This window comes from Fringilla coelebs (genome assembly GCF_963513975.1).
Source record: "Fringilla coelebs genome assembly, chromosome: Z".
Classification (NCBI taxonomy): Eukaryota; Metazoa; Chordata; class Aves; order Passeriformes; family Fringillidae; genus Fringilla; species Fringilla coelebs.
This window is the reverse complement of record NC_140031.1, coordinates 23269272-23331060: the sequence shown is the minus strand read 5'-3', so window position 1 is coordinate 23331060 and position 61789 is coordinate 23269272. Positions and strand designations below refer to the sequence as shown.

Here is a 61789-nt window from a genome sequence, read left to right as displayed (position 1 = left end):
CTAAAATTCACCTAGTATTTAATTAGAACTACTCAGATCATTTATCCCCAATGCTCCTATGGCACAGTTGCATCATTCCTTTGTTTGTTAAAATACCTTACAAACTTGGCATCAGAAGTAGTTCTAGTGAGTGAGGCAACACCACAAATAACACAATGAGCTGGCTCTGAGAAAAAAATGGCATTTGTGGCAACGTCTGTTTAATTTCTGCTGATTTAGTTGGAAAAAGGTCTACTACTACACACACACAAAAAAAAAAAAAAGGAAAAAAAATTCTTCCCAGCCACATAGAATTTGTAAAGGCTTCTTGAAAAGTTTAAATTTCCTAAAGATTCATGTGTGTCTGGGTCATGAGACAGACTTATCTGTAGACTGGGAATGATTCACCGATGACAGAAAAGGTACAATGTTGAATTACAATGTGGAATCCACAGCTGTAGGAGAGGCTGCAGCCCACATAAGGCTGGTGCTGTGGGGCGCTGTTGTCTGCTTGGGATTTCAGAAGTTTTAATAAAGGCCATAGAAATATTTCGGTTTTATCTGAATCAAGTGAGAGCCAGTCTAACAACAGCTTCTCTGTCTAGTCAGTGGAAACAATATTTACCTGCTAAGTAATAAGTTGCACACACCTTGTGCTCTTAAGTTTCAAGAGAGAGAAACCTGGCAAGGACTTGACTTTCTAAATGCCTTAAGATTGATGTAAACATCAGCTTTGCTCTCTCCAACATAGAGTTAATATCCAAGAAGGCACTGTACTTCTAAGAAGTTCAGTACCAGAAAGCACCTCCATGAAAATGGTACCAAACCAGGTGATGGTGAAGAAATATACACCAGTGAGGGGAGCCCTTGAAAACATAGCCTTATTAAAATAGGCTTCTCTTTTGCTTAAGAAAAAAAAAATGTGCTGGCTTTTATTATTTTAAACCCAAATTCTTCAAAGTGACCAATGTGGGTTAGGCAATCCGATCAATCAGAATTTTTCAGTTTTAACAACATTCCTGCTATATACATGTGATTACTCACATCCCCAGTCAGATTAATATATTCCACTGTGTCCTGATCACAGAATGAAACTAAAAATATCCCCAAGTATTTACATTCTGCTTTCTTGGGATCCTTTCTCTGATCCTCATTGCCCAGCAAAGAAGAAAGACCCTTTTAGTAGTTCAGGGTCAGAATGCATGGGGCTCAATCACACAAATGGTAAAAACAGGTAAATGGATCTGCTTGCCCAGTCAATGGAAAGCAGATAAAGATCCAGGTGCTGGTATTTTTCCCCACTGGAGTTAAAGGAGGCAGATAAGGTTTTTTCCTTCTTCTATTTCTTCTTGCACTTTGTCACTGGATGTGGCTATTTCAGCTTGTGCCGAGAAGACTGCACAGATGAACGTCAGAACAGTGCCACCGATAGCTGTGTAGAAAGCCCAGCCCAAGGAGCAGTCTCCCAGTTTGTAAGCAGAAGCATAAAATCCACAATAGCTTATCGCCTTCTGGCATCCCCAACCTGCAGGGTAAAGTATCAAACCTAAGATAAGGAAGAGCCCTAGAAATAAAAACAGAAAGAAGTTTTACAAACAATCAGTCTAACACCAAATGCAGCACATCTAGTAATTGTTATTATGGTCACTAATACTCATAATTTATCAGGATTGGGAAAAAAATGCCATCTCATCCATCCAATCTTCCTTTACTGATTGTTCTCTAGTATATGTCATGCAGTCTTTCAACTAAATTTTAAGCTACCCTGTTATTTATGTTGTGAAAGACTTACTTTTTATGATAACAGCTTAATTCCTTATTTTAATCTCTGTACTCCTCCTACATCCTTTCCTCTCACACATTATTGCTACAAATACAGAGCATGCAAAATATTCAAGCATCTCCACCTACTGCTTATGCTTGCACTTCTGAAAAATGTAGGAATACTTGCATCCACTTTTGATTTTGTATTTAGCTAGCCCTTATTTAGCTTTGTTTAGCCATTCACCATAAATGTGTTTGCCTGTTTTCCTCTGGATTTTGCCTACATTGATTTTCCTGCCTGGAAAAAACCAACCAAACAAAAAACAACAAAAAAACCCCATCCCAAACAAAAAACAACAAAAAAACCCATCCCAAACCAAAACAAAAGAAACCCAAATAAAACCAAAACCACAAAAAACCAGTTACACTTCTACTTTTTTGGCCACATTAGGACATAGTAGAAAGATAATACTGCCAGTTCATTGAGCTGCTCTCATAACAGAGGGATTCTGGAGTCAGCCTCAAACAAACAGATCCAAGTACCCATAGCCAGTGCATACGTAACCCTGGGATCCTCCAAACGGTCGACTAACTCCTTCAGAAGAAAAGCAATTTCCCTGTGATGGCAGGGGCAAAAACCTCAACTCTACATCTGGCTAAACACCCCCAGCAGACTGGTGTGCCTCAGGCTGGAAGTGAAAAGCTCAGACTAGTTGTTCTGCCCATGTGATTGTCTCTTGTGTATTCATAGGTTTCTCTATGAAGACCATCTAATCAGTGAAGGGCTTCATTAAGGTAATTGAAAGTCACATTAGTGTCCCTGCACATCTGTCTTTGCACAAAGGAAGGAGATTTAATCAAAATGTCTTAATATGCTAGTGGCTACAGTGCTTTCTTATGGACACTAAAAAAAAAATCACAATTAATTAAACACATACCTCCCTCCTACAAGGAATGTGAGAAGGAGCTAAACATAAGAACAGCTCACAGCATCAAAATTTGCTTTCTGTTTACCTTAAAAGTTTACTTAAAAGGAAAATTATAAAAAACAGTTTTGTTTAAATACAGTCAGTTTATCCAGAAAATTAATATAGCTTTCCAGATTCCATAAATATCTCTGATTTTCTTTTTCTGCACTTCAGAGCCCTTTATTTAACCTGGTATGCTGATGAAAACAGCTGCTAAAAGTGGTTATCTTCTAGAAGTAGGTTAAAAGTTGTGCACTAAAACCAGTCTTTTTTTTTGTCTTTCCTGTAACCAAGAGATTACAAAGAACAGGTTTAAAGACTTGTTTTCATCTTCTTCTATTCACTTAGACTAGCAGTTAGAGTTCTCTGCAGTATGTTAGGGTTCCTTAATTGTTTCTTCAAAGAAATTTGGCCAGACACATGAAGTCTTCCTCACCAACAATGAAAATGTGGGTCCTAGCTAGTAAGCAGTTAATTTACACAAAATGCAAAAACCATCATCCAACTGTCTAAAATTAATGTCTGTGAATGCCAGACATTTCACAAAAGAAAGTCCTTCCTCCAGCGTTTTTCTAATGATGACACAACACCATGGGCATGAATGACCTAAATGTCATTACTCTTTGGGGCGGCAAAATCCATTCGTGAGTGATATCCGTTCTCTGTGGAGGGATTTCATCACTGCTTACATTTAAGAACCAGTGACAAATTTTATGCAGTCTTTCCTGGCTGGTTGGCCAAATACATTAAGTATAAAGTATTGCTTTATCTTGGACAGACCTGGATAAGCTGTGCATTCATCCTGCTGAGCCCTGCAGCCATTTCAGACTAAACACCAGCAGTTCCTTCTCCTCTATTCATCACTAGTTTCCTGTTCTGCGCAACCAGCATGACCACACTATGTATCTTTCCGACTGCACATTGGTATGGGCCAGTTGCTGCTCTCTCTAACAATCACAAGCCCTTTGGTAAGTAAAAATCACCATCACTGAATTAAGAAGCTGGATCTGAAATGCCAGCATAGCTGCTGCCAGCACGGAAGTTTTTTAAGTTTACCACTCCATCACTCACAAACCTAGACAGCCCGTGTTTAACAGCAAACCCGGCTTACAGGTGAGTGTCACAAACAGGACCAAGAAGACCCATCCATCACTTTTTATCAAAACTAGAGCACTGAGCAACTCCTGAAAGCTACTGGTTCATGGAATGTATGCCCCAAGCTGAGAAGCTATTACCCAAAACTCAGGCTCTCAAAAGGCACAGCCCTGCTGCCAAATGTAGTCATCAGGACTTTATTGACTTAGACCTTTTTTTCAAAAGTACAGAAAAGTTCTGGATATATAAATATAATAAATACTATAAAAAGGCCACAATTTGATAAACTTCATCTATTTTCTCACAGATGCTAACAAGATCTGGAGGAAAGCCTTAACTATGGTTTTGAATACAGCTGGAGTATGTACCTGATTTCAGACAGCTAACTTTGTAACTTATATACTGGACCAGCATAATGAAACAAAAAAAAAGTAGTATTTTCACTACCAAACTTCCTTTCTACTTCTCCATTTCAGTGCAGACAGAAAGTGTTTCATGAGCCTCTTAGCACTACCTCTAATATTTATCACAATTTCTTATTTCATTAATAACTGGTTCCTGCTTGACAGGAAAAGTAAATAAAGATGATTCCATTAAGTCAATTCAAAATAGCCACAGGAGAAAGGCACTCCTTTGGTTCATGCTAACATTCAGTTCAAAGTTCCCATATCCAGAGCAATGGCTGAGCTGTGCAGGGTCCCGGTTTTCCCAGAAAGGAGTGTTCAGTTAAAGAGGAGCTTTGCATCCTGCTACCCACTATCTCAGAAGAGTCAGTCGCAGAGCCCATCTCAATGACTCCCACAGCTTGAACAAAACAGGCAGATGATGCTCCACCACGCCCTTATAGTGCAAACCATTGCCTAAATTGCCTAAAACAGCAGACAGCAAACCAAAGCACTTAACTGTTCAACTACTTGCAGCCAGACACCCCTCAAAAAGAGCCACCCTCTACTCCTGGAAACATGGATGGAAAGGGACAAGGAGAAAAAAACTATCTTCTGTTAACAGTTTGCCTGAGACATGTCTAGCAGGAGGAGAGTAATTATTAATTATAGAGGTTTTTTAATAAATCAAGAAAAAGAACAGAGAATAAAAATTGAGTGCTCTGTCTGAACAAGTTTTCTACAATTAATCTTTTCAGTTTTTTGTGCTGCTGTACAATAAATAATTTTTAATTCACAGCCAGCCTACCTGTGGAATTACTGCTGTTTGTTCACCCTGCTGGGAGGAACAAATTCACTCTGAAAACATTACAAGCTGTTTTCCACTGTGCTCATCTACAAGCACATACACAGAGTTCATGCTTGCACTGTTCTAGATTTAACTCCCTCTCTGGGCACAGCTGCACTGCTGAAACTGCAGGTTCTGCTGTACACATACTGCTGTTCCTACTTTTTAAGCAGCACAATTCCACTTCCTGAAATCAGCATGATTATTTTTCAAAATTTCCTTTTTGTTAGTTGTTGCTGGTTCTCAATTACCTCTTCTCTGAGGAATCGTCAAAGCAGATGTATGAAAGAATGTCACACAATGTTGCCAGATGCCTAGGAATGACAACAGAAAACTATTCAAAATTTTTACCTATAACTCTCTGGTGTAAGTTCTGTCAGCAGAGAACATTTTTACACCTTTCACTGAAGGCAATTTCACAACATAACCTTTTATTGTCAGGCCCTAATTACTTGCTTTTGAAAAGATGCCTTTGTGAGATTTAAATTTTAATGTAACTATTAGATTACTACATATCTCCTGATTACAAGAGCCTATTAAACATCAGGCATTCTTTACTTCAGTGGTGTAGAAGCAACTCCTTTCTCCTAAAACACCAAAGCAAAACCTTACAGCACACTGAGAACATCAATATCAATATAGCAGACTGCATCACTAAGCAAAAATATTTCAGAAGACAGTTGGGTAATGCTTTTCCTATAGGAGAAGACTTTTTTGTGCACTAAGAGCTTCTCCCCTTTTAAAGGCCTGCAGCTGCAGCGAGGTATTGCTCCTCCTGGTTTTTATACACAGCAATGCTGCCAGGTCAACATTGTGGAAAACCAACAGACCAGCCTTTCATTGTGGGCATTTTTATGCCATATTATGAGCTGGGGTTCAGATCTGAGGAAAACCTTTCTTCTTCCTTGGAAGCAGCCCTTGAGACAGGAGGTAGGGCAAAGGCTTGTTTAGCCAAATGAAGGCGTGCTATTTAGTTTTGACAGTCTCCTGTGCAGCTGCTGTTGTGCCATATTAAACAAGAGCATATACTAACAAAGCCACTTTCCACTGCAAAGCCTGAAACTATCTACTCATTTCCTAGCAAAATTGTAAAAAAAAGCTTTTAAATACTGCTGAAGAAACAGGAAATTGAGCAGCTGTGATCAATGAGGTGGCGTTGCAACAGGCTCCTATGGAGCTGCATGACTGAGCAGCAACATTTTAAGAGAGGAAAAGAAAAAGGGTAAAAGGGTGAAAGCAGGGAGGGGCTAGCTTTGCAGTGCAGTGCAGGTGGGCTGCATCCCCAGTGGCACTGATCCTGATTGTTTTAACCTTCTGCAAAACCACAGGGGATTAAGAATCAGTCCAGGGACACTGCACCCTGCCTTTAACGCTCACATTTCCACATGTGTCCATATGCTATCTGAACATTTCATGTGTTAAATATCTGTACAAATATACTAGTGTGGCTTAAGCCAAGAAGGCTTTCCCATATGCAAATTTTTTTCCTGACAAACCCAGCAGGGATGCTACCAGGTTACCACTCATGCACTTTTGATCACTTTGCCCCCTGACAGACAGGTGAAGAGACAGCCTCCTACTCGGCAGCTGCACAACAGACACCTTCAGCCTGTGAAGTGATTCATTTTAACCAGATGAGAGCTCAAGAGATGGGCTCAGGCCTGCTGACATGGTGTTTCTAGCACTCCACACTGGCTATAGGAAAAACATGAGATGCTGAATGGAGCACTGCTTACAGCACCCCACCCCTGCCTCTGCAGTTGCTCTTCAGCCCCCTGAATGGCTGCCAAGCCCACCAAATGCAAGGAGCTGACCAGAGGCAGGTAGGTCTTGGTCCAGAAAGAAAGGGGAGACTTTGCATGTCCTAGTGTCTTGGAAATGGCTTCTGGCCCACTCATAAATGCTGCATGAGGAACAAAAGAAAAATTCACAGCATTATGAAGATCAATGCTTTAAAAATCCTGCCTGGACACCACAGTTGGTGCAGGCCAACCCAAGCAATGTGTTTTGGGGCACGTTGGGAGCATGGCTGTTGAGAGGGGGAGGGTTGCCAGCAGGCAAGTGCACACCTTCATATCTTCAATCACTGCAGATGACTGCTCACATATATAGATTTCAGTGTACACTAAGCTGAGGCAGATGAATTAGTAGTTTAATACTACAACCAGGTGGATTTTTTTCCCCTTTAGAATTGTCTCAGGGTACTGTAAGGGCATGCACATACCAGAAGAAAAAAATATTTCCCTAATCACTGTCTTCCCAGGCTGAGGAAGAGGGTAAGGCCCCTGCTCTCATGTTTCTTTTCCCATTATTACACAAATTGTAGATACTTATTCATAACCAAACCTATGCAATCCTCTGATGACATTAGTGCTGTTGCAATCTGCAAACAGACACAGAAATACTGCACAGGGAACTACTGGTGGGACACTCAACCATTATGTTTTACTACCCTCCAAAATAAGCTCCAAAATAACTCAGTCTATTCCTAATTCCTAATGTTAGGAATTTAGGAGTTGTTTATTATATTGGTATGATCTTACTGCTTAGACTCCTCTGAAGTGAAGTGTGAGCCTGCAGAGGGCTGTTTTTAAGAGAGGACAGGGTAAATTCACCATTAGTTTTTAATCATTTTTATGTATGTGGTGAGAGTGCCCATTAGTTGGGAGGGAAGAAAATGTGTAGACTGAAAGTAAAATCAATTCCAAGCCTTGAAGTGACACTGCTGCCTCTTTGCTGGCTGTCAGCCATGTGAAGTCACCACACTCTGGGGGTTCCCATGTGGTGACTGTCAACCCAAGCAAATAAGTCAAGATAAATCATGTTATAAGGGAAAAGCCAAATGTTTAAATTTTATCAGCAGTACAGAAATGAACAAAGACTCTCCACTCATCGGGCCATTGCTCAGGAACAGCTACCTCTCACATTTTACCTTAAAACCCAAAAAAGCACTGAGTGTTTTTAATTGAGGATGACCCAGTAAAAGGCTCAGTCAATGCTCCTAATTGGGAAATTCAGTTTTAGGTAGTAAATTGAAGGAGGCTTCTGAATCAGGAAAGAAAGGCCATATTAAATATTCTGTTCTTGAAAGAAGTAGGGGCCAAGATCCCATCTATTTCCTACCACTCACCATAACCTTTTCCACTGCTGTTCAACCAGTGAGTGCCATTGCCTCCAAACCACCAATCAATCATGCTGGATTAGCAGAAAGGGAATGAAATATGACTATAGCTCAGTAAGGGAGCCCAAAACAACCACCTCCCTTAGCTGAAACAGAGGTAAAAGGGCTGCAGGTCACCTTTTTCATGGCCTTACATTTCCTCAATACTGATCCCGTAGTACAAGCAAAACTTCAGTTTGGGGGTGGGGGAGAGGAGCTGCAGAGGAACTAGGACTCAGGCTGAAGGAAAAGGCAAATGGAGATGCAGGAAGGGGAGAATTTCCTGTGGCTTCATGAGCTATTCAGCAGCACAGTGCAGGCATTCTCTACTGGGTAAGAAAGCACAACTCAAATCCACTTACTTCCTCACCACCACATCAGAAACACCGAAGACAGAAGCTCAGCAAAAGATAGCCCCTTTTCTTAAAAGAGCTCATTTCAGCTTTTTTTCTTGTGTTTGAGTGAGAACACAGCATTTGCTAAGTTTGAATGTTTTCTTTGTGTTTCCATTCTATATACAAATAGCAGGATCTGTATTGGCTCTGAGGCCTAGAACCAAAAATCTGACAGAAACAGAGCCCTTGTGCTCTCCTGATATCCCCATGGCCTCTTGGGGTCACCAGCACTCTTTCCCACACCACCAGGGCAGGGGTGTAAAGAAGTGCTCAGCACTTCACCTCTGTCGGTATAAGAGACCTCAGGGTGCACATGTGCCACAGGTAAAATCTTTTTCAGTGGGAGTCTCTCTCACATTAAGCGCTGTTTGTTGGAAGAGATTTATGCTTGCCGAGATAATCAACTGCCAAACTTGATCACTGAAAGTCTGAAATTTTTGTTTATTTTTCTATTCATTTTAAGCTGCTGCGTGTCCGCTGGTTTTCAAGTGCCCACCTTGATAATGCAGGAGATGAGTCCGAATCTAACAAAACACTGAAATCTGCATTTTATTTCTTTGAAGTTACTAATGGTCTCCCTCAGGCATAATAGCAATTTAGCACTTGAACTCAGTTTTCCTTCCCTGGCATATTCCAAGACAGCAGTCCCCTTTGCATGAACTTTCAGCAGCCAGTGTGCATTAGATATCATGCTGGCATTGGGCCATGTAGGTTACAGGAAGCACTACACCGCAGACAGCAAAAAGAGTTCAGACTGTCAGGATTTCCATCAGAAATCCCTCTCCCCTCCCTTTTTATTTCTTCCCACCCCAAGAATTCAGAATTCTGGCATCAGAAAAGAAAAACTCTGAGCTGAATCCAAAGAGGAAATATGCTTTTTGAAAAATGCATGCTCTGCGTTTTAGAAAGACAAACAAGAAGCTTCCTTGCCTTCAAGGGCAAAATCACTCTTGCTTTGCTCTCCTACTGTTTGGGCTCCCTGGCTGTTCAACAGTTTCTGTTGCCTGAAGGCAACATCAGCTCACAAGGTGCCTTCTTCCTTATGCACCAGTTTGTCTCTTTCTCAGACAAAATAATGCCTTTGTACAGCATGATCCCACCTATAAACAAATATCCTAAACTATGCTGCAACTACCGTAACCTTTTCTGTTATGGTCTGAACATAAAAGAGCTCTAGAAGCCTCATGCCCTTCTACCACAGCTTGTGTCTCCTGCTTTTTCTCCCCTCTATGATGAAAGGTCTGGCTGACCTCCCACTTCCTCCCCAGCTTCCTCCTCTGCAACTCCCACTGGACTCCTTAACTTCCAGCAGCCAGGAGTCTGCAGTTGCATGGCTGCACACACCATGAGCCCACCCTGTGTGTCTGGATTCCCACTTCACCCATCCCCACAATCAGCTCCAGATCCTCATCCCCTTCAGATGGTTCCTATCACACTCTGCTCAGGCCATCTTCCTAATCACCCAGCCTCCCAAAATGAATATGGTGCCAAGTAAGTATAACAGGCTGAACAATTTCTCAGCTTAAGAGATGTAAAACAAACTCTTTCAGCAGTGAAGACAGACTGTTATACACACAGCTGGTTTGAAACTGAATTTCACCTCTTCATTTTAGAAAGCTGCAGAGAAGTTTCTTTGCATTTGAGGGTAAAGTCGTACTCCTGGAACTGAACTATTGCCAAGGTCCTGTAGCAGCTCCTGATGGAAGAACCCTCCAAGATACCAAGAAAGGAAAAGGAGAAGACATGGATAGTCATAAAGAGAAATCATGAAAAGGTCAGCAGAAAGAAGACAAAAGAGCTCTTGAGACACCTGAGAAGAGAAAGTACTGTGGAAGAGCTATCATTGCTTGGGACTGAGCAGGGCAACAGTCAGGGGGGAAAACAAACCTCTCAGACCTTGGAAAAGAAGAAACTTCTGGGATGACAGAGAGAGGCCCAAAGCTGCAGCATCTGGACCCAAACAGACAGACTCCACTAAGCATCCGAGGGAACTTAATGTTCTCTGGCCTGCCTGCAGCAGCCTTTGAAAACACAAACCTCTGCTTTGGCTGGCTGGACATCTACCTGTTAAAGATACCAGTGGCACAGCCAGCTAAGCCACACAACAGGAAAATGCAGCCATATATTCACCTGAATAAACCAGAGACACTCCTTGGTCTGCACCTGGGACACAGCAGGTCTTCTGACAGATGCAACCCAATTTTTACATGCTTCTGTCAAGCCCCATTACAGTTAGGAGACAGTGGACTGTGAACAGAAGAAGAGATGAGAAGGGGGTGACCCATGAGAGGCCTTCCAGATGAAGCCATTAGCATCCTGGAAAGATTTCAGAGAAGAGGAACTATTTTATCTTCTTTTGGTAAATATTCCTGGCAAGGCAGCCCTGTTCCAGCAGAGTAAAACAGAAGTAAAAGAAACTGAACTCCCAAACCCATTAGCCTTCCTGATGTGTCAGCTCCATTTCCCCACTGCTCTCCCCAAAGCTTTTGCAGGCACATGATGTCAAGCTCCCCACAAAAAACTACAGGGGCTTGCTCAAGTTCTGTGGTTGATATGATATTGGTGCAGCTGATTTAGCTTCCTCCCCCTGGTGTGCAGTCAGGGTGCTGCTGGTGCATTGTGGCTCAGCTGCAAGTCAGGCAGACACTGGCTGTGGGGAAGGGGCTGTGTCTGCCCAGCCATGGCAGACACCAAAAAAGGAAGCCAAGTTGCTGATTATGAACTTCATAAAGGAAGCTATCAGAGATGAAAGCCAAACTTGGTTTAGGCTCTGTCCTAAGCTCTCCCCACCCTCCTTTGAGGCTAGGTTATGTTTACATTATATTACTTAGCAACAAAGTGAAGTACACAAGCCCAAGTAAGACTAGTAAATACTCATGCAATTAGGCTATAGACATACCAAGATCAGTACCGGATCACCAATTAATTACTTCCTGTAGCTACATGATTACTGTGAAAATTTACTTTGAATTGATTCTTGTCAGTTAGCATGTAATAATATCCTTTCTCCTCCAGCCTCTGCATTTCAAGTGATTCACAGACTAAAAGTAGAATACTTTCCCTAAAAAGACATACAAATGAAAGTCTGCCTGGTCTTCCTGCTGCTGGATAGTAATTATCTATTCAATTACATGTCTCCATTCTCTGCACTCTCTAATGCAGAGAAAACATGCTTATCCAGATGAAACAATTTTCAAGCATCTCCAAAACCAGGGCTATTGATTACTGTTTCTACCGCTGCAGAATAAAAGGCACTGCAGTTTGAAAGTAAAGGGGTAGAAGAAGTTCTTTCTCTATAACAAAGGAATTACAGGAGTTTAAACAACAGCCATATTTTCTTCCCTTATGGCCTTCTATTTCTCATTTTCTGCCATAAAAATAACAAAAGAATCCCTGTGGTCCAGATATTTGTATGGCTTCCTCCTGTTGGTCTAAATGACAGTTTGCACATTTGTCTAAGGGCCATAACAGAAGAGATGTTGCTTTCTTTTCTGTAATTTCACCTTAGGCATCATCCACAAGTGATCTTGCTAGACTGGAAAGATATATCCGGTGTCTGTTATTGTTTTTCATGATGAATTCCAGGAATAAATTAGGTTGCTGTATGTTTTTAATTATATTAAATCTCTACTGCAAAGATACAGAGATTTTAAATGAGATTGTCTGCAAGATCCTGGGTTCCTGTAGACTACTCTACCATGTGTGCATCTCATGTTTAAAAAGGAGATGTTTGACATACTTGCAAATTTTGTACTGACATAGACTGATTAACAAAATTATTTTGTGAATTCTTCTTGTACACTTACTAAAAACATAATTGTTCATATTAGAAAGAATGATGCTATGTTAAAATTATTAAGGTGGGGTTATAACTTGTTCTCTGGTCAGGGCATTAATTTATCTATCAAAATCCCTGTCTGAATTAGCCATGCTGACAACTGTCCCTCTTGAGCAACTTGCTTTAAAAAAAAGCATTTTTCAAAACTCAGGAACTGACGAAGTTTAAATTAGCATCCTTCATTAGCCAAAAGGAAAGTAATTGCAACTAGGTAAGCAGATGCTATAATTCTACTGGAACAAAAGTAGCAATGGACCCAATAAAATTAATCTTGAGAAAACGAGCTGTGAGCCACAAGATACCTGGCTGTAAATACTGGCAGCAATGTTTCAGTAAGGTGACCTTTCTCTTACCCAGTTTCATGCTGTGTCATTTATCTGAATTGTAAGAAGAGAAGTGCTCTTATGCTTAGTACAGCTTGAGAAGGACTGATCTATGCCCTAACACATATGAAATGCTTTGTCAACTGTACTGTTCAATGTTTCACGTGGCAAATCCCATTACGGGTACAGCTGGATTGATAATAAAACATAAGACTGTCTTAGCATGCATTTTCTCACAAAAGCATGGTCTCCAGAACACTATTCTAAAATACAAGTATCTTCTACCTGCTAATCCTAGGTGACAGACTAGGTATTTTGAGATGGTATCAGAGCTATAAGTTATCTTTTCAAAAGACCCAAATCTGACATGCCAAAGATCTATTTATACTGCGAAGCAATCCCTCCTGTGAAAGTGCCCTTCCAAAAGAAAACAAGTAATAATTGCATCTCCTGGAAAAATAGTCATGGATAATTTCTGAAGCATAGAGTAAGAAAGCAAGGAACGAACAACTTCCTCTGGTTTAATCTGCACTGCCAAGCTGCTTCCTTGTCACACTGCTTCTGGCAAATTCTGTGCACCAAGACTACAGCAAAACAGGTCATATTCATCTAAAGGACCTGATATGCTAATTGTATGCCATCATATGCACAGATGCATCTTTATCCAACCTAGGGATATAATTCTGCTCCAGAAGTACAAACCTTACATTGTGGGTGACATGAAATAAGTCTTATGCTTCTATACTGAAGATGAATGAAGTGGCCAATGGTGACAGCCACTCTGGTAGTGCTTCAGGAGGCAGCATCAGCCAGTCCCTGGCATGTAACGCTGGCTTTGGAGGGTTGCAGCAGGCAGTAAACTCAGTCTTCATCTACTTCCCCATGTGTATTTAAAATAAGATTATGTTAGGTCTCAACTAAGCAAATGAAACCATCCAGCTTTAGGTAAAGGTGTGAATATCTATCATGACATCTCCTGTTTAGGTATAGCCATCACAGACATGTTTGGCCACCTCAGTGGAGGTGGGAAGGGGGAAAGCTGGATTCACATTTCAGGCAAAACAAGTTAAAACCTAATTTTTTGTTGTGATTAAATAATTTTGTGAATTGAAAACATCTGCTTAAGAGCCCCACTGAGATAAGGAGGGGGCCCTGCTCATTCCCTCCCTCCTCACGGGTCTCTGAGGGCTGCCAGAGGCAGGGCTGAAGACCACTCTCCTCCTCCAGATGACCACACACACAGAGAGTACAAAAGATGAAAACCTGTGTATGAGACAGGTTTTCCCCGCCGCTCAGTGGCAACTACAGAAAAATGAATACTTCTTTAACTAAGGCTGTCCAGGGTTGGTTTACTAACAATCATTTAATCTCTGTAAAATCTACGGGTTTAAGCAGAAACACCAAATCCCTAGAACAAATTCGTCTTTTCAGACAAAGCACAGCTGATCCTTGAACACTAAAAAGACAAGCTCACTGGGCTGTGTAACTGCAGCTGAACAATAAGCTGGCTAAAGGAAAGGTTTATCTCAAGGTATCACTTGTCAAGCTCACAGCTTTGAAGGAGGCTGCTTCACATGAAATGCTGGAGGAACTGGGTGTGCAACTATAACCAGTTCTTATTCCCAGGGTGGTTTTTACTCTCACCACAGTCATGAAGCCTGTGAGACACTAAGGAAACTGCCTTTGGTCCATGGAAAAATTACTAAAGTAGCGAGAGGGAGATAGACTGCCTTAATATGAGTATTAACTTTGTTCTCTGCTGGTAGCAAAGGACAGAAGTTTTTGTAACTGAAAGAAATTCAAACAGAGGAAAAAAAACGAACAGCAAACAAAAGCAATACTGGTCAGTTCATTTTGGCACACATTCGGCGGCAATTCTGCTGCCAATGTCAATGTATTACATGCTGTGTGGCTATAAATTTCAGTTATGGTTGAACAAACACCAGCGTATAGAATCACTCTGGGTCTGCCTAATGCAGTCAGTCTGCAGGCAGGCCAGAACTGCTATGTTTCTTCATCTGAATCACCCCAAAATTAAAAGTTTAGTTGCTCTCAAAGTGCACGTACCTGCAATCCCTTGTAGCAGCCCACAGACATTAAAAATGCTTTTCTTCATAATGCTCTGCACACACATAGTGAAGACAGACACAAATGCCACGGTGCAGAGAATCATGATTCCCATGGCTAGGAAAATAGCGGTTGCCTGCCAGAACCCACTGGCAATCTCACTGAAGTTTTCGGCGTAAGGACCACAAAGCGTGTCTCGTCTGGAGAACTGCATGTGGGAGATCCTGGTGCAGCGCCCGTAGATGCCCAGCGTTGGACGGTAGGGCTCCTGCTGTCCCCCCGTCCTGTTGTCCACCTCCTCGGAGCTTGAAGGCTTTGCTTTGCCAATCAGCCAGTCCGCACTCATGAAGGCAATGAGCTCTGCAAAAGCCACCACGATACTCAGGAGAGTCCATAGCATCGACCGACACGTTACAATGACATGACACATATTGATGTCCAGTGCTTGTGATCAGTGCAGCACACTTAAAACCCAGACACAAGGGAGAAAAAATTAAATTAAAAAAGGAAAAGGACCCTAGGAAAATCACTGTGGCTGCCCTGACTACTTTCTCAACTCTCTCACAAAGGCCAGGACGAAGCTTCTCAGGAGAAGAAGTGAACAGCCTCAAGTCTTGCAAGCAGTGCAATCATTTGTTCTCTCTGTTTAGTTCCTCCTTTTTTCTTTCTGGGATGCTGAGCTCTGAAGTATGAGTTTCTTTCTTAACATTCATACTGGCACATGACACTGCAGGCTGGTGGGGGAGGCTACAAGGACTGCCCACTGTTTGACATCATACACCTACAAGAAGAGAGAAAACACATCAGCAGTGAGAAATAAGTCATTTCCACCCCCACAACAAACGAAGATCTGGCACAGATTCACATCAACATACAAAGCTCTAACAAGGGCTGGTCAAACAGAGCCTGCTGGAAGCCTCTCTGATTTGTTGCAGGGGAGTAATTAATCTCCCTCCCACTGCTGCCAATACTTACAATATCTGCTGTGCCCTATCCCATGGTGGGTGTTTGTCAAACACTTTGCAAGCAAAGGTCTCAGTAACACCCAGTGGTCCCACCCACTCCTACCACTACACCCCCATCATCATCTTCTGGTCCAAATTACCAAGGGTGCTGGCAGTCACCCAGCAAAATGTTTGGACATGTTTAAGCAGTTTCACAGATGTGCAGCTCCCGCCTTCACTTTGGGGAGGCAGCACAGCCTGACTTCAGGACAGAGGCTGAGCACAGCTCCACATGCCACGGGCACCTAGGTGCAACAGGCAATGAAGGAACCTTGTTCCAAACTTCTGGGTTTCTGCTGACTGCAGCTGAGCCAACCCCGCCTCAAGAAGAGGTGAACAAGATTACAGTTGCAGACAGCTCACCCTGTGATGTGGTGACCCCTTTGAAGCCTGGATTTTGCAAGGAGTGGTGCCTCCCTGGGTCTGGGATCAAGGTTTGCACCAGCGTTTCAGGAAAACACTGCCTGCAGGTGTGTCACAGACCTCATCTTGAACAGCTGCCAGCACTGGCAGCCTCTGGTGACTTATGCTGTTGTAAACAGGAATCTATGGAAAAGCAGCCCAGTCACTGCCAAGGGGCCAAAAGCCCCAGTCAGAGGGTCTGCCAGTCAGCCTTGAGCTTCCCAACTCCCCCCAATTCCCCTCCTCTGCAGCCCTGTGTATCTGCGACTGCAGCAAAATGTTCCCCAGGGCTTTCCCCAAGCCATTATACTGCCTTTCAGCAGCGGCTGATGACATTCCCAGAGTTACACTTATCTGAGTACAAGAGGCAGAGATCACTCTACTTCCAACTCCTATCCAAATATCGGCCTCAAAATAACAAACAGGTCATCCCACACGCCTCTGCTCTTGTACTGAAACAGTGTTGCCTGAAAGCAAGGGTGGGAGCAGGAAATGCCCTCATGTTACCCCCTCCACTATGAGAATCTAGCACTTTGAAGTTTTCTTCACCAAACCCCAAACACTGAGACGGAACTAGAGGCACGAGTAAAGAACCAGATCTGGACCTCACTGCTGTGCTGCTGCAGTCACTAGCTGCCAGAAAAACAGGCATCCCCAATATTTTTTTTTTAGGTTTGTCATGGGGTTGGTATTTAATTTCTTAGGAGTTGTGAGTCGGGTGGTTGAATATTAGTCCCACTGAACGCAAAATGAAACAAACACATGCAGCTCCACACATTCAGAATTTCATCTAAAAATTTCTACTCCCTCCTATATTAGACATAGTGAATCATCTGCAAGATTTAATCCAGCAATTTCTACTCCCCCCATACTAGTTGTAGTGAATTGTCTAGATCTGCAGATTCCTTCGGTAAAAGAGGCTTAAAGCTGATGTGCCAACAACAGAATTTGTCTCCTGTAGTTCAGTGTTGTGGCACTGCCTTTAAAAAAGGCCTTTAGACATAGTGAGCAGTTCCGCTAATTTTCCATTTTGGGGGGGAGAGCATTAAATTTTCAAGCAACCTGACACGCTAATGACTTGAATACACCCTTTGTAATAACAGAGACCTGAAGTGTCAGCCAGCCAAAGGAAGGTAATTTGCTCAGTATTTTCACTTAAAATAGTGACTGAAATATAGAAAAAGTCCACTACAAACCAATATTCTTCTGATGTCATCTGCACGATTAAAGAGAATTTAATAGAAAATGCCTTTATTTTTTTAAATATGCTCCAGAAAGTTCTAAAATCTGTATTTCTCTCCAAGAACTGCACCCATATGAATTCCTCATCTTTGTAATTCCAGGATTTTCAGTGAGGTGGAAGGGACGTCAGAGCTGAACACCCATAATGGCTGTTACTGTTGACTCTGTACTGCTGGATATAAAAAACCATTTATTGAACACAGATGAAAACAAAGGTCATATTTACTTAAGGAGGTGAATATTCTAGATGAATACTGGCAGCCATAAAAATATATTACTGGTAACAAACATGGGATGCTATACCAGAAAAGACTGAATCATGGCGTCTTTCCCAACTGAAATGTAAGTGCAATAAATTGCAGCAAAATTTTATGACAATATCTCCAGAAAAGTCACTGCATGAACAAAACAGCCTGTCTAAAGCTGACATGGAGGTCACGTCAAATCTCAGGAGTTCACTTTGCTGTTGTTAAACTAAAGGAAATTTTACAGCATCTAAAAGTGAGGCAGTAGATGTCATTGAGAACTACAATTCAATTGAAAATACTTTGGCTTGGCTTTTCCTAGGCAATGAGTACTTTATTCTGGTGCCAAACACCAAGAGTCAATGCACATACTAATGTATCCTCATTCTTGGGAGAACTTTTGCATAAGCTTTCCCATGCACTAGTGACGTGCTCAAAGAAGAGTACCACTCACCTGCAAGTCCTTTTTGTCAGACAGACAAAAACATTTAAAGTAGGATGGCGAGCTCAGAGGAGGGGCAGAGGCATTTCTTTCTGAGACTTAGTGAGGAAAGATTGCAGATGAAGTACTGAAGACAAGTTCTAGCTCAGTCACATTTAGGCAGCTAACCTTTTCCTCCCAACAACCTCTTCCCCCCTATGGCTTTCCCAATGAACCTAACCATCTCTCACATGGCCCCAGCAATATGTTTGTGCTATACGTGAAGCCTTTCCAGCTACAGGCTGTGCTAAATAACTGTGCTTCATAAAGCTTCACTCTGCTCACCCCCTGCTTGTTTTTTTCCTCCATTTTTGCTCAGCAGAAACTCAAACCAGGCCCTTGCAAGGCTGAAAACTAGCTGTTTATTCTTCCTCTCAGTTTCCCATCCCTCAACAAGTTTTTTCCATGACAGAGCCGTATGTTCTTCACAGCACGCCACTCAGCATCCACTTCTGACCGACTGTCAAAATATTTGCTTTGACAACCCAAATTCAAAATACACAATGGTTCTTTAACCCTTTTGGTATTAACTCATTCAAAGTAATTCCTGCTGAAGAAGCAGATTACAAGAAGTAGCCTCGCCTCAAAGTCATTTGGGACTCTCCCTATTTTTACTACTGCATTCAGTCACACTGGTGTGGAAGGAGGCCATTCATGCTGGGAAACAGCCCCGCAGAGCAAGTGCCCACTTGAGCCACACAGCCCAGCAGCACGAGGGTCTTGGCAGCGCCATTCTGGCCCATCACATAACCCACATTCCTTGTCTGGACAGCACAGCTCTTGGATGGTTCAAACTAAACCTTCAGCCTCATTTACCTTGGCTACCAGAACCATGCTCATAGTCATGCTCTGCATCAAGTGAAGTCTGGCCCAGTGAAAAGATGTCAACGAGAACATCAGATCCTCAAAGTATCCAAAGAGAATAAGAGTTCTCAAATGCAAACTTCTTTTGGTTATTTTAATCTAGCAAATCAAACCAACTTAAAACATTGCTAAAACTTGCTTTCTCTTCAGATTCTATTTTGACATCCAGATACACTGCCTCCAGTCATACTTTCACATCTCTAGCTAGAACTATTCAACTGTTGCCTTATACTATACAATACGTCTATGTTCAAACTATATGAACAACATATATTTTTCTGAATGAGATAAAGAAACAAAATGCCTCCATTTTACTTACACTGCCAAAAACAGAAAGTGAGAAGCTTATCCAAATGATAATATTTGAATTAAGGTTTTGATTTTGAAGATGTTGAGCTGCAGGGTTTTGCTTTGGCATACCAGGCAGATTGAAAGGAACAGCTGCAAAATACAAACCTGAGGCTGTTTATTTTAAAAAGGTGTCTGACAAGTAGTGCACAAGAGAACCACAAGTACCTTGCAGAACAATGTTGTGGCCAGTCCTTCATGCTCCCCTCATGATTTAGCTGAAGTCCAAGGCATGGACTACGATTCAGTTTTTTGCCCTTTCCAGTCTAGTTCTGTCAGCTCAAGAGTGAGAATAAATAATTTTTAGATAAGTAGCTTTTGGCTTGGCTTAAGCGAACAGCTGAATGGAAGGCCACACAGACTGCTGAAGCCATCCCAGTTTATAAAATAAATCCAAGCACAGTTAGACGTTTTCTCCTAAAGTTTGTTGGGGCCCAAAGTACAACCACATAGAGGAATTTCTAAATCTTGTTTACATACACAAGCTTGAGCATCTCATAATGAAAAATGAGCAAATCTTGGAAGCCTGGGTTCTGCTTTCTCTGAAAAGTTTTTCATTAGCAGTAATAAACTTTCTGAATATGCTTTGAACTACGAGAGCGGAAGTGGCTCCTATTTGTGTTGATATTTACTCACTATTTAAAGCAAACAGAAAGAGGCTCACACACTAAGACTAATTACCTCAGGCCGACCCTCACCCAGGTTGACATGAGCTCCCACTTTAAAAAGCTTCCATCCTTAGGTGTTATTGGACAAGCAAACTGTTCAATTGTGAGCTCACTTTGCCCGGTGGAGCGAGGCAGCCACCAAAGTAAGAGGGACTGCACATCAGACAATGTGATATGAGCACTAGAGATTGTTCATTTGCTGGATAAGTGATAAATGTTGGTAAATAAACTTCTCCTCCCACCCAGTCCTCTCAGCATTCTTACAAAAACTGCTGTTCAGAAGGAGATGGCAGGCTTCTGCCAACTTCCCTGAAGTCTTCAAAGCAGCAGAGCACACAACAAGCGGCATTTGTGAGGAGACAGAAAGGTGCACCTCTGCATTTCTACCCCACACACTTAGAGGTGACTTGCAAATGTGAAAAGAAGTACATTAATCACACTCCCCTGTCAAATGAGAACAGTGACAAGGATTAGTACTTCGGGAAAAACCAGTTGTCCCAAATGGTTTGGTGTAGGCTCTCTTTGCAGACCACAAGGAGCTCTGGTGGCACTGGCTTCTGATAAGCACTGCATACTCACCACAGGAAGCACCTGGACCAAGAAGAGGGAAGGACACTTCATTGTGCCTTTGTTTCATCTTCTAAATGTAACACATTTCAAAGCGATCAAAAAGATTCAGTTTCAGATAACAAAATGGAGAAGGTGCTTTAGAGCTGAAGTGGTTGCACAACTTCAGACAAATAGCTGAGAATAAACAAGGGATTCTCCATTCACATACGAATTTTCACCAAATTATTGCCAACCTAAACAACATTCCAGAACAGAGCTTTTTACTTGAAGAACAAAGAGCAAAGTTTTGATTAGTCTTCACTTGTGAATTAAAGAGAGTGAATATTTGCATATCTAATGAATATTTAACCATTATAAACCTGCACAGGCATATTAATGAGTGCATTATTGTGACAGGTGGTTGAAAACACATCAGACTAAACAGCTGAATTTTACTGGTAATGGAAAGAATGTAGACTTATGATGCATCATGTCTTATTCCTGCTGGCACAATGTAAGATATGAAATGGAAAATGAAAATATTTTTCAAAATAGTCAAAGCTCATTGAAGTATCCTAATCAAAACACTATTTCCTTGTTTTTCCTTTAAATTATCCTGTTTACTTCAGCCTCTCCCTATCCCTACCAAAGGAATGTAGATGTAAAATTTTAATTAAACTATCCCTCATATGCCCAAATATTATGTACACCAAGTAAAAAATAAATCTATAAAACAAAAGAAAATAATTCTGAGAGTGACTGTTGGTCTCTTGAACCTGGACATGATGTTTATTCCATTTCATCTTGCAAATGCTATGGAAAATGACATCTAATTACAAGTGGATTTGTTTCTAGAATACATCACTGTAAAAGAAACAAATATAAAACTTCTTTCCAACTTTAAAAAAAAAAGCAGTTGAAATGTACTATTCTTTTTCTGACCTCATTAAAAATCATGGCAAAACTCCCACTGACTTTAATGGGGCCAATACATCACTGAAAAATCACTACAAGAATGAAAGTTTCCAAATTTTCAGACCAACTACAGGGGAGGTTTAAACACAGAATTCATTTCCCTCTTTCCTCATCCAGACAAAACTTTGCTTATTGCCCCCCCACTAAGAGGATATCAAGTGAACTCAGGTTTCCAGCGTTGCCTCTGAAGCGCAAATTCTCAAGCTGGAGATTTGTTCCATTGCTCTGTATTTATTGACTTGCAAAATTCCTTAAATCTGCAGCCATTACGTTGTGTTTTGAAAATTTACTTGGGATCTTTTGTAATTCCAAAATTTATTAAAGCCTACAATGTTAAGAAAAGCTAATGTGTGGTATTTCTATTGTTGCTTCTCAGGAGAAAATTACATATCACATCAAAAATCATCACTAAGGGAGCAATCTTGGCTACAATTAGTGATAGTCTAACTGCTCAGGAATTTACCAACTGGGAGCAGAATCATGACTTTTCTATCCTAGTTTGATTCCTCGGTAGCTCACTGAAGTCTCAGTCTTCAGAAATGTCATCTGAAGCCCCTTTTCTTGGTTACCTACATTATCATATATGCAAGCAGACTCAAATATTCATTGTGTTGTGATTGTGATTACTTCATAAAACTCTTAACTCAAGCTCCTAAAGGAGTCTGATCAGAAAAAAAGGGAGGTTAAGAGAAAAATGGGAAGTCAGAAGGAAGGAACTACTAATATTTGTAATATTTATACTAATATATATAACAAATCCTTGCTATTTTCATACCAAGGATTTTTACTTTAAAGGAACCCAGACTACGGCTATTTAAATTGTTAATGATGTGTGCATAAGCTAGAGCATCAGACAAAAACCACATGTAATCTGTGCTTATTGTAAAAAACAGTTCACCCCCATGAGTTCATTGTGACAGATTTGGAACTATTCTTAATAATTTATTAATACTGTACTAAGATATTTATTATACTAATACACTGGTTATTGTTTAATGTGAGACTAGTGAGAAAAACAGGCAGGAAAGGAAAGAATGACTCAGTTGTGACACTTCTCAGCAAACTCTAGGGAATTGCTTACTAAAAAGACAAAACCAGCTCAGGAAAAGCCTTACAAACAGAGCAGATCAAAGACCTGAGAATTGTTTAGGAAGGAACAGTCTTTCAAACTGGAGGGAAGAGAAGCTGTTTTAGACAAACAAGCTTAAGAAAAAGGCACCTATGGGATGTGCCTATTGAAGTGAGGCCAACATGGAATACCATACTGGGCTCCTCATTTGCCCTTAGACAGAACAGACAGCCCTGCAAACAGCCTTGGTTCCTTGAAAGAAGGAAACACCACTTCAGTTAATTCCCGAAAGGAAACCACTGCAGTATCTCTTTTGCATTTGTGGTTCTGTTAGCAGAGCAATCACAAAGGTTATGGCTCTCCAGCCTGTCTGAACAGCCAGGGGTAGGTGGGTCATTCTTCTGCCGAGACGAGACCTAAGGCTGTAGACCCAAGAACTGACCTTTCCGAGCAGGAAGGACCCAGAGCTGTTTGCACTGTTACTCACTGCAAACAATCTTCTACATCAGTCCTTCCAGACTGCCACCAGCTAGAAAGACACCTGACAGGTATCGACTGCTCCCCAGGTTCATGACGTGCAACACTCCCTCAGTAAGGAAAGGACACACTTTTGGCACAACAGGATCTTTGCACTTTGGATCCAAGACACACAGCTCAAGCAAACTACCGGCTACGACAGCAGTGACTGATGAGATGGAGAACCCATCTTGTCACAAAACGTATGTAATCATTCTTGTTCCCCTTAATTCAAACTGAAAGTGAAACATCGTTCAAAAGCAATCAATACAGACAAACCCCTCGGCACAGTAATGCATAAAATGTGTGTACATTACAGGAACACCTTGACTGTGACTTTTCATTGTACTTGAGCTGAGGAGAACCAGCAGTGTCTCAGGTAAGTGAAAAGGGCTATGATGGATCAGAGCTGCGATGGATCAGAGCTGCCAGAGCTGCCAGAGCTGCTGCTTCTATACTGGCAAGGATGTCTGAAGTATCTGGGCACCACATATAACAGTAAACTTGAAAAGAGTGCAAGAAAAACCTTTTGTTCAGGAAAAGGCAAAGTACTCAGACACTGGCATATCTCCATGCACACCAACTAAATGTGAGCTATATTAATGGTTAACCTCTTGACTGTGGCCAAAGAGAACTGAAATGACATCTTTTCAATATTGCATATTTCATTCATCAATAATTACAGGAATGCAGTGTTTAGTTGGGATCTCCAAAATGGAGGCTCACTGCAAAGAGCCTGGAAAAATCTAGACTAATAGCTGAAATTCTGGAAATCCCATTTTAGAGCAAGAAGCAAACATAAACAGGTTATTTATTTTAGCAACTGGATTTAATTTTAAAGCCAAGATTGAAGATAATTCTACAAGTTGGGCCATGTGCAAAATTCTGGCTTGTTTTAATGCAGTTTGACTTGCTAGACTAGATAACACTAACAGTCCTTTTCTGTCCTTAAAATGTATACAACCACGAAAATTAATAACTAATCAATGTTTGTAGAAACTGAAAAGGGATAGAGGGGGAAAAAAACCCGCATCTTTCTCAGCTTCACTTTCTCCTAAAATGCTGTCACACCCCCGTCTCTGACGTCATGTGGCTTGCGTCACAGAAACATTTATTGTGCAAACTAAAACTAGACCTGTGTGGGGATACACATATAGGTGTTGGGTAATGATTCACCTTACTGCCATATAAATACACAGGCAAAAAAAAGGAATAACCACAAACCATCCCAGTCCCAGGTGAGATGTTCCCTCACTCATGTAATGAAGTCTGTAGCAATACTGTGAACTGAACCTCAATGCTGCCACTAGAAACCCTAAAACTTTGGAGATTTAATATACCCTGCAGTATCTTGGACTGTGCCAAACACTCTTCTTGTCATCTGTCTAACAAACCTCAGCTACTCCTGTGTCCCTTTGAATCCCTATCCCTGACACAGCACATGCAGACGTACCTTTCCTTCTCCACAAAGGAGGGCTGTGGACATGGTCACAAAGTCAAATAGTGACTTTGATTTTCTGTTCACTGAGAAATGGCTTAGGTAATAAACTGCAGGGTTTTTTTCCCACAGTAACCACTGATGAATTAGGCAATTACCACAGCAACATGTCAAAACAGCTTCAAAAAAATTCACCTGTAAAGAAACGAAGTTAGCTCTATGACTAGCTTTCTCCACTTGTGCTTCAGAGAGGAACATAAACTTACTCCTAGTATCTGTAGCAGATGATTTCCCAAACATGCACCTCATTGAAGAGGATGAAGCTACAGATATTCACGGGTCCCACTAGATTGTAGGGAGTGTACTTAGTTCATGACAGACCACTTTTTTACATATTGGTTTGGTTAGTTTCTTTCAGTTCTCAGTGACATTAATCCTTTTGAAAGCAAATGCAGTCTACAGACTGGTGGGAGGGTAACAGCTGATTGTACTGTTGCCAAAAGTTAGAAAGTTCTTGATTATGTCTTTCCCACTGGAAATGCAAATGAATCAAAACGTATATTTGAAGATCTCCCAAGGAAATAGATAATTATTACTAAGAAAAAAGTCCCTGCTTATGCTTTTTAAAGCATCCATATGAAAATCTGTCTGCTCTGTGAATTTCAAACACTTAACTGAATTCTGAAAATTATCTTTAAATGTAAGATTATCCATTAGATCTCCTTACTGCATTTCAAGTTTTACGCAAGCACAGAATTTCATGGCAAAATTAGAAGTACAGTGGAAGAAATGGTTTCATGAACTGTCCATCATGGAAGTTGCTGTTTAAAACCAATTCTAAAGAGTGCACTCATTGCATTCTGTAGGTTGATGCTGATTATTACTAGCATTAATTGGTTCTTTAAAATACATGGTTGCAAATTAAAAATTTTATCTTCTGTTTCCTAATAAATGCTCTTCTAAAAACCAACTAGATATGAATAAATCATTAATATCATGTATAAAGCTGAAAAAATATGGTCATTCAGACTATACATGTATTTAAACTTATCAGAATTTTACTCAGAATTTTTTACCATGACTCTCCGATCTAGGACAAATGTCCCAGTTTATGTTGAATATTTACATTTATCTGAGGCGAATAGGACATGCTCCTTTGCCAGTCTTTTTCTCTTTGGTTATGTTAAGATTGCAGAATTAAAAGTTTAGATGATGCAATCAAATAAGAAAAACCATTTCAGCCCAAAACAGAATATACTGAAAAAACACATATTTTCTCTGTTTTTTGGTTTGTTTTTTTTTTTTTTTAAGATGCTTAGTCCAATGTTCTCTCACTTTTTAGCAACAGAGATGCCCAAAGCATCAAGGGAGAGAAAACAAAGAAAATAAATCAAAATGGACTACTTAAATATAGAGAGGACAAAAAACATGCAGGTAGAAAGACTAACATTATAATCTATAAAACAGGCTTGGGGACAGGGGGATTCTGTTTTTTTCCTAATAAAGCACTGCCTAATGTACTGAAATGTTTTCCAATGACTGCTACCCATTACTAAGCTCTCTAACAATGTTGCTATCTGACACAGCCGAAATTTTGTCTTGTGTATATGTGTGTATATATATATATATATATATATATATATGTACACACACGCACACACACACACACATACACACTACAAAAAGCTTGGAAACATTCTACCCTTACAAAATAATTTTACATTCTTCCTGAATAAAAGTTGAATCAGGAGATTTATCTATTTTGACAGGTATAAGATCAAGGACACCAAAATTCTTACTTCATTTAACCAGCAGAAATATTTCGATAAAAGTTAAATTTCAAAAATTATCATCTCAAGGCTGTAACAAGTTCCACAATCCACTGAATAAATCAAACAGGAAGACAAACAGCTTCAATGCACACCCAGCAGCCTGACAGTCTCCCAACAATGCTGAATGAATGGTGTCTACAACACTTGCAGGTCATCAGTTTGCCATCTCTTGTGCCAAAATGGCACAATAGGCTCCCCTATTATCTTTATGTCAGAGAATACAATTCTATAGGAAACTGGAAATAAAACTCATTAGTCTGTGTTCAGTGAATGCCACCTTTAGAAAAAGGAGGGCATTGCTTCTTTTGGAATATTGCTTTTCTTTTACAATTTAATTCATTATGTAGAGTAAGAGCTGACAGATCCATCTGGTGTTCTGCACAGGATAAATTCCAAGAATACACTGGTTGGTACACTGCATTTACTTCAGGGTAAACAAGAACTTACCAAGGTAAAAACCAAAACCCAAATGGAGCATTTGAGTCCTTGCTTCTGTGATCACTTTTCCTCTGACCTGTCATGATGGCAGAAGTAACAGAAAAGAAGCTCTCAAAGCTTTTTGGTGCTGCCTGGTCTATTTGCAGCACAGACAGAACAAAAGATTTAACTGGACTGACTCACTATTTGGATAATGATCTCATCTGAATTGAGCTGTAAAAAGACCAATTTGCTTGAGATGACATAACTGCTGTTGCAAAATCTAGATTCCTCTAGTAGCAGCTCTCCTAGAAAGAAGGCTTTGTTGCAAGACAGAAGTGAGAGGCTCTTCAAGCAGATGGTCCAGTTAGTACATGTGCACAGCCAGGTCAGAGCTGCCAGAAGTGCTGCAGCAGCCTCCTTGCACCAGGCTGTGTTCTCACAGTGGCAATTTGTGATCTGGGCCCTTGCAGGCTCTGCCCTTGTAGAGCTGAGCTCCACATCAAACGCTCACCTTTGTGTTTGGAAAAACTTGGCATGCACCAGGCTTTGATGGTGAAGACGTCACCATTGGCTTCATTCCTGGTGTCATCTACACTGAAGATGATCCCTGTTTTGCTGCCTGAGTAATTCTGGATAGATCACAAGAAAAATTACTTCTCTTTCACCAAAATTTACAGAAAATTCCATTTCCTCTGGACTGGAAGAGACACACACAGATTGGCGCAGGAGATGCCACAGTTGGTGGCAATTGTGTTTTTCTGTGTTCAAGGTGTGTGTCTTTGGCTTCAAGAACATTCACATTTGTTTACTGTGCATGTTTTTTCCAAGAAGGGAAAACCTACTTTTTTTGTTTTTTACTATAATCAAAATCCGCTATCCGATTTAGGAAATGGGAACATAGAAAGCAGAAGATATTAGATGGCAAAGTTACCCTTTTTTATTTTTCTTTCTTAGTATGCACTGCTAAACACTTATTTTTTACAGTTTCAAAACCAAACTTAGGGTGAATCCTGCCCTACCAGCAATTTTTGTATTTGCTCATCATGATCATGACCTTGGCAGTGTGACTTAAGGCTTCTGAGCCCTTGCAGCTGTCCTGAACAATCCAATGCTTTTACAAAATACTAGAACAACAAAAGAACAACACCAGTATTCACTGAAAAGTGTTTAACAAATTATCAGAAAAATTCTAAAGCATTTAGCAGAGTCTTAGTCCTTTTACCTAGGATACACCCAGTAGCTTGTCTCCCAAATGCAGGCTGAAATAAAAAACGGCACAAATTGTACAGTAGCATTGCACTGGAGAGAAATACTGCTTGCAGCATGTGCACACCCCAATTCTCTGTATTCCACAGATGCTGTCTGGTATTCAGGAAGGCTTAAAAACAGTTGAAACTACAACGAAATATGCTGAAAGAACAAGAATGCACATAGCTCCTTTCCCCAAATGTCAAAAAACTTCTGTGAACTACATTTTGGCTTTTTATGACCTGTTACATCAAGATCATATACAAATGGTCTAGTTGCTTGGTTTGTAAACAAACAAACATGACAGGCTAGGTTAGATTAGACATGTATGTCAGAAACATAAAATTAGCATGCTGTTCACAGTCATACCCAGTAAAACAATCCTCTCCCTTGTTTTCAAACTCATAGTTTTGTTTAAGGGTTGTTTTTGTTTCTTTTTTTTTTTTTTTCACAGGAAGCTATAAAAAGAAACAATAAGCAGAAAGTACTTAAACCACAAACAAATGCAAGGAAGAGATAAGGTGAAATACTAAAAATAAATCTGGAGCAGTTGCAAGCTGGTGAGGAAGCAAAGTAACAGTAAAACATCCATGTCTTTATGCAAATGCAGTTAAAAAGAAAATAAATAAATAGGAACCAGCTGGTGAGAGGAAGAGCATGGTGGAACAAAGCACACTATGGGAATGAAAACACAGGCTGTTATAATAACCTGTACAGGAAAGCTGCATGCATTAGAGAAGGTCAGTGCAGTATTACTGTAATCTGAGACAATAACAGTGTGCTAAAATATTAAGAGGAACTATAGGAATGTTGGACATTCCACCGTACCTGTGTGGAGACTGATAGCTTGTTCCTACTCCAAGAGCCTGACTGCTGACAGCCAACTCAGAAAGCCTGTGCCATTCCCAAAGAAAACCCAGCAGGTCACCTCAGCAGCACCACCACTTCTTGACAGCACTGGAGCAAAAACAGTTGGACTAACCTGGGGAGGGTCTGACACAAGAAGGTGTCCTTGCACCTTACAGATTTTTTTCAACACTCACCAGTAAAAAAAGTGACATTATCAGAAGTCTTATAATACAAATATTAAATGAGTACATAGGAAAAGTGATACTGAATTCTAGAAGAAGCTGTAAAAGAATGGCAAATAATTTAAATGTGTGCAAAAGAATGGTCAATCACTGTTTAACCTCTGGAATCTTGGGGTATTTGTAAAAAGAAGCTTAATATAAAAGACTAAAATTTATCAAACAGCAGTAACATTTCTATATTGAAGAATGTAATGCTGGAAGGTAAAAAAATCAACCTATACTCAACTAAGACCAAGAAACAGGAAACCTATAAACTCTTATAAGCAACTCCCTTAAATCCATAAAGAACATGAGATTATGGAAGTAAGTCCAACCTTTAAATGGACTGGTTCTTTAGAATGACATGCTAAACCTCAAAGCTTAAATTACTATTCCTCTGGGAGGAGAAGACCAAGAAGGGTCTCAAGCAGGCAGGGATCCCTCTGTGCAATTTAAATTATATTTTGTCTCCTGAAAATACTAAGAAAAAATGAACAGAAGAATGCTGCTGAAGACAACTTGAATTACACTAAATATGGATACATCGTCCCATTTTCAAAGTCCAAATAATCCAGTTTCCTAAGGGTAGGCTACCATTGAAAGTCTTCTAAATGAGGGATCACAGCCTTCAAGAGCTCTATGCAGCTGCTAAGACTAACAGAAGTTTCCCTTCACTCTGCAGAGTTATGTCCTGAAGATCATGATGAGCACATACTAACATTGCTCAGAAAGCTGGAATTACCCTAAGCTTGTTTGAAACCATCAAAAAACAAGTGTCTAGCAACACTGAGAAAAATAATGTTGACCTGTCCATTGCCTCATTTGATTTCTAAAACAGCAGAGTAAAAGCATTCATTTAGATTTGTTGGCAGTGTACTTATGTACACTTATCACTCACAAATAAGCAATTCCTTATAAGACAAATGAAGGATACAAACAATTAACAGAGAAAACCTCAATTTGCCTTTTTTTCCTCCTTGTCTTGGGAGACATAATTTGCATTTGCATTAATAGTTAAAAACTGGGGATACCGCACATTTTTCAAAAGCATGTGATTATAAGAATATACTATACCTTGGTTGATTAAGTGAGGTAGCATACAAAGAACATAGTTTTAAAAAATTCATATTTAATTTGATAAAATTAGCATTAGCATAGAGCAGATTTTTAAGTCTGATAATACTAAAACACATCTAAATTAATTCAAAGTCATTCTCCACCACAGTCTTGCAGGGAGAAACTGTTATTCCAATACACATAAACTGTTGTGGATGCCATCAAACTGATGCTAGTAAAAACTAGACAGAGAGAAAAACAAGAATACATCTCACCCACCTTTTCTCCCTGCCATGAAAACAAGAAATTTAGGCCCATTTGTTTCCAACAACTAAATTCAGGGAACAAGAATACATCTCACCCACCTTTTCTCCCTGCCATGAAAACAAGAAATTTAGGCCCATTTGTTTCCAACAACTAAATTCAGGGAATGCTTTCTAGGTGGAGTGATGGGGATGTGTATGTTGTTTTACTTTGAAAAAAGTTGTTAGATTTATTCTGCAGATGTAAAGATATATTCATGCATAATATTATTTAGCTCCTAGTTAAAATTGTGGCTTGAAGCACAAAACAAATACAGACTAAGATACTGATCTCTGAGTTGGTAAAATGCTTTCATGTACCCACCAGAATATTAAGATACAAATTCCTCTGGTTAGTGACATTGTCTGAATTCAGTTCCCAGAAGATAATAATACAGAGCACCAAGGCTATAGACATATCAGACTTCTCAACTACAGTGAAGCTTTTGAAACAGTAAATAAGTTTGCATAGATTTTTTTTTCCTCCTGCATAGAAAGATTTCATAGGATATTGTAAATGTTCAGTAAAATTTAAAAATTCTAATTTAATTGCCAACAGTTTATGAACTCATCATTTCCATGAGGCTTGCCCTGCTATTTGATCACAGGAGTAAAAGCTTCTTTGGACACAAAACACATATCTACAACTGTAATCTTAGAAACTAAATAACAAAGTGACTCAGTTACTATGTTTTCACTTAGATCGGCTGGTATTCAGGAAGTGAGACTCCGATTACTAATCATCTGAGAGAGCCCTTGAAATGATGAGTGACCTTTTAAAAGTTCTGAAGAATAAACATGCAACATGAAATCACTGGGAAACAGCTTCTTAAAGAAAACAGGTAATGGAGAAACTTAGTTGAGAATGAATGCATATCTGACACATCCTGACTTCAATGTTTTGAACCCAACAAGGCTGAGCATCAGCCCTCTACAGAAAGCAGGGTTGCTTGTTCTTCCTCTTAATTAAAACTCATACTTAGATTTTATTCACATTCCCCATATATGCTGTTAACACTAGAAGACTACTCATGTCACAAAAATTCTTATGCTGTGTTGCCATATTGTGAGCTTAGACAGTAGTTTACACTAAGTCCACCAAACAACCACCAGAAAATACAATTAGGGGTTTTCCAAAACTGCTTTTGGAAAAGATAGTAAAAAAACCCCAGAGTATGCTAAAACTGATTAAATCAAAGGTAACCCTTACAACCTTTCACTGTATGCAGACATGATCTTTAGTACAGAAATTCAAGAGGCATTCATGTAGAGGAATTCAATTTATTGAAATAGAAGTCAGTAATTGGATCTGCCTACAGTAATTGCATATCATAAACACAATGAACTTGAAGCCTTGGTGTATATCAAGGGCTATGAATTAACTAACACCAGTGAGATTAACTGAGGAAAAGGAAAAGGGCTAATAAGATACTGATGCACTTTGAAAGAGCTATGCTGCTTTCTCAGCTACAAATAGTATATAAGAAGCAGATAATCTTTTGCTATATCTCAGGAATGTATGTATGTGCTCAGATGTCCAGAGAACTGCAGACAGAGAGATCTGGAATGTTTCTGGCAATGGAAAAAAACAGAGGAGGTGGGGATGGGATGGGAAGGGGGGTCTTAAAGGGGGATAGGATCAGAATGAACCCTACATCAAAACTGTTCAATTTTCTCCCTGTCTGAAAGGGGATGGTGAATGAAGATTTATTTTTATTTTTTAAAAACAATTGAAGCAACCAGGAATCTGCACATAGCAGAATTCAACTATTTCCTAGAAGTACAACATAAACTAGCATCAAATCAAAAAAGACAACATTCAATGAGGGCAAGTAGCAAGAAAGAGAAATATATGAATACAGATTGAAGAAAAGCTAGCAGTAGTAGCTAGAAAAGGAAGTGAATGTAAAATGGGTCACAACTGGGTAGGAGTCAAAAGAATGACAAGAGGACAAAAGCAAAACTAAAATGTTCTAATTCAGAGATGTGTTAGTACTCCCATCAAAACACAAGAAAGCAGAGATTACATGCATTTTCAAAGCATCTGGCTTCTTGCTTAACATTTCAGCAAAATACACAGAGATGGCAAGAGAGATCAATGGCCAGAGGTCTTAAAAATGTGACAGGAGGGAAGATAGAAGAAGCCTTGATTCATATGGAAGAGTAGATGTGATAGTAACTGTAGTGATATTGGAAGGACCCTAGAAACAGAGTTCTGGTTCACAATCAGCCCATAAACCCACCACAGATTAATGTTTTGTCCAACAAAGAGTTTTGACCTTAAACACAAAACAGAAGCCTATATGAGTAGTTGTAAAAACAACTGCAGCACTGAATAGAGCTATAAGAAAACATAATGGAACAGAAAAAAATCTGTGTGGGGTTACCCTTAAAAAAAAATCTGTATAAAGATTTTCTCTACCTTTCTTCCAGTTTCAAATTTCAGCAAGAGCTATGAAAGCAGCTGTGGCTGGGATAAGTTTGAATGGCTGGACAGAAATGTGGTAAGAATTTCAGGGTGAACTGAAAAGAGCTTTCTTTTACAGTGCAATCAGTCAAACTTGAGATTCATGCCCTTCATATGGCCACTCTATAAATTACAGGACAATAAATCAACCAAATCAAAACAGGATGTGCAAGGCAGTTGCTGTGTTTCTCGAACACCTCCTCTGGGATGCAGATGCAAGACACCCAAGGGGGTTTGCAGTAACTTCCAGCAGGTGATGCATATGCTCAAAATGGTCCAGAAATAATTATAAAACTACATCCCATAACAGAATCTTCTGCTTGTCTTCCTGTTGACTTTTGCAGTGTGCTGCAGGAACCTGCAAGAATGCCATCACAATCTAAGGTAATTTTTTCCTCAAGTTTTAGTTATGTTAGCCCAGGGCCTCTCCATATTCCCTCTGGTAACAGCTAAGGTTGCATAAAGTAAGTATGTAAGTGCTAGAAAAATGTTCAATTGACACAGTTGTTTGATGGAGAATTTCAAGTTGGATAAGGGCATCCCCTTACAGGAAAGTGGAATGAAAGTTATTGCAGTTCAGGCTCAGACTCCATCACGGGTTCCCTTTATTCACCAAAATATAAGGTCTGCCTTAGTACAGAGATTGTTCAATACTTTCCACTCTTAAAATGTATTTTCATTGCTTACAACTTTGCCAAAATAGCAATTTGGGCTGAAACTTTCCACACCAGATGCCTGCCTGAGGCCGAATTTTTTTGCACAATCAGCCAAACAATTTAGATGTTCTAGAAAATGAAGATGTGTTTTTCAGTATTAAAAGCATTCAGTGATCTTTTCTTCAAGAAAGAAAGCTTTGTAAAAGTAGATACTATTCTACTCCATCAGATGGTTCATGACACAGAGGGGTGCACATCTGAGGGGTGCATTTGGCAGCTGGAAGCCTTTTGTAAGCTACCCAGTGACTCAAACCTCCATAGTCTTCATCCTTTGTACACCTTTCTGTCAAGCTGGAGTCCTGATGAGACCAGCAGAGCAGTCACCCTCCCTGGGGGACAACACATGATTTCAGTCAGCCGTGGACCATGTCAGATCAGAGCTGAAATCAAAGCTCAATTCAGAGCACGCTTTTCCTTCTGCCAGTGACTGAGATATGCAAAGGGCCATGCTGGGGGGCTGCTTAAGAAGGAAACAAGGAAAGAGCTTCAAAAACTAAACCCAAAAAAAACCAACCCACCAAGCACACAAAATAAAACCCAACAGCCACACCATATCTGGAAGCTGGGTGGGCTGAAGTAATAAAGTGAGCTGGAAGAAGATAGACAGTCTGGATCAGTGAGAGAGCTCGCTAATGAAGAAACAGTGGAGGTCTCTCCAGGAGGCAACCCAACAACTTAACCAACTTACTCAGGGATAGCAAATGGATGTTAACAGTAACAGATGAAAAGCACCTGGAAGTGTACAGAATTTATTTGGCACAAGTACCCTCTAATCTGGCATTTCCTTACGTTTTAAAACTCTTCATGACAGCATTCTCAAAGGTCCCTTGTTCTGCATCTGAATCACTACTCCATAATGTCCACACACAGGCTGTGAAGAGTAGAATTAGATGCTACAGCAGGGCCAGCCTAGCAGAGACTCCTTGGAGACCAAACATGATCCTTTTCCTCCTATTCCCAGACACACTTTCCTCATTCCTTTTACCATTCTGGTAACCACTGGATTCCTCCATGAGGTGACTGAATCTGACAAGCCAGCAAAAAGTTAATCCAGAAGAGAAGGGTAGAAAGAAAACCAGGAAGGAAGCACACAGGCATTTTCTCAGTGTGCAAGTTGAACTGGCTCCCCGTGAAGATGAAAAGCACCCCACTGGGCAGTAGGAAGGCAGCAGAACCACACCCCAGGGAGCATGGGGGAGAAAAAGAAAGGCCTCTCCCTTCTTGTCAGATAAAGACCTTCACCATGTCAAGTTGAAGGATGTTATTACAAAAGTTACAGTGTGACATAACAGTTGTTTAAATCTCCCCACTGAATGGGGCTCCTAGAAAAAGAAGCTCCTTCCAGAAAACAAGTCAAAACGGCTGATATTTCTTCATTAAGAGTCACAAGTCAAGTCACATGCTGGAATTATTTCACTTTAGCAATGCTTCAGTGACTCACTGGCTGGTGTGCAGTATATTACCCACAGAGAACTCATCTTTATTGTTTATTGTTTAGCTCATATCTACGTGATTAGAAAACAATATAGTTTTATGCAGTCACTCTTATTTTTCTGTAGTTCAGTCACACTGGTCCAATTGTATCCAGGGGCAGCCCACCCACTTCCAGATTAAAACTAGAAAAATATTTCTTCTGTTTTCATTAAAAGTTCTTTCTCCTTTACCCACATGACAACTGTACCCATAATCAAACAATACACTCCAGACAAGTTCTGAAGAGTTCTCTTTCTATTTTTCATACATAACAACCCATTGACCCCACCACAACACCAAATCTTGGCAATCCTTGCAGTTAAAATAAATAAATAAGCCTTTAAGCCCACCTCAAAAAAGGGATGGGGTGATCCAGCTCCCAGCTGCAACACTTATGTTTGAAAATTACAGCAGCAAGTGGCCTGAGGAGCAGCACTTCTGGCCCTGCATTAACAGCCCAGCCTTTGGCTCTGACACTGAGCAGGGGGGCTGCTGTGACCAGCACGAGTCACACAAGAAGCCTGTGGTCCCCCAGATACCTGTCAGAGAGTGCTAGGCAGGACCCCTCCAAAGTTTCAGAGAGACCTGGGAAGAACAGCTCTCTTCATGCCACGAGCTAGGAGCAAGGATGCTAATTGTAATTGTGAAGCTGCTGACTATCCTGAGCCTGCAGAAAGACGTGCACGACTCAGCTTTCCAAATGATTCCCTGCAGATCAATCCTTATTGCACAGACAGACAAATCTGGCTGTAGCCTCTCCCTGCCCCACAGTCCTCTGGACAGACTGGGGTCAGCATCACAGATCTACAGCATGAAGTGTTCTGAAGCGGGGAAGGAGTTGCCACAAGACTCTCCAGCTACAGGCCAGCATCATTCATCACACCAGCTGACAGGTTAGACTTGTGCACTTGGGAAAAAAAGGGAAAAGCAACAAAACCCCACCACACACTGAGCAGTCTGCAGCAAGAATCAAAGATTATTGCATCACATTCTTGTGCTGCATTCAGGGCTTTTTTGGCTTGGGCTCTCTTCCTGACATCATCTACCATGACTATCCTCCAAGTTCTGTCTCAGAGCTCATTTCCTCATGGGAGCTTAACAGAACTACAACTACACATGCACATTAAAAAACTAAATACGCACACACTGTCCAAGTAAGCTCTCAAAGAACAAACTTCCAGTTGATTTGCCTATCTAGTACCAGCAATCTACTTTTTTCCAACCTGATGTTCTTATCTTCAATAAACTGATTTTACTGCAGGATGCTTTTGAAATCACAGCATCAGATATGACTTCCCAACAGAGGATTAGTGACAGGAGGCCTCTGGTGGAGGCTTTCTGGTCTTCTGGAAGGTGGAATATATTTTTTGAGAAACTCCATCTCTTTGTAGACTGTCAAGTGATCAGTACTTTTAATATTACATGCTTAATTGAAAACACCTTTACACTCACTCATGTGAGTTGGGTATACTAATTCTGAACACAAAATATGTCCTCTCGGAGTTTTAAATAATCAAAGTTAATATTTATATTTGAACATCCCAACTGCAATAAATATTTAGTTTAAAAAATGTTGCAAGTGTGTATCACATAGAAAAATAAAGTACATCTGTAAGATGTCTACAAGGATACACAGTAAAGAAAGCCACAAGACTCAGCTTCCACCAAATTATAAGTAGGTTAATAAATTTGTATTAAAAAAAAATCACATTTTCCTTTTTCCCTTCAGGAAGAGTGGATACTAACTTCAGTAATTTGGTTTTCAGATATCAGACAGGAAAGAATTTCTCTGAGAGAGATGAAAGGATTTAGGTAACAGTGTATATACAATTAGAATTCCCAAATGTTTGTATCACTGGCAGTTCCTGTGGGTGCTGGGGAAAGATTAGGCTTGATTAAACTGCAGACTGTGCAAGTTTATTTATAAACTCAGTTGTGAAACACACAATACAAATCTATTTGAGACAAAATTCAATTAATTTGTGAAAAATCTGAATTAAGTTTCCCAGTTATTTTCAACGTAAAATTCCGTTGTGTCAAAGTGAGCTGAGAAATAAAGGAAGTCCCTTGAAAGTGTTGGATGGAGAAATAAGGGGAAGAGAAAAAACTACTTCAGTTCAAGATTTCAATGTAGATATTTCACTGCCTATTTGGACAACACAGAGATTTCAGATGTGTTTGTCACATGGTTCCACTTCCACACAGTAATGATCTACTCAGTTCAACTGCCGTTTATTTTCAGCAGTAATTACTCATTAGCAGTTGCATTTTGTCAAGACAAGATTTTGCTATTGTGAAAATATTTCCTGGGTACTCTGGATGTCCTACCATATTCTAAACCATATGTCCTGAAGGCTAATTCAAAAATTGAAATTCTAAGGAAAAAACTTCCCAGCAACATATTTCAACAAAGGAACTGGAGGTCAGAGAGGGAAGGACACATAAATTTAGCAGAAGGTTCCTTTTGGTCTATGCTTTTCTTGTCCAAGCCAATCAGACAAACAAGTATTCCTATTCTTAATAGGGAGAATTAAGGTACTCATTACTGACAAAAGAGGCTGAAAACCAAACCTAATAAATACTGAACACAGATTTGAAACTTGTGTAAGAATTTACAGCCAATCTTGAAGAAGTTATATTTAACCTGTTCAACCCACTTCCCAGAATACTTTATAGGGAGGAGCACATTCAGCCATATTTTAGATTTCAAACCTGTCAGAGAAGTATCTGACATGTATTTGGGTTTAACCCACTTATTACACCATGCTGCTGAGAGAAGAAAGTAGATTATGTTCCTAAAAGTATTCAGACAGTCCAAAAGCAAGCATTTCTTTTCAGGAACTTGGATTACACACGATCTTCAAAATGTAGGTAAAAGAATAGCAAGCTTTTGCTGCTAACTTGGCATGTGAGAACAACAAAAACCCCCAAACAATTAAAATTGCAAGTCAGAGCATGAAATATTCCCTTCTTTGATTTTTTTTTTTTTTCACTGTCTTGGTTTGTCTAGGCTTTGAAAATGTCCTACATTGCCCGTGTGCCAGAGAAATTGCCGTTTCAACCCACAACTCTAAGCATTTGTTTATGTGAAATACACTGCTGAGTAAGCCTTCACCCCTCAGGTCTAATCATAAATTATACTGCCAGGCAGATTTTGTAAAAGGTTTTAGCACTGATTCAGCCATGGAGATTGACAATAGAATACCAAAATGGCAAAAAAACAGTTATTGATGGAATATTCTCATACTTAAGCCACATGTTAAGGCTCTCAAACACAAATCCTGTTTTAGTCACCTAGGCAAATGACAAAACTCAGCCCTTCAGGGCTTTTCATGGTGTAACAGAGGCTGAAAAATGGAATTAACAAAGAAACCTTGAAAGCAATAAAGGGGCTAACTGGCAAGAAGTGTGCATAGTAAATGCCAGTAGGGAAAATGCTCTGAGGTGGGCTAAGCTGCCATTTGATGCCCAAAGTCCTAGGTTATTGCATTAGCATCCCTGATCAGAGTAAGATCCTAAGTGAAACTCAAAGTTTTCACAGTCTATTTGGGATATTTTCTAAGCCAGCCACCTCATTCTCCTTAACAGAAGCCTCTGACAGTAAAGAAAGTAAAACATCCTTCTTTCATTTTTGTAATGCAAACATTATTCACATAGTAGACTATAAGAATATGCTTCTTTTTTAATTCTCCTTACTTACATAATAAATATACAAATGTGCCTGGGCTTTGTGTCCATAGCAATTAATCCCAGTCTTGCAGGATTAAAGATTACTGGGGTGGGCTACTTAAAAAAATCCAAAACACAAACAACCCTTTTGAGAGAAAAAGTGCTTTTTGCTATGAGGAGCTCTGCAAGTTGAATTTCAATGCTTCTAACATCCGCTTGCTGAAAAACACCATTCACAAAGCTGAAAACAATCCATTATTCTTCAACTGCAGCCATTAGCTAGAGCTGACAAATGTTTGAAACAAGTCTGAAAATCATATTCAAAATGTATCCAATTCTAAGAGATTTGCACTACTTACATTAGAATATATAGAGAAAATATACTCTCTAATCTCACAGATTTAAAAGAAAAGTACATATGAAAAATATGTCCAGCAGCTGGAAAAAAAAATTCTTCTCTAGTGTAGTAAATTGTATTCAGCTATGAGAACCTTACTAATTGAAAATAACCTTTTAATGACCTTTAAGCTCAACATTAATTCACTCTGTTGGTAGCTGTCTTCCAAAAAAAAAAAAAATTAAGCTTCTCAGGTGTGGGTTGAATTGGTTTTCCTGTTGTGTTTCATTGTCATTTTAATTCAGACTCCTCAATTTCTTTTTTCTATAGAGTTAATATAATATTTGGCAAAGAAAAAAGGAAGGATACTTGTATTTACCTCTCCCTCCCGTGTCACTCACCTCTCCCTCATGAAGTGCAATCTACAGGCTCTCCATTTGTCACTGTTGTTGCTATTATCCTAAGAGCAAGGGAAAACATTTTATATCTTTCAATACAATCTTTTGGCAAGTCAAAGATAAGTCTTTACACAAGAAGCTGATGCCTGAAGTCAGATTTCTCTTTTAAGCAGGAAGCTTCTATTTAAGTAGGAAGAATGAAAGCTTAATTTAAATTTTCCTTATGCTGTTTCATGGCTTGATGAAAATGGCATTTAAAGCCCAGAAGGTCCTGACAAAAGGAAGAGATTTGCCATGCTCATCAAAGGTTTAAACTGCCTCCTTCAATAGCTAGCATGAGAACATTTTAACAAATAATTAAAGCAGAATAATGCAGATCCAGTTCAGAGGTCCTTAAAAAAACAAGACCAGACAAGTTATCATACTCCTCTGTAGGGGTGTATTTGACCTTGGTCTACCAGTATAATCATAAAATGGACCACTGAACCACAATGATAGCAAGACAAAGCAAGAATTTCATGTGTTGCCAGTCCATGCTCTTAACGCTTTGTGTCACAGATACCCATCTGTCTCATTATCAACACATCTCTAGGAAGAAACAAACTTCCACTGCAGTATCGCCTCTTTCAAAGAGATCCTGCATTAAATTCTAGAAAATCAGCAATAAACTTCCTCAATCCCTACCCAAAGGTGTCAGCTCTTTCTAATCATCTACCTTATCCTCCAAACAAAAGCTCTGCTGCTACTGGCAGACCTGACCTTTTGCAAAACTCACTGCATGAATGCTGTCAGACTGGAGCAGCTGCAGAAGCTCACCCTGTCACTCAGCCTGCCTGTCCTGCTGATTGCTCTTCCCTGCCACTGTTGAGATTCGTAACATTTAACTAGAAATAAAAGAAGCAAATGTCTCCATTTTGGCTGGCATCAGAAGAACTAAGGAAAATGATGACAAACTAACGAGGTAAACAAGACAAATTGAGGAAACATGCTACACCTTATCTGAAGATGGGAGAACGCATCTGAAAACAGAAAAAAAAAAGAAAGCAGTGAAAACAGAAAGCATTCAAGAGAATGAAATACTGGAATATAAAGATATTAATGGCCTGAAAACGATAATGAAGATAGCATATGTAACCATCTAGCCTTACAAAATTTTCAATTTTTTTTTTTTTAACAAAGATAATCACGGTGATTCTATGTTTGGGACTCATAACCTTACTGAATAATGCTCTGCGTAATTGTTTTTCTCCTGTGCAAATATTTATATTGTATTAGTGGAAGAGAAATCCATACTCTTCCATCCCTGGCTTAAGGCATCACCACCAAGTTACACAAGAAGTCATGGCTAACTGGAAACAGCTGCTAAGCTGCCTGCATCTCTGTTGTTTTATAATACCCACTAGTAACTCAGAGAAATCACATCTTACATCTGCTTCTCTTCACTTCTACTTCAAAGTCTTAATAGATAGATTGTAAGAGAAGTTGTCATTGAAGCTAGGTCTTGAGGAGAGGCACAGAAAGTTGTGCTGCAGCTGCTGCAGATGTTCCTCTGCATGTTTACTAATAGCTGCCTGCTGTGTTTTAACATATTTGGAGGCAGGATTTCCAGATGTCTCCTCCAAAATTAATACAATCAACCAGGAAGTTTACAGAAATAAAATGATCTAAAAACTTCTCTCTTCTCACAATTTTATTCCTGATTTCTGCAGAGGAACTGTACACCACAAAACAGATTTTCTGGCCAAACATAAATATGCACAACAACAGCATACCAAATAAAAGTGCTGCAGAAGATCCCAGGTGATACATCACCATTTCTATGTACCAGAGACAGTCCTTGATGCTCAGCAGCAGTGGTCAAGCCACTGCATTGCCTCTTCCACGTGCTGTTCATATATTATCAGCACACCAAAATAGAAGCTAAGTGCTTGGCCTGACATGGATGCCTATCACCTCTGACATCATCCACAAAGTCTGACAGTATAAATGAGATACAAACTCAGCACACTAAAATCTAATGAAAATTCACACCAGCATAAACTTGGACAAAATTTTTATGTCCATCCTATCCTACACTGCCCTCAAGCAAATTAATCTAGCTTGTTTTCCAAATAAGTGATTTAAACAAAAAAGAGAAACCAAGATATGATTCACCGCCCCAAACTTTTGAGCCATGTTTTGTTATAAAATGAATCCCTGCCAAGTCCCTTTATCAAATTTATCAAATATTTTCCCACTCCTATTGAAGAATTAATGTGCAGCCATTCTTTCTTTAAAAAAAAATTAAAATAAAACCAAACAAAAGAGACTGTACTGAGGAATCCAGCTTCAGTGTATGCTGCATCTTATTAAAGGACTCAAACTGTTTTCAGCCAGCAACCCACAACAGCCTCTGATTATGATACAATAGCACTTATATTTCAGTGAAAATTTTGCAAAGGTGTGCACACACAAAACAGGTGCGTGTATTTACAGACTTTCTTACCTCCTGCCAGAAATTTTTTTTAAACAAAAAACTACCGCTTTTCCTAATGGAATCAACATTTCTAAAGCCCCAAAAAACCTAGTTGCAATTAGACAATATAAATCAAACCACAGTAATGAAACATACAGATTACCCAGCTTCCTCACCAACATAGCAAGAAGGTTTTTTTCAAAGTATTTTAGCGATTTTTAGCATTAATATGCAATTTTTGTCTGTTAGACAGTTATTGTCCCTTCCTGGAAAATTTTTTTATTCTGCACTGGGAGAAAAAACATGCCCCCAAACCGAAACCCTACCAAAAAGTATCTAAAACAAAGAAAACAACAAAGGAACACTTAGGCACTACAGCTTAAAGACACAGTCTATATATTCATTCGAACTTTCCTTCATCACAAGAGATAATTAAATCAAACAGAGATAAGACTTTCAAAATCTTTACTCAGTATGAGTGAACAAGGACACAACTCAAGACTTCTGGATGAAATGTGTCCAGCTTTGTTTGCTATTTCAGAGCAAACTAATCTCTCTAGTTTGTGCTAACAACTCCATTCTTGTCAAAGTCTGTAATACAGACCTGTGAAAAATACTGACTTCATGAAGTTTCAGGTTTTAAGAAAGTTCACAGAAAATTCTTCATCAGCTTGTTATCAGGCAGCATCAGCTGGCAAATGGCAAGTTGAAACAATTGCAAACTATTCTGGAGAACACTAAGTTAGAAAGAGATTTGATAAAAGCACATTTCATAACATCTTGGCCCAATATCCTTTTCCAAACAAGCATAGTGTATACTTGTTATTGACCAACATTCAAACTGTTGCTATAGGAGCTTATCCACCAGCCTCCCATTTGCTCTGCATCTCTATTTTCTTTCCCTTTCTGAGCTAAAAATCATTTTGAAAATGTGAGGAGGATAGAGGTAATACTTTTGAATCTGAGAACATCAGACTCTGCAAAGAACTAGTGTTTTCTTATTAACCCTGGATAAGAAAAAACAACAAAACCATCACTCAGGAAGAACATCTTATAACTTCCAAATCAAACTTCACTGTCCCCAGTCGTATATCACCACAACCAAAATGGCTGCACTCACTAAAGGTACAGTAGCATCCTCTCTTTAGATAGGTCTCTCAGACCTAAAATCATTGTTTGAATACCAATTATTTTTATAACATGAAAATGTCATTTTAGAACAACAAAGAACTGTATGAAGCAACTGTATTTCAAAGGTGGCAGCTATGGGTAAACAAAATACTGTGCTAGAATACTGCAGTGACAGAAGCTACAAAATTCATAGTTTCTACAACACTGCAAACTCTGGAGTGTATTCTTACAACAGCTGAAAAGAAGCAGAAGTTAAGCAGTATGGAATGCTCTTCTCTGAATATAGCTGCAGGAAAGCTTTCCACTCAGCAAAGAAAGGACTGGAATCTGCTCTTGATTCACTAATAGTCAATATAAGGCATCCAGCTTACCAAATGTCTGTGTGATTTTGAAAAATCTCAAGATTTTCTTCTTTCCTTCTGCAAAACTATAGCTCCCCTTAGCCTTTTCTACTTTAGAAAGGACAATTCACCTACCAAGAATTGGTAGCTCTGTTCAGCTATAACTAACAGATATAACTACTATCCAGTAGTAAGTAACACTAATGTTAACATTTAAGAACTAAAGGTAGTAATAATGATCTGGGACAATGCCTCTTATTTTATGAAAATTATAAAGCCAGAATGTTAATCAGTATAGCTGCTGCCAACCCTTATTGTGTTAGCCATCGTGCACAAGTCAGCAAAATGCTTTAGCAACTGGAAAACTCTGTCTAGATCTTTATCAACAGCTGATCAGAATAATAAGATCACAAAGACTTGTGCATCTATTTAATTAAAATAATATGTTCCTTACTGCAGCATGTACTTCATCACACTTCAGCAAACCAACTCCATTCCTTCACTGTTTAAATAACTTTTCCATGGCAAAACCATCTATTTTGTTAAAATAAATGTATATCAAATGATACATGTTTTATTCAACAGACTCTTCTAGACAGTGTCATAGAAATATCAGACTATTAATGCCTTCAGAGACAGAGTTCAGTCTGACTAGATCTTTTTCTTGATCCTCAAATCAAAGAATTTAAACAAATTAGGCCGTGAGCTGCAATTTATAAATTAAAAAGTAGGAGAATATGAGCCATTCACAAAAGATTCAACGGATTTTTCCATCTTAATACACTCATGTCCCAAGGATGAACACTGCTTTTGTTCCAAAAATAATTAGCGTAATGACAAAAGGCCCAGTGTTTTATCTACTGTTCTCTATCTCTTGCTCTCCTCTTCTCAAAGACTTTTGAAATATCCATGATTGTTATCTGCAACATTTCCCTCTGAGCCTCTTTTAAAACCCTGTGTCCTAAGGACTCTCAAAGTGAAAAAAAAACCGTCTCAAATATAATGAGGTAAAAGAAATAACGCTACTTAATAGTGTTCTAGGAAGAACCTGTTGCAGGATTTTTCAAATAACATGCCAAAATCTGTGAAGTTCTAGAGGACTGTTTCAGCATGAGGTATGTTTCAACATATGCTTCACTGTTAAAGGTGTAGTAGCTCTCACTGAAGCCAGCTGGAGTTTTACACATACCTTCAGAGAACACTGGGCAGATGTGTACCCGTGTCACTACAAATACAGAGATACCCTTCCTTGTTCAAATGGAATTGCATGCACACATACAGCACATGAATAGCCCTTGAAAAAGCCACAGCTGTTTCTCACTTCAAGGATTAAATCCAGGTGGATCATATAACAACTCTTACAGTTGTGTTGATTATTCCAAGTTTTAACATCGCCAACATTTTAAAAATGTGTAAAAAAAATTGGGTGGATTAGGCCACCCTGGTTGGAAAATCTGACAAAATACATAACTTCATATAATTCTCGCTGATTTAGGCATGCTGCAAATTGCTGGACCTATACAATAGACACTGCATCACTGCACTCTTTGCCAGTTAGGAAATGGGACTAACATACACAAACAGCTGAGAATATAGAACTGATCTATAGATTAAACTCAAGTGGAAAATGGTCTCACTTTCTCTTCACCCAAGAGTCTGCTATTCTGACTCCTGTTTCTGTTGAATAAGATTGTAAATATTCATAGGAATATCAAAAGTCCAGCTTCATGGACCTATTTTGGAACATGATCCTGTTATTAAATACATTATGTTTTATAATACATTAGCTTCCAATGAATCACACTGTAAAGTTCTGTGTCACATAATTCAATATATTATGTTTTGCGAATATGAAGTCAAACTTATATAGTCCCTTTGTGAAGCATTGGGTATAATTACTTAAATCAATACTTATTATTTCATCAGCTGGCACAGAAAACAAAGTTCCATCCTCAAAATACCACTGCACAGTTCCCAGTGTTATTAATTTCTTTTTAATTAGCATGGATAATGCCACAAAAATATGCTGCTAGCTGAACCTGCAAGCATGATCCTGTAAAGAAATGTGCAACTATAGCCGATACCTATCGAAACCAAGCGAGCTCAAATGATTTCCAGCTCTTGTGATTTTATCATGAGTCATTTCTAGTGTTTTCCTTGAGTCACACATTTAGGAGCCTCAGCCATGGTGCCCATAATTACATTTTACAATTTCATTACTGTGGTGAGAAAGAGAGTAATCTGTCAGTTTACATACATGCATCAAGACACTAAGCATGCAGGTGACCCCCTTGGTGACATGCCCGACTATTTTGTATCAAATTTTGGTGAAACAAACCCAAGACATAGTTACAAAAGTGCTTTTCATCTGGTAATTTTTGAGTGAGTGCGCAACAAGATCCACATACACGAATTCCAATGTGTCTTCTTTGTTGTGTAAAAATTTCAGAAATTGAAAGAACTTTCATTTTTTTCCTCACAGAGAATAACAAGTATTTATTTATTGGACAGCTTTTTATAGGAATGGTATGCCATTCCACCCATGTATAAGATGGAACAAGCCCAAAACTACAGGAATATAGATGAAGTTAAATCTTACGGTTGGGTTATTTTTTCCTCTACCAAATAAAATTAATGAGTAGTATCAGTAAGTAAACAACATTGACTGGGCCTTGGTTACTAAAAGCTCTTACTCTGTTCTATGATTTCAAAATCATTCAAAGCTATTCAAGGTGCAAGTGGAAATGTAAGAATCTTTATAAATCAGAAGGTAACTGAGAAAACAAGTGATGGCATAGTTTTATATTTTAAAGTTCATCTCCTCTGAAAAGCCTTGAAACTCTTACTAAGTTTTTGAAAAGCCATAAACAAATTGCCTTTCAATATCCACATAAACATCTGTAAATCTGAACCATTGCTGAGAGCAGATTCTACTATTGCAGCACTGACCAAAACAACTTAAGGCAGTAAAGGAACAAGAAAAAAAAACTCTCCTGCCCTCATTTCCAACGCGTAAAACTTTCTCTCAGGATGCATCCAGCAGGAAGCAATTCTGATTCCGCAATTGATTAAGTAGATGAACTAACAGATCCCTGTCACATGAAATTGCTATGATATTTTGTATTTTAGCTAACTTGCCATTTAATATGGAAAACCAAAGAGATCCCAAAATAAAGTCTCTCCACAAGACATATTCAAGCAAGCATGAACATAAGGGTTCAACAGAGCTTAATGCAGTATGGGAAATTTGCAACAAAACCAATGATGAGCTTCTAGAACATGCTGTCATGTGCTAAAATAAGTAAGAATGTGCTCTGGCTGCTGTTCTTAAAAACATTCCCATCTGGCCTCAGCAAACAGGAGAAAAGTGATGCAATTTTCATGGCACCCAAAGCCTCAAACCCAGACACTCATCACCTAGGTGTTAGCAAGCCCTTACACAAGGCTTCTCAAATTACTGCTTCCCACCAAGACCTGAAACTGGCTCTTTTTAGCATCTGTTAATCTAATTGGTTCCTACGAGCCTGTAACAATTAAACCTGTTGTTGCAAGGAGCAACAGGGAAAAGGGATTTTATATATCCACAGCTGGGCTGTTAGCAGAGCAAATGGACTGCATCTTACTCAAGGGCTCTCACCAAAATTCAGTCACTAAACTGTGAGAACGAGAACAAGCATCAGATTAAGTTGATGGCCTCAGCAAGTGGGCTGAGCTCAACGTCCTGATTAGCTGCTTGGTCACAAAGAGGGACAAAGGCTGCCCCATTTCTCTAGTCATCAAATGCACCAAAGTTAGTGAGAGGGATGTCTAGTCACAGCAAAGATGGATTGAAGAACTCATTCAAAGAGTAAACAGAATTTTTGCATGGTCTATTATGAAGCTGATAATTTTTGGTTAGCCTGTAATAAGGAGGAAAAGAATGGAACCAACGTCCTTGTTTAGATTCAAAATATCTTTTCAAAAGGGAAGTAATGCAACAGCTGAAGAAACCGAGCTCTTCACTTATGCAAAAGACTTCAGTGTATTTCAAGCAGAAATAACTTTTTTTTTTTTCCCTGTAAGAAGAAGTGAAAATGGAACTAAGTAATACCCAGCTCAGTATCAGCCCTGGTCCCTTTCCCAGACATTTAAGAACACCTCTGTGCACTCACAGCAGATTGTCACCCTGAAAAGGAATTTTCATACATCTAAGCAATGTGGATAAAGGCTTGAAGAGCAGGAGCTGTAATATGCTCAGTATCATTAGCCTAAAGAAGAAAAGGAATGAAAACTGTCATAAGTTCTGCAGATGTCCTAGCACAAACATCTTACTCTGTGAGAAAGCAAGTGAGCCCTGTGGTTTTCTTGCAGTGTACTGGAGTAATAAAGCTTATTTCTTGTCCTTTCTACAGTCTAGTTTTTTAATTATTTAACGGTACCCTTCTCAGAAGTGTTTTTGCTCTGTGCTCTCTGCTATATTTTGTACCCTAGGATTAAGCCCCAAAGCAGCTAGGCACAACACTGAATTGAGGTGACACCATCACAACCCTGAGAAGTTCCTCAGAAGCTCCTGCAACAGTCTAACATTTTATGTGCCTCACACTTGGACACCTGAAAGTTTACTAGCTCCCACCATGGGGTGTAGGAAGAACAACTGTTATTTACTTTGGGCGAGACAGGGAATTAAGCTTTCAGTCTTTGTTTCCTTGCTCTCTAGCCACTGGCTTTCATTTTTTAAAATCTTTTGCTTGCTATTTATCCATTTCTTAATCTGCTCCTCTAATTTTCGTCAACCTTTGTGAAACTCCACAAAGTCAACTTTTAAAAACAGAAATTGTTTTAACAGAGGAGTTGAGACTTGGTACTCAGAAGTGAATGCAGAAACTTCTCGCTTTTCCATGAGTACATTTTCCTGAGTATTATTGTAGATCTATGTATCTGAAAACCCTTTCCCCCCCCCACTTTATGGATGTTTCCTTAGACCATCACATATACAGACAACTACTACATTCCACAACTTAAGCCAAGAAACAATTTCTTTTCTCTGATGATTGCAATACACTTCAAACATAAAATAATTTGGTCATTTTGAATTGAACTCAGGCAACAGTAGAAGGTTGCTCATGGTATGTAGAGATATTTGATGCTTTAACAGGTAAAATTATTAAAAGCATGCCAACGTAACCAGATTACTTTTAAGGATACTCAAATACCTGGAAACACACAAACCTTCTGACAGGCTTTCCATAGTTTTAATATTTTGAGCTGTGCCTCCAGACACATATGGAAAAAAGAACATAGCGGTCTTTCAGACTGCCACAAAACATGCTAAAAAATATGATTTTGCACAGCTAACCCTAATTCCTGTCTTACTGCTGCTAGTTGAGCACCATCCTAAAGCGGAAGTGATGAATTTTTAAAATAATTTGCTGAAAAGCAGCACAAATTTGTGTGCTATTACTGTTCATGCATTTCCTTTAATAAGAAGGAGCTATACACATAGATTGGTGATTAAAAGAAGTAAAAATAAATGGGATAAAGGCTTCCCAAATGAGAGTCATGGCATCTGGTCTACTTTTTTTGATTCACTAAGATTATTTCATATGCAGAAAAAGCAGCATCCCCTCTACATCACACAGACTTAGTATACAAGTAGCAACTCTGAGAGTTGCTCCAGCTGCCAGGAAAACAATCATTTAACAATCATCAGGAAAACAAACAAAAAGAACTTGATAACTATCCATGAGAATGCCAGGGAGGCAGACCTAGAAAATGCTTTAATTGCATTAAATATAATGTTGTCTTTACATATGCCCATGCAAGAGTATTTTATTATCATACGTCTAATGGATTTGACAGTTTCAGGAAGAAATATGAGTAATAGTAGACAATTTCATGAGAGAAATGTGCTCAGCACAATCTGGAAAACTAGTTGGACTTCAAGGGATGTTTTCAACCTCCCTAATATAGAATTTCTTTTTGTTCTTCTCAGATTCAACTTTTCCAATACATTAAAAAAAATTATCTGCAGGGGAAGATTTTTCCCTCATTTAATAAAATCCATAAATCTTTAGAGATTATAAATTTTTTCACTGTATACTGCATTAAATTTTACCCCCAGAAGAATCTTTATAAAAACATTTATCTTCCTGCATAATTTCTGTAAGAAGTGGATTAGAAAACCATCTGGTAAAGGACAATGGCAACCTTCTACAAGCAGACAAAACTATTTTGCTTTAGGGTAAAAAAGAGATTTAAAGAGATATAAAAAGTGCAAAACCAAAGAAAATAATCAGCCTACATTTGGTATAGCAATTTTTTTTAAATTACAGCAATATAGAACTTTATCAGGCTTTTAAACTATATTTCATCAGCATAACATTAAATATTTAGAAACCATTAAATACTTATTTTAAAGGCATTTTTCATGGGGATATTGATGCATTTTAGAAGGCATATATAGCATAAGATTGACTCTCCTTTGGGTCAGGTATGTTACCTCACCTCCTCCCATTCATTCCTCCCATCCGTTTCATGGCACTGAAAGTTGGTAATGTTCTCTCACTGTGCTATAGCCCTTGTCTCAAGTCCTTCTGCACAACCAAGCAGGGATCTGTGACTACTGCTCTGAGGGAACTGAGGGAACCCCTATGCAGAACTGCAGCAGCATGATTAGACCACAGCACTCAACTGTCAGGGATACTTTACTACATACATTCGTAGATGTCCTCGATTAAGTCACATCTATTATCTCATGCTGATTTAAAAATCACTGAAGGAATTCTGGGGGTTCCCTGGTATTCATAACAAGTTCAGCCAGCAACCTTTGCTCATCAGGCTGGTCAGTTCTCAGCTTGTAACTGTCATTGAATGCTTTTTCCATGGTCTGCCTCCATAAATTATTGGGAAAAAATATATTGTGTTCTTATGTTACAATTCCACAATTTGAGATGCAAGAATTTGAACAGCCATCAACAAGTTATTTTCTAGCTTGCTTAGAGGCTGTAATACCTTCCTCCATTTAATAGCTTTGGGAAGTAATCTAACAGCTCCAACAGTTTAAGCTAGAAAGGGCCAAAAGGATGTAAGAGAATTTCTCTATGGGACATTGAAGAAAAATGGTAAGACAGCCTCAAGAAATGCAAAAGGAATTCATTATTTCAAGCAGCTCAGCTCTAGTTGGTAATAAAGTATTTGGCTCCACCATGGAGCTCTGTGCACTTACTTTCTTATAAAGTAAGTCTAGTCATCCAGGGTTGAAAGCAGGTTTCAATAAAAATGTTGGTGAGTTCTACCGCAATTTATATAGATTTCACTGACAGTTTCTCTTTAAGAATATCTCTTTTCCCAGACATCATAATGGCCCCGTTTTTAAAAGAATTATTTGCATGTACAAGGATAACACATCTGCTTATCTTCAGACACATGTTGAGCATGCAACCCACAGATCCGGCACTTTGGAAACAAGTCAGTATGCTGCAGTATGTGGTAGAAAAAAGAGGGTGGGGTGGGGAAGGAAGAAAGGTAAAACGTAGTCTATTTAGCACATCTGAAAATAAGCTCAAGCTCTTTCTAGTTCCAGCAGCTGCCTATAATGGAAAAAATGAGGACTGGCTGTTGCCAAAGAAGTGGGCAGTAAGAAATAACAGATGTGAAATTTCAGCAACATCATTGGCTAGGTCAGTTTCACAGATCCTTGAGAGCCAGGGTCCCTGTTGGGCTGCAGCATTCTCCGAGGCACACTCGCTTTTTCTGCTGCAGAACTGTTGTTCCTCCTGCTTAGCTGAATTCACTCGGCAACCTCGCCCATGAATGCAATTGATGGGAAACATCAATGTCCTCACAAGCATGTGTAAACACTCCTTGCTTAAAGTTAGTCACTACATTTTCCAAAATCATATTAATATTTCATTTCTCTCTTCCTCAGCCCTGCTTATCCCTTTTTTTGTTTCATGGAAACTTATGGTGGGTGGGGAAGACAGGTCCTTCAAAACAAGATCTTATTACATGAAGCTCGCAAAGAAAGCAAGATCAAAGAAACCAATCCAATCTGTTGTATCCATTTTTAAGAGAAAGGGCAGTGAGTGAAAAATGCCCCTCAAAGAGTCAACTCCTATTACACAAGTAATTTTCAAGGACAAATCAAGTTTCTTGATAGAGTTTAAAGAGGAAATTATGAGTATAAGGTCTGTAGAAACTATCACCTCAAGAGCAGCTCCTGTCATCCAAATTGCAGTGTTAAGTTGACTTCAGTTTAAATTAAAATTAAATGAAAGGTTATATTTAGGCATCAGAAATATGCCTTAAAATTGTAATGCAGATAACAAAGATAACTGTTACTTTAGGGAAAAAAAAATTTAAAACTGTATTAGAAAAAAACACACTCAGTGATGAACACCTAGTATCAGCAATTAACATCATCAGAACTGTAGCTGGGCTGTCAGAACCATTGCAAGAAACTCTTCTGTTGAGTTCAAAATATGGTTGTAAAATGCAGTCTTTAATAAGCCTAGGTTTCTGTGCTATGTCTCATCTGGTATATTTATTACCTGTTGCTGAAAGAAACAGTATCACTCTCCCCACCTACTTCCAGCTGCTTATTGTGCCTTTGTCCCTTTTGTTGCATCTAGTAATTTCTCATCCACAGGACAAGCCAGGCCAGCATAGTTTCCTGATTTAGTTTTCCTTCACTGCCAGTTAGGCTTTTTTTTTTCCTGAATCAGCTGCTTACCTTGAACTCACCTTGGGACTGGGGGCTGATGCAAGAGAGGGAAAGAACAGGCTGAAGTATCCCTTTTGGCATCAGCCTGAGTTGCACAAGACCAGATGCAATATTAAACCATGCTCTGGAAAACATTACTAGATTTCTTCTTGTAGAATAAGTATTCAAGTGTCTTCAGGATTCCACATAATACAGTGAGTTTCTGAGAGCAAATGGGAAACTCTGGGAGGAAAACTTGTAATACTATAGCAAATGAAGGATTCCACAGGACAGCAAAGCACAGTGACAAAGACTGAGGCTCAGTATGTGGACAAAAGACCTTGCAATCCAAGTCAACAAGAGAAGTAAGAAATTCATTACCTTGTCTAATATCACTTAGCAGGTTAATAACAGACGCAGAAGTCAAATGCATGAGTTGGAACAGGCAGCTCTATGCACTACATCACACCTCTTCCTGTAGCAGCAATTGCTATTTATTCACTGCGAAAATGAAGGATTGCATTTGCTAATCCGTAAGCAAGTTATTAGTTCAATGTGGTTCACACCACCTGAAGGTGCCCAATGTCTTCCAAAGAACTTGAAACCATAATATTTTTCTGACTCAGTAACATGTCCTTTCTTTCCTCTAACGACAGACAAAAGAAAAGAAAATTGAAAAAAAAAATCCACTTTTATTTTTGTTTCTATTAAATGGAAGTGAGGTGCAACTTGTAATTAGTACTTTTAGATTATGGGTGTTTGGTTTTCTTATTGGGCTCTACAGGGGGTTCCAGAGATGGGGGAAACTTTTTTGTGATAGTTTTGTGTTAGGAAAAGGAGATGCACAATACTTTTTTGGTCTTTAGCTCCTTGTTTATTGTTATCTTATCTAAAGTTTTGTATGATGTCTAAACTAGACTCAGTAAGCAGGAAAAATCTACTTTTGCTGATTCATCTCACTGGAGTGTGGATTACCATCAGCTATGATGTGAGTTCCTGGAAGGATATTAGCACCTCTGCACTAAGCAATCACTTCTTGGATAATATTATATGGAAAACAAAAATAACTGGTGCTTTCTTGCCTAGTACAATTTCAGAGTCTTACCATCATGTTTATTAATAAAGGCATTATAAGCTTCTATCCTACTTTATACTGCAACAAAAGGAGCACACACAAGTGAGGAACTATGTGAATGCTCAAGAGTAAGCAAAATACCAAAGATTTTATTAAGAGATTAGCAGAAGGTAATTTGGTCCTTTAGAGTTTTATCTTAGTTGTTTATTTATTGCTTCCAGATACAATCTTATTATATATTTTGCTACAACTGAAGATTTTTATGCAAATAAGTGCTTAACTATTTTCAAATGTTTCCCCAAGACAAATTATGCAATGCCTTTGAATAAAATGCAGACAACTTTGCTGTGTTCTAGACAGAGACAACATTATTTACATACTTTGTTATGAAGGAAAAGTTATAATTTAAATTTTCTTTTAAACATATTAGATCCTCACAGAGTTAATCTTACCAGTTGTGCAATTTCATCAGCACCACTACACTTAGCCCTGTACACTGGTTTCTCACCTGCTGCTGCTAACAGTCGGTCAAGTTGTTTTTAAAGTTTTAATGCACATGCTAATGTTTCTGTTCTGTTGTTAAGTGTCATAGGACTGCCCCCTTAGCTGGTCTGAGGCACATTATTATAAAGTAAGTTATATTATCTGTAACACTAGCCAAAAAGCAATCCCAATTATATGAGTCTCTTCAATTCTTAAGTACCATGTTCTTAAACAGCATCAACTTGAAGAAAGAATATCTGTATTTTTTGTTGAATATAGATATATGAACTGTCTACAATGCTTTCATTCCAAGGTGCACTGATGATAACATGGATACAGCAGTTTAGTCCTGGTAATTGTCAGGCAGTGGAGGATGGGAGCAGGGCGCAGATTAAAATGTAGGAAAAAAAGAATTATCCAGGACTAACAGAAAAACTTTAAATTCACTTATCTAGTGAATAACTAGTATTTAACTAGTTTTTCTAGTTAAATACTAGCAGAAATAGAGCGGACATAGCAAATATAGACCTACATGAATGCAAATATTCTAAACTGATAGATGCCTTCAAAGTTGTAACCAAATGCTAATTTTTGAAATGAAGAGCAAACATACTTTTCAGAGGCCATTATAGGAAAAAAAAACAAAAACAAACCAAAAAACCAAGGTAAAGGGTTCTCACTGCATTGGTCACCAAAGACAACAGCACAAGGAACAAAATACATGGGTTCTAAACATTTGCTGCCAGTAGCACTGAAATCAAACAAAATCCCTTAAATATTAAATATTTCATGTAAATTGGCTCTGCCATGGAAACCAGAGAACTAGAAACACAATATTACTCCAAATAACTATCTCTTGGTAAGAAAATGCAGTTGCTTTTTGGAAGTATTATTTTACCCTTCTTCCATTGGCTTCTTTTCCCAGGCTGCCAGTGACAGGACAAGAGGAAATGGCTTCAAACTGCACCAAGGGAAGGTTCAGGTTGGACATTTGGAAGGATTTTTTGGCACACACGATGCAGAGAATCAGCAATAAGCACAGGGGATCAGGAAAATAATTGAACTTTACAAAAGATACCACAGTTTGCAGAGGCACAGTTAAAAACTACAAACAAAGACTGCAGTTAAAAAAAAATTTGGCTTGTAGGTCGAATTCGTTAAGTAATTTATTAACTTTCTCAGGTTTCTAGAGTGATATTCTATAATTATGTATTCTAGAATGATTTCTCATTTTGTAATTGCTGAATGCATAAAATTGCATTATTCTGAAAAGCCAATTCAGGCATCATTATTTTAATATAATGGGTGAAGTTACCACTTCAAAAAGTACAGGTTTAACTGTTACTTTAAAGTTTTTTTCAAAGTCAGGGTGATATGAGGAAAGGCTTCACTTATCAAGAGCAGCCAATGAGGCTACCTCCTCCTCTCCTTCTTAAAATTTCTGCTTAAAAGAGTTCTCTGAATGCTCTGAACAGGACCTTGGTGCTCAGAAGAAAATATTCAAAAGGTATAAACTTCTGAACATCTTTCATCCTTCCTCTGCAGTGTAAAACTTCAGCATGTGAAAACACAGAAAATATGATCAGAATTTCATTGACTCACCACTGTTACAAATCCTTAGGTCTTAGTCAACCACTTCGGACACCTGGCAATACCTACAGAAAAAATTGATGTAAAATGTAAGAAAGGTACAGAGACAAAAACATCAAAACAATATTCATTATTAGTATTGGTGGCTGGAATGGTAAAAATGTTGCTTGTAAGAGATTATATGCATATGGGTAACGTTTCACTACCAGGCCATTTTGCTTGGCTAGAAATGCAGCATTCTAGATATCACTCCAGCCACGAAGGCACTAAGAAAAAGCACAAACTCTGGAACTTCAGGAGGGTAGACTTCAGACTCTTCAGGGATCTGTCTGGTGAAGCAGCCATGGGATAAAGCCCTGGCTGGGAGAAAGGCCCGAGAAAACTCACTAATATCCAAAGATGTCCTCCTCCAAGCTCAGGGACTAACTCACTAATATCCAAAGATCACCTCCTCCAAGCTCAGGGACTACGCATCCCAACAACAAGGAAGTCAGGCAGAAATACCAGTCCCGCATGGATGAACAAAGAGCTCACAGACAGACATAAACCAAAGGGCAGAAGCAAGGACACGTAGCCTGGGAGGAATGTCTGATAAGCCAGGGATAAGGCCAGGAAAGCTAAAGTCCTAATGGAATGAAACCTCTCCAGAGACATCAAGAACAAGAAAAGCTTCTTCAACAGGTATGTTTGTGATAAAAGTGAGATGGGAAAATGTGGTTCCTCTCTGCAAGGAAACAGGAGATGTGGTTACCCAGGACACAAAGAAAGCTGAGGTACTCTATAATTTTTTTGCCTCTGTTTTCACTGGCAAGTGTTCCAGCTACACTGCTTGAATTGCAGAAGGCTAAGAAAGACATGGAACTACTGGAGAGGGTCCAGGGAAAGACTACAAAGATCATCATAGGATCATAGAATATCCTGAGTTGGATGGAACCCACCAGTAGAGTCCAGCTCCTGGCTCTGTGCAGGATAATCCCCAAAATCACTCCATATGACTTTAGAGCATTGTTCAAACACTTCCTGAACTCTGTCAGGCTTGGTGCTGTAACCACTTCTCTGGGAAGCTTGTTCCAGTGTCCAGTCACCCTCAGAGTGAAGAACCTTTTCCTGATATCCAGGAAATACGGCTTCATGCTGGTTTCCCATGTCATATCACTGCTCAGCAAAGAGTTACCCATTTCAACTTTTAAGGAAGTTGTAGACTGCAGGGCTATGGTTAGGGGACTGGAGTATTTTTCTTCTGAGGAAAGGTTAAGAGAGAAACCACACACTATAGGACAAGATCAGGTTTTCAACCATCCTCAGGAACTGAAGGTGCACATGTCCATGGAACCTAATGGTGCAGAAGTCCATGGGACCTGATGAGATACATTTGGAGCAAACAGGACACTATTCACCACATTTGAGAAGTAGTGGCAGTCTGGTGAAGTTCCCATTGACTGAAAAAGGGAATTGTAACCTCCATTTAAAAAAAAAAGGGGAGGAGGAGTAAGACTACAGGCCAATCATTCTCACCTCTGTGCCCACCAAGATAATGGAGAAGATCTCCCTGGAAACTATGTTAAGGCACATGGAAAATAAGGAGGTGACTGGTGACAGCCAACACGCTTCACAAAGGGCAAATTATGCCTGATGAATCTGGCCTTCCATGATGGGATTACATTGTCGTAGATGAGGAAAGAACAACTGATTTTGTGTACTTGGACTTGTGAGCATCTGAAATGGTCCTTGTCTCCAGATTGGAGACATGGATTTGACAGATGGACCACTCAGTGGATTAGGAATTGGCTGGATTGTTGCACTCAAAGAATTTCAGTCAAAACTCATGTCCAAGTGGAGACCAGTGCTAGTAGTGTTCCTCAGATGTTGGGTTTGGCACCACTGATGTCTAACATCTTTGTCAGGGACATGGACAGTAGGACTGAGCACACCCTCAGCAAGTTTGGTGATGTTACTGGGCTCTATGCAGTCAAGACACTGGAGGGAAGGGATGACATCCCAAGGAAACATGATAGGCTTGAGAGGCAGGCCAGTGCAAACCTCATCAAGCTCAACAAGGCTAAGTGTAAAAGGTCTTGTACATGGGTCAGGGCAATCTCAAACACAAGTATAGTCTGGCTGGAGAGTGGATTGAGAGAAGCCCTGAGAAGAATGAACTGGGGCTGTCAATGATATCAGACCTGACACCTGAAGCCCAGAAAGCCAGTTGTAACCTGGACTGCATCCAAAGCAGTGGGGCCAGGAGAAGAGGGAAGTGATATCTATCCGCTCTGCTCTTGAGAAACCCCACCTGCATTGCTGTATCCAGCTCTGGTGCCCCCAGCCCTGCTGAACTGAGTCCAGAGGAGGGCTGGAGCACACTCACTGTGAGGCAGGCTGAGTGAGTTGGAGTTCTTCAGCCTGGAGAAGAGAAGACTCTGGGGTGTTTCCTACCAGCCACCTGATCATAAGGAGGAAATAAATGAGATCTTCTACACACAGCTGGAAGGAGCCTCTAAGCCACAGGCCCTGGTTCTCATGGGGTACTTCAATTACCCTGAAACCGCAGGAGAAGCATCACAGCAAAGCACAAAACAGTCAGGAAGATTCCTGGAAAGCACTGATGACGAGCACCTGTCTCATATAGTGGGAGATCCCACAAGGAATGCTGTGCCTTTCGACCTCATACTAACAAGTAGAGAAAGCCTTGTTGCAGATGTGAAGGCTGGGGGCAGCCTTGATTGCAGTGTAGATGAGATTGTGAAGTTCAGTGTCAGGTGAGGATGAAGCAGGGTAGCAAGTAAGATTCTAACCATGGGCTTTCAGAATCTTATTGGAAGAATCCCGTGGGAACAGGCTTTACAGGAAATAGGGGTCAAAGACAGAAGGTCTTTCTCCAGGCTCAAGAATGATGAGCAAAAAATTGGGCAAATGGGGCTAGGGACTTGCATGGATAAACAAGGAACTCCTGTCATTAATCAAGAGTAAGCAGGAAATATACAGGAAATGGAAGCAGGATCTGGTCATTTGTAATGAATGCAGGGAGGCTGTTAAACTGAGTAGAAATGGCACAAGGAAAGCCAAGGCCCACCTAGAATTAAATCTGGCCAATGATGTAAAAGATAACAAGAGGGACTTCTTCAAATATATCAATAACAAAGAAAAATAAGAATTATGTGGTCCTGTTGCTAAATGGAGGGAGGGTCCCTGGTAAAAGAGAATGAAGAGAAGCCAGAAGAAGACCTTTCACTGAACGTCTTCTTTGCTTCAGTTTTCACTTACAAGACCAGCCCTCAGGGTTCTCTGACCGAGGAGACTAGGGTAAAGCAATTCTGGAGTGAAGACTTTCCCTTGGTCAAGGAAGATAGGGGTAGACACCACGTAGGTAAACTTGACATCCACAAGTCCATATGTCCTGATGGGATTATCTACTGCGAGCCTGAAAATGGCAGAAAGCAAATGTCTACCTGGTGCTCAACACGGGAAAGAATGAGGACCCTGGGAACTACCAGCCAGTCAGCCTCACCTTGATCCCTGAAAAGGTGATGGGAGCACCTCATTCAGAAGGCTATCCACATGGGTGATCAAGAATAGTCATCATGGATGCACTCAGTTAAATCCTCCTTGACCAACCTGATTGCCATCTTTAATGAAACTACCACCTGGAGGGATGAGGGAGAGCAGTGGACATTGTCTGCTTTGACTTCAGTAGATTTCCTTAGACAAACTCCAGGATGGGCTGGATGAGTGGACAGTGAGGTGGATCAAGAACTGGCTGAACAGATCCCAGAAGGTTACAATCAGTGCCACAGGGTCTAGTTGGAGGCCTGTCCCAAGTGGTATCCCAAAGGTTCAATGCTGAACTGTTTAACTTCATCTGTGACTTGGATGAAGGGGCAGATGCCTGCTCAGCAAATTCATGAAGGACACAAAGCTGGGAAGAGTGGCCAATACCTCGGAGTGCTGGACAGGCTGAGGCAGCTGGGCGTGTTCAGCCTCGAGGAGGGACAAGTGAGAGGGGACCTCATCAATGTCTCTCAGTATCTGAAGGGAGGTATCCAGACAATGGACCAGGCTCTTCTCAGAGGCACCAAACAGTAGGACAAGAAGCAATGGGCAGAAACTGATGCACAGGAAACTCCACCTGAACAGGAGGAAGACCTTCTTTACTCTGTGGCTGACTGAGCGCTGGAACAGACTGCCCAGAGAGGTTGTGGAGCCCCCCTCACTGGAGTTAATTTAAGAACTGCCTGGACACAATCCTGTGCCATGGGCTCCAGGATGTTCCTGCTTGAGCAGGGAGCTTGGAACACAAGATCCACTGTGGTTGGTCCCTTCCAAAAAAATCCAAGGATACTGTGTCCTTCTAGCAGACTTCCAGTACCTGAAGAGGGCCTAAGAGAAAGGAAGAGAGTGTCTTTTTACAAGAGCATGTAGTGCTAGAAGAGGGGGTAGAGGCTTTAGACTGAAAGAGAACAGGCTCAGATTAGATGTAGGAAAGAAATTCACTGTGAGGGTGGTAAGGGATTGACACAGGATGCCTGGAGAAGTTGTGGATGCCCCATTCCTGAAATTTCCAAGACAAGGTTGGATGGGGCTTTGAGAAACCTGGCCTAGTAGAGGATGTCCCTGCCCACAACAGGGGGCTGGAAGCAGAAAACCTCTGAGATCCCTTCCAACCCAAACTATCACCCTGTAAACTTTGATTCTATGAAGGAGTAACACATAAACTAAGCACACACAAAATCACATATTTTTCTGTTCCTCTATTTTACTAATGAAGTATACCAAGATCTGAAAATATATTTAGGATTATTTGTATAATCTGTGGCAATTTATAACAACACCTTAAAATCAAGTATGACTTAGGAAGAACTCCAAAAGTTCTTAAACCACTGCAATAAAAACCTGACCTACGTAGCCTGGTCATTCCCAAAATGTACCTATTAACTTCTGCCACCCTATTTCATGGAATTAAGCAGGGACAAACCCAAAATCTTGTACCTGAGATGGACTAATCCCTTGGAGACATTGGGCACTGGCTACCCAGGGTACACTTCCTGAAACAGAGCTGGGGGTCTGGGCAGAAAGTGGTCTAAACATGAGCCAACAGTTAGCCTTGGCAACAAGGAAGGCAAAAAATATCCCAGGATATGTCTACAGGCTAAGATCCCACTAATAAGCTATTATTCACCTTCAGCCAACACTTTCAGGAATATGCATCTTGAACAGTTTTGCATCCCCATTACCAAAAAGCAATAAATTAGGGTGAGTTAGGTTAGGTTGAGCACAAAAGTAAGGTTAGGTTGATTCAGCAATACTGAAATACAGAATTTTCCACAGTAAAAGCAAATCCTGCATTTTTATACATTCATCAGGACAAGATATATGAAGAACCTCCCCTTACATAAATAAAATGAGTCAGAAAGTCAGTTCACTCTTACAAAGGGAGATAATTTGGCCTTGGTGAAGATAGTTTAACAACAGAAAAGCTGGTGCAGAACTTCCAACAAAGTGTGCTTCTGAAGACAAAAGGAAAGTGTACTAGAAGCTCTGCAAAGTCAAGCACAGCTCTGAATTCCTGGCACACAGACAATTCCTTCAGGGAAAAAAAACCACCAAAAAACACCAACTGACTGGACCAAGCAGCTGTGATTTCTTCAACTTTTCTGTCTTAAAACCAGTTAAAATGGCAATGAAAATAAAGCAGTGTTAGCAGAGGCAGAGACTATTTTCAAGAACAAAAAGAGCCAAATTATTTTCCTTAAACACAAGTACCAAAAAATGCAGGATCAATTTCAAGTACATGTAAACAAACCTAATTGTCTGAATAATCCATTAGGTGCTGCTTTTTTTAAGGAAAATTTCCTTGCTTGGAGTCTGAGGTCCCTAAAAAATAGTACAGGCAGGGTAAGACAGGATCAGCCCACAGAGGAAGCTGTAGAAAAGCCTCTCTTTCACAGAGCCATCCACCTGCCAGAGGCACAGCAGTCTTCTTCCTCACATGCACACAAAAACTAAAAAGATACTAAAACTTTGAAAAAAGCGGAAAGTAAGTAAAATACCTTAAAAGTCTCCTTTTTGTCACCACATTTGAGACAAAGCTAACAAGATGAAAGTCCACACACTTTCCATTACCCCATCACCACACAGGCACTTCCCTTATGCTGCAAAAGGCCAAATGCTTCCAAATAAATCAAAATGGGAAAAACACATGTATTCTTTCATTCTTTCTCTCAGGAGGTCTTGCTGATTTTGCAATAGGTCAGACAGGTTTCTAGAACAGCTGGCAAAAACACATAAAATCTACTCCTTCCTTTCCACCCAGCTAGCTGTAAGTTTGGTTTCATTAGCCCCACCCTTCCAAAAACGGTGAAAACACTACATTCTTCATGTTTAGCTCCTTTCTCATTTGCAAGGGATAAATGCCTTAGAATAACTAAGGGA

The 61789-nt window shown here is 39.7% G+C and overlaps 1 protein-coding gene across 1 annotated transcript; it reads right to left on the bottom strand.

The window, feature by feature from the left end:
* Positions 1–1286: 1286 nt before the first annotated feature.
* LHFPL2 (LHFPL tetraspan subfamily member 2) lies at positions 1287–15249 on the bottom strand (the record flags this gene model as incomplete). Its single annotated transcript, XM_084224604.1, has 2 exons — positions 1287–1543; positions 14820–15249. 2 exons carry the CDS (start codon positions 15247–15249, stop codon positions 1287–1289), a joined length of 687 nt encoding a protein of 228 aa, XP_084080730.1.
* Positions 15250–61789: the final 46540 nt, after the last annotated feature.